This window comes from Cupressus sempervirens, chromosome 10, assembly GCF_028749045.1.
Source record: "Cupressus sempervirens isolate cs-2001-9-10 chromosome 10, ASM2874904v1, whole genome shotgun sequence".
Lineage (NCBI taxonomy): Eukaryota > Viridiplantae > Streptophyta > Pinopsida > Cupressales > Cupressaceae > Cupressus > Cupressus sempervirens.
The window spans coordinates 1,282,178-1,354,266 of NC_143127.1; the positions used below are offsets into that span (position 1 = coordinate 1,282,178).

At 36.5% G+C, this 72,089-nt stretch overlaps 2 pseudogenes across 1 annotated transcript; both read right to left on the reverse strand.

Moving 5' to 3' along the window:
* Positions 1 to 8,126: 8,126 nt before the first annotated feature.
* Positions 8,127 to 47,515, reverse strand: LOC149532252 (uncharacterized; annotated as a pseudogene). The gene is made up of 2 exons (XR_016357359.1): positions 44,509 to 47,515; positions 8,127 to 8,622 (listed from the first exon to the last, which is right to left on the reverse strand). The product of XR_016357359.1 is annotated as an uncharacterized LOC149532252 (transcript).
* Positions 32,589 to 41,293, reverse strand: LOC149532253 (polypyrimidine tract-binding protein homolog 3 pseudogene; annotated as a pseudogene).
* Positions 47,516 to 72,089: the final 24,574 nt, after the last annotated feature.

The window sequence follows — 72,089 nt, forward strand, 5'->3', positions numbered from 1 at the left end:
AAGTGGAAGCATGGTTGACCGAGATGGAGCAATATTTCAAGATTAGGAATTTCTCTAAGACCTCAAAGGCAGTATGGGAAATATATCATTTCACCGGAGAAGCTGCAACTTGGTGGGGAAACACTAAGGTTGAGCAAAACATTAGAACCACTGATATCACTTGGGAGAAATTCGTAAGCATATTTTAGAGACATTGGCTGCCTCAGATCTTTTATGATCAGAAGCTCTTAGATTTTTAGAACTTAAAACAAGGAGACATGTCAATACATAAGTACTAGGAGAAGTTCACAAAATTGCTTAAATATGTGCCACCTTATTAGCAAGAAACCAATCTGAAGGTGAGAAAGTTTATCATGGAATTGAATAATAGGATAGGAGGAGTTGTTGATGTTCTTGCTCCTCAAACCATGGAAGAGGCTCTAGAAAAGGTTGTTCGACAAGAGCACAAGATCAGAAAGGACGACTCCATCTGAGACAACAAAAGAAAAACTACCTGGAATTCATAAGGCGCTGGTTTTGGACCACAAAAAAACCAATTTAAGGATTATAAGAACAATAACCCTAAATTTAAAAGCAGTGGAGTAAGGGATGTCAAAATTAGTTTTTATGCGAATAAAAACAACAGGAATAATGAGAAGAAGGGACCACCATGAGGATGTTTTAACTGTGAAGAGAATCATTTATGAGGTAGTGCCCCAATAAACCCAACATTAGCCAGCCACAACGTCCATCTTTGTCACAGTAGCAACAAGCCTTTCAACAAGGGATTCATGCAGCTCTGGATAATAGGCAAGCAGAGCAACAGATAGGCCCCATTGAAACTTCGGGTGCGAGAGCCACGAGTGGTAGAGGTAAAACCGCTTAGAATATTCAAGGTACGTAAGCTACGCTTATGGAATCGAGAACTAACGCAGTGCAAGGTCCAGTGGGACAAGTATACATAAGATAATGCCACCTGGGAGGATTATCATGATATTTTTCAAAGATATCCCTATCTTTTCTCTGAGATTGAAAACTGAATATTTCTTTTCTTTTCTTATAATTGACTAAGTACTACTTAAATTTGCTATTATTTTCATCGAGGATGATCTAAGGGGGTGGGAATGTTACATCCCAAATTTTTGCCCTAAATATTAAATTGATTATAGCCATTGGTTTAACAAATTATGATCATGTGAAGCAAGTTAGTTAATTATAGTCATCGTATCAATTTATTTCTTCCTAATCATGTGAAGCGAGTTAGTTAATTATAGCCGTTGTATCAGTTTATTTCTTCCTAATCATGTGAAGCGAGTTAGTTAATTATAGCCAGTGTATCAATTTATTTCTTCCTGATCTTGTGAAGCATATATGTGGTATTAACTACTAACAAGATATTTTCATAATCACGTGAAATGAGTTAGTTATTTAGACGTTGATCAAATGATCGGCAATGGTTTTAAATTAACAATTGATATATCTTGAATTAATGTCTTGGCAAGAATGTATGTTTGAGTGATTGCAAGAAGAAGACTGAAGAGAGGGGAACCATTACTAAATGGGATTGTCGGAAGGGGATGGTCGAATAGTCCAGTCATCTAAATTTGACAGGTTTGACCTAAGACCACTCTGGCAATGATACTTGGTTTGATAACATGATGCATTATGGAACACACATGAGCTATTAAAAGAACAATATAATAGTCAATTAAAAATTAAAACTATAATTCATACCTTTGAGGAAATTATTAATAAATTCATTATTTAATTATTATTATTCACACTTAAATATGAACATATGTACATAGAAATAAAGTGACACCAATAAATAATAAGCTATAATCTAATGATGCCACTTTACCTATACGTACACATGAACATATTTTAAAATGAACGACAATAATAAAGTAATAATAATAATTCTTTAACTTCTTATTTTCTTTCTTTCTTTTCCTCCTCTTTAATTGTTTTGAATAACATTCGAATGGATTTCTTGTAATCGAAGGGAGCTGTAGAGTCGAGCTCCTCCTTTTTAATAGAACTTCTTAATTGTATCATGCATTCTTCCTTCAATCATTTTGTTCTCTACTATCGGTGCTTCCCAAAACGACTGATACCAAATTCCATTTGTTATTACTACTCGTCTCGTCCTCTTTTTATTTTCCATATTCCTCTCTCCTACTTGGCCGTGGGAATCAGAACAAGTCGTGGACTTCTCTTACCCAATCACAGAGTCATCCGGGAATTACAGAGGCATCACGTAAGATTATTGTCATGACATGAAATATTTTCTTTATTTATTCTTCTTATGCTATGTCTGATACAGAATATGAATCATATGTCATCAATTGTTTCCTGAATATTTTTCTTTCCAGATTATAGAATCAATAGAATAACTTTTGTGCCATTGAACCATAATGTTTTCTATCATACTGCTATGCCGGCTATGAGCCTTGACCATCCTATGGAACCAACCAAACTTTGAGCAAATTTATATCTTATTTTCATTCCATTCGAGTATCTGATTTTATTAATTTCAAATATTGAAGCTACCTATTTTCTTTTCAGTTTGAAATTGAAATGATAATGAGAAGATTTTAGTTCAACTATTTTGTCCAATATCTCGTTAATAATCTTTGTTATTTAGAGCTTCAACCATGGAAATGCAATAATAACCTTGAATAAATAACTCTGATCATAACTCAATGCATTCATTTCTACCATACTGAGATGGTAAATATAACCAACACCAAGGAATTCACTGGCGCTATTGCCATTATAGGTGAAGAGGTGGAAAGAATACATAGTGGATATGACTCGTGAGCACCTAGGAATCACCGGCATGGCAGATTAAGAAGGTGAGGAGGTGTAGATGAGTATGCACAACAAAAAAATGGCATCAAATTTAATAAATAATAAGTTAAATACTACAATAGCTCATGCATGTCCTAGCTATGTAAAATGTTGTCAAGTCGAGTGGTGGAGATCGGGTTTGTAGACTCAATTTGAAATCCTTGGCCAGGGTAGAAGTTAGGCAGAGGTGCCAAACATGTGATCTTTGTTGATTGTCCAAACGCTTCAATTATTTTGGAGAATAATTGTTAGGACTTCAATCCACCTAATTACTCTAATGGTTGGGCTTATGAACATCCCCAGCCCAATCCCAAGGTAGGGAGGGTTGTTCTATTAATTTAGAATGTGTGGGGATAAGTAATGGTCTACGGTTGGGAGGTTAAGCCTATGTCAATGCTTCTCCTCTCACCAATGCTAAAGCTTGGACAACAAGATAAAGAGATTCATCTGTTTTCGCTCTATGTTCTTTCACTTTTTTATCTCTGCTAGAATAGATAAATATTTTTATTTCAAGATGTAGAAAATATTTACTTTTATGTTAATAAGCTTTTCAAGTGATGTAATTAGTCGTTACCTTATTTTTAGCTAAATATTTAGAATCAGTCAGACTGTTAAGCAATATCTTTTTTGTCAAAAAATCAATTGAATATCTAAGATGGATTGAAAAGAGTTTCTTTCAGTTATAATCAGTTGGTGGAAATTGTCGTCAGTAGATAGTGTAGTCGACAAGTCCATGTCGTCAGTAGATATTGTGTAGCCGATAGGTAGATTAGCATTGTCATGTAGTTAATGGACCCCTTCGGGAAGGTTCGACGGGAAGTATATATACCTTATCTGGGATATGCTTTGTAAATAGAACAATAGTATATATACTCCTTTTATTATTCGCATATGTCAGATAGGGTATATATACTCCTTTTATTATTCGGTGGGATCAGGAATAATCAAGTATATATACTTCCCGTTGAACCTTCTGCGGCTACACAATATCTATCGATGACATCATTCCCCCCAAAAGAAAAGTCATCTCCTGATGACTTCAAGACTAACCAAACTAGGAGACCACAAAATACAATATAGAAAGAATATATGCTAGAGGAGGCTATGATCCTGAAGAATGCTGCTGTCGGCACAATTCATATACTTGATCCCTCTGGATGCTCAAATCCTTTTGAATCCATGTATTAACCTCTACGGCTTCCTTTAGAAGAAGTGTTGTATCTATAGCCTGGGTCTTTGCTAACTGTAATTCCTGCTCAGCCGCTTTCAGGATAGGTTAATAGTGGGGAAGGTTTGGTGGGAAGTATATATACCCTATCTGGTAAGTATAGAACAACAATACTCCTTTTATTATTTGCATATGCCAAGGACATTACATTATCCTTCTCATGATGATTTACAATGATCCCAGATAGGGTATGTATACTTCCCGTTGAACCTTCTCGAAGGGGTCTGTCGACTACATGGCAATGCTAATCTACCTGTTGGCTACACAATATCTACCGATGACATGAACCTGTCAGCTACACAATATCTACTAATGACATCATCCCCCCGAAAAAAAAGTCGTCTCCTAGTGACTTCAAGACTAACCAAAATAGAAGACCACAAAATACAATATAGAAAGAATATATGCTAGAGAGGAGGTTGTGATCCTGAAGAATGCTGCTACCGGAGCAATTCATATACTTGATCCGTCTGGATACTCAAATCCTTCTGAATCTGTGTACTAACTCTACGGCTTCCTTCAAAAGAAGTGTTGCATCCATAGCCTGGGTCTTCACTAACTGCAATTCCTGCTCAGCCGCTTCCTTATCCCGCAAAAGTGTTGCATGCTCAGCTACCCACGCTGCTTGCTGGCTGGCCAAATCTGCATTTACCTTTTCTCTAGCCTCCCTCTCAGTTGCCAAAGACCTCTCAGCAATGACCTTGTTTGCTTCCCTATCCGCCTCCGCACCCCTGTGAGCATAATAGACTTCTTTGTACAATCCTATTATCTCATGTGTCAGCTTCTCCATTGAAGTGGTGCACGGCCCCAACTCAGGCTTGGTGGCTCAATCTGCCAACATCTCAGGTGTCTCAACTGCTGTCCAACCCTTGTCCTCAAAGCACGAATGGAACCACTCCGAACAAACCCCCCTAATATAAGCCTAGACCAAATGCAACTCTTTCCGCCGAATCATGTCCCTTCTTTAGTGCAACTCGCATGGCTTTGAGGTAGTCCCTGCACTTGTCCTCATCTTACCCATAATCCTCCTTTGCCACATCGTCCATGGTGCACTCCCCATCACTACTCATCTCTGCCACTCCTGCGGTAACCATGTCCACATCTGGTGCCGCCTCCTCCTTCCTAGGTGCATCCTCGGACTGTGGAACTACCACCTCCTGTGGCTTCGATACGGCTGCTGGTCCTGAGGAGACTCCTCCATGCCTTGGGGACTGAATGGACGATCCAACCTCTGCTGGAATGAGTTGGAATTGCTGCCACAAAAATGCGCTCACTCTATCTATCACCTCCATTCTCTCGGGCTGCTCTCTCTATGTTGGCTCGATGCTCTCCTTTTGTTGTGCTAGTTGTGCCTCCGTCAACAAGGAAGACGAAATAGTGACCACAACATCTGAGCCAATCACATCCAAACGAACCTGGGGTTCAGGCTCTGGCACTGGCAACTCTATCAACTCTGGCTCTACTGGTGCAATAGAGTCTAGCGTAATATCCTGGGAAGGCATGCCCTCAGGTGAAACAACATCTGTCGCGGTCGTCCGAAAAGAAATCTCTGTAGTGGCCGCCAGTGCAACATCTGTCATCCATGGGACACCATCTGCCACTGCCAACGGGACATCTGCTACTGTCTATGGGACCACCTCTGCCATTTCCGGTGGAGTCATAACGACCTGTGCATGACATTGACCAAACAGAGGAATGCGTGAAGTTGTGGACAAGTGCGCCGAAGTTGGCAACTGCGGCGGGGTGAAAAATGTGGACTCGCTAACTGCTGGTTTGCTGCCAACTTCTGCAAAAGTACTCTCTTCCTTGGACTCAGCCCCACTGCTCTCTGAAGTGTCCTCCCATCTTCTGTCCATGTCCCCGTAAGCCTCCAATCCTTGGAATACCTTCTTCTGCCCTGCTGCTGTTCCACCCGTGTCCAAATGTCTCCAATAGAATATTGGAGGCTCTCTTGGTGCCAACTTTACCCGTGGTGGAGCCTCAAAATCATCCATTGGTATCTAATTAATGGCTGCCTCCAGAAACAGGCCAAGGGCATGTTGCGGCATAAAGAACGTCCTGTGCCAAAGTGTCATGAACTCCTTTGTCCTGTCAGCGAGGACTGTAGCCCAATCGTACACTGTGCCATTCATGATGTCGTTCATGAATACAACCTACGGCAAAGCTATATCCGACGCCCGACTTGCCTCTATCAACTTGCTTTTGATGACATCCATGATGCATCGCCAGTGGTCCTGCCAAATAAAATCTCGCCAAAGCCCTCTGCACTTAGACCCCTTTACCACTAACTCCATCTCCTCAGGCGTAAGATCACGGCCTACTAACTTCACCCAATATTCTTTCCGTTCCTGTAACAGCTTGTGGTTCTTGATTTACAAAAATCTTTGTCATGTAAAATGAAATCAGTTACTTGTGAGCTTAATTTAATTTGAGATTAAAATATGGTTATGAAAAAATTATATGTTACATTTCTTTTTTCAGTACTTTTGGCAGTCTAATGTTGAACCAAAAAAGTTTTGTTTTAGATGGCTATTGTTTATTAAACAACTTGCCTTGCTTTAGGCTCCAATATGGACTCCTTGGGGCTTAGTCCTGGTCATTGTAATATTTGTGACACTATAGAGTCTTTTGAACATGTGTTCTTTCAATGTGATTTTTCCATTATGGTCTGTTCAATCTTTTTAGGAAGTCCAGTTTTGTGGAATTCAAAGCTTGCTCTTTCTTAGAGTGAAATTCTAGTTGGATGTGTTGAAATCTTTGATTCTAAATTGAACCAGTTTTGGTCTGCTCTTACCTATGAGGTCTTGTGGTTCTAATGGAAAGCAAGAAATGAAGAGGTCTTTCAGAAGAAAAATAGAAGACATACTGGGTTTACAAGTAAACTCACATTTTCTCATTAATTCACAGGTGTCTCTTTCTTTGGAGATTTCTATGGCTCAGTTTATTATGGTAGTTCGGGATGGACTACTTCTCATTCACAAGGAAGATGTCAAAGCTATCCACTATCTGAATCAATACAAAGACATGATGGATCCTGCTGAATTAAATCAGCTAGATAAGATGATGAAAGATCTGAACATTTCCAATGATCCCCAGAACTCTGCTTCTGATAAGAATGAACATAAAGATTCCACAAGCCCTGATGATAATGCGCCAAAAGAAAATGTCCTTGCAGGCTGGAATGATGAACTGTTTGCTACAGACTTTCTAGAGTCTCTAGAAAGTAATGATGGTTGGGGCCCTAGTGAAGGATGATAATTACTTCTTTATCAAGTTTGATACTATCAAGTTTTGATGTGCTCTGATGTTTATACTGCTACTTTTAACTCCTCATGCTATATATACTTCCCATTTTATTTCCATGGGATAAGTTCTTGATTTGTAATAAGTTGTATACGTTTATTGTGTCTAGTTCCTGAAGCAACTTCTATAATTTTGATACTTTTCTGCCGAATATATTCAGCTGAACTGATTGTATCCAGTGATTTAACTATTCTAATATCAAAAAAATTGATTGCATTTTCCATTGATGAAAACTTACGTAATTGCTGCAATCGTTCAAGGAGAATAAAAAATCCATTTCCCCTGGAGGTTGCCAACTTTGGTGAATCATGTAATTCATGGTCTCTGCACAATTTGTGTTGCCATTTAGTCTATTGTAATTTTACTGTTTTACTTCTGCTCTGTTTTCTTAACAGGTTTATGATATATAAGATAATAAAATAGTAAATGCAGAAAAAACCGAGCAGGTTATTGGAATGTTAATGGAGAGCAAAATAAATCCAGTTAATCGATAAATATGTGGATTACAGATGATATTCGAGCAAGGGTAGTTGGCAAACTATATAAAAGGGCCAATGAAATGATGAAAGATTATGAATTAGGGAAAGAGAGCATAGAGAATGAAAACCCAAATCCCAGAAAAGGGATCAAGGAACAGTACACTAACTTGAAGATTCTAATGTGTTAAAACTTCTATCCAAAAATGAATATACACAGACATTTATAAATAGTAATCAGAGTACAAAAAGGAAATGAAAAAAATTAGACACAGAAATGGCAGTAGTGGTAATAAGAACCGGATCCAAAAATTATTCATTACACAAGTTCCATACAGTTCGTGTTCCTGACATGGGAGACAGAATTCTGTAAATCTGTCTTATTCCAAGCATACAATAAACTTTCAATACAATTTATATGGATAGGAATAGAACAGAGTCAACAGACACCGGAGAAAGATGATTCATCTTCTGGCATTTACTGAAAGTTTGGCTTCACATTCATACCATATGTGCAAAATTAGCATCACGGCATTTTCTGCCACCGAAAATTGCCACTAACATTGCAATTTAGCAGTACAAACTAAACTGGTTATGAAGTGTAGCAAAAATGTCACCAAAATCACCTGAATTCAGAGCATATGGTGTTTCTGTTTTCTAGATCTTTTTGGGCACCAACTACTGGCCCTGTATGGCAGGCAAGAGAATCAATGGATGCTCTGTCAGAGCCATCATTTACTGAGTCACTAGAGTACATAGAGGCCTCTCGTGTCAAGCTGTAACCTGAATCACAGAGCAAAAAAGAAAAGGAATTAAATAACAGAATAAATAGATAACTGAAAGCGAGTTAGGTAGTTTACATAAAGCATGAAAAAGAGTTTTGTTCAAAGCTTTTTTGGTCCAAATTTTGGTTATGTGGGGAGTTGGTGACTGAAAGCTTACAATAAGCAGACCATAATATCATCCGTAAGTTAAACCAGATTATTATGAATAAAATAATCTAATCCTAAGTCACATTAATTGAGTAGTTGGTTGGTTTCTCCCAGGTTATTTTAGGAGCTAACTTGCACTTTATATGTATCTTGTACACTGATTGTATGAATTAATGGAGAATGAAGTGATTGTTTTTAATCTCTATTGTTCATGGCTTCTTCATTATCCTGGTTTGATGTTTAATAACTGGACGGTGGCTCAAACAAGTGCTGCAATTCCATTGCTTTCTCTAAGTTCTAGCAACCATTGCCACTGTAGTGGGATTTTTGTTAGCAAGTTTGATTGAAGGGTAGATATCTTACTGGAAGTCATCGGTTGACTTCTTGCAGGTGGTTTCCTCTGTAAAGGGCCTTTAGTTCTGGCCTGAGGTTATTGATGAAGAAGCACAGAAGCATTTTTCCCTTCATACCTAATTCTATGAAACAGGAAGAGACTGCAATATAAAAGAAGACCAGCACAGGTTTGCATGTGAAGTGCCCATCCAGCATGTGAATTCCTAAGTAAAAGCTGTTACTTCAACTTTAGAAAGTTCACCTATTGAAGCCAGAAATTTTCTTCATCACATAAATGTCTTTGCTGGTTTAGGACACACCAAATCAACATTTTCAGAATAATTAGTATGCTGGGCTGCATACTTATCTACTCCCATGCACAGTCAACACCTCTATCTGCAATATCTATTTATTCAAGCCTTCTGATTACACCCTATATGTCTCACTCATGATTTATATAGATGAAAGTAAAGCATATTGATATTCATGTTTTCCATTCTTCCAAAACAGGCAAATAAATGTACATCATCTGAAGTGTGAGTATCATCCTCTAGGTTTCCACAATATAAAAGATTCTTCCCTAACAGCAGTTTGGACAGGAAAATATATCTTATGGATGTTGCTTGCGATGTACTTATCCATCAGCACAGCTAAAATATTGATCTTAGTCAAGAAAACAATTAAGTGAAAGCAAATATGATTGAGCTCCTGTATAGGGTAATCTGCAGGCACGGGATTCAACCATTATAGATCTGGTCTTCAAAGAAAAGGAACAAAATGGGAGATTCAAATTCAAACATAGACAAGTTGATTGGGCATTTCATTCAATGTATAGATTTAATGTTTGAGTCTCACAAATGCTAAATTTAATGAAAGGTCTTACTTCCAATTCTATTTTTCTGCCAGAACCACAAAAACTAGTACCCATGGCTGCACCTGTTAATGTAATTTTGTCATTCGGTGATTACGGACTGTAAATTTCACATTTCTGGAAGTATGATTTTGTTGGCTTTTCAATAAGTGCAAAGATCCAGGAATAAAAGTTGTAAGGATGGTTTATTTTAATCCCCAAAAATAAGAATAAAGCATAAATTCATGATTTTTTGTTTTGTTTTGAGGTAATAGATGTTTCAAAGTTGGGTGTAACAGTGGTACATTTTGAAACTTTGTTTTCTGTGTTTGCAGTACAAGTTCACAGACCCCCAATAAATTTTGTTTCAATTATTGAGCATTTTCAGTGGTACATCAGATATGTGTGTAAGGTCTTGCACATTACATATTGCTTTGTTTGTTTTTCTTACCTCAAACCATGATATTTGTATGCTTTTAATAAGTAGATCAAAGTAGATGATAAAAAGAGGCAGAACTAATCTCAAAATGCTGGTCTGATAAGCTCTTCCCTGCAAGCCAAGGGAGTTCATGGGAAAAGTGTTTGGAGTGGTTGCCTCCTCTCTATAATGGGTTCATTTTGAAAATAATTTTTTATGCCTAATTGAAGTGCCTACTGCCATTTGAATATTTTGTTCTTGCACCTACTCAAACAGAGTGTGTCATGTCTTCTTTCCAAAAATCAGATGAAACACTCTTTGCTCAAGGAGCCATCAGAGATCAGGGGTCAGGACTATTGCCTCGCCCACGCCAGGAAAATGTTGGAGATTGAAGGTTGAGATTGTCACTTCATTCATACTAAGGAGACGTTAAAGATCGAAGATCGGGTCCATGGCTTGACAGATGCCAGAGGGCTGTCAAGGCTAGGGGTTTGAGGATACTGCTCCACCCATCCTAGAGGATAAGGATAGAGTAGATTCAACAAAACACCGGGATCAGGGATCCAAGCTTCTGTCTAACCCACACCAAGTCAGAACTTCGACTGAGAAAGCATAAGGATGGAGTAGATTCAATGACACACTGGGATCGGGGGTCAAAGCTTTTGTCTAACCCACACCAACTCAAAAGGAAGGAGAGTCTCTGAACTTTGACTGAGAATTCTATAAGGCCTCAGGCCGACCTAAGCTGTAGTGTGTAAAACTAAAATTTAGGACTTGGCACCAATTTGAATCTAGGCTGACTGATTTGATCTTTGGTGGGGCAGCATACAAACTTGGGAAGACATTTCAATTGTAATCATCCATGCTATGTTGTTTTATCTTTTGGGAACTTTGTGTTTAGCAATCTTCTATGGACAAAAAACCCATAGGAGACTGGAATAGAAGGATAAAAGAAGGACAAAACACAAGGGCAGTGTCAGTTGTAAACTTTTGTTGGTACACTTACTCAAGCAAAGTGTGCCATGTCTTCTTTCCAAAAACTAGATGAAAGGCTCCTTGCTCAAGGAGACTTCAAAGATCAGGGGTTAGGAACTTAGGACTACTGCTTGACCCATGCTAGAAATATGTTGGAGATTAAAGGTTAGAATAGCCATTTGAGTCATACCAAACAAATGTTGAGATCAAAGATCAAGGCCATCGCTTGACGCATGCCAAAGGGCTGTAGAGGATCAGGGTTTGAGGATACTACCCAACCCATGCTTGAGCATAAGGATGGAGTAGACTCAACAATGCATTAGGATTTTGAGTCGAAGCTTCCATCTATCCCATGCCATGTCAAAAGGAAAGAGAAGCTTTGAACCTCCAGCTGAGAATTCTGCAAGGCATGTAAAGATGACCCACGTTGTAGTGTGTGATATTCAAATTTGAGACTTAGCACCCATTTCAATCTAGGTTCCCTAGTTTGATCTTTGTGGGTAATATACAAAAATTAGGAGACATTTCAATTGCAATCATTCATGTTATATTATTTTATCTTTTGCGAACTTTTTGTTCCAGTCATTAAAATTAGGGAGACATTTTGCCTTATTGTCAAAAATGAAACCAAGTTCTCATGTAGAAGCAAGTGAAGAAGAAGGTTGCTTAGAGATCATGGATGAAGAGTTAACCTGAATTGAGAAGAATGAAACTTGGAAGTTGGTTCCAAGACCTAGAGACAAGAATATCATACCAAATGGGACTTGTTGATGAGAGTTTTATGCCACTACAATGTGTGGAATTGAATACTTAGTATTTCGAGATGAAACACCAAATATCAAAGTCTCTCTTGAGTAAGGATGCTCATATGCTAAAGAGTGCATATGGATTGTGTGATCAAATGAGACAACCCCAAGGTTCCTTCTTATTGTGGATTTAACTCAGTTCTAAATTCTAATGATGTGATACATTGGTTATCACAAAGGAACTTGCATTGTTCAATCAACGGATATCAACTACTTCAACTTCTTTTGACCAAACAAACTGCAAAGGAAAGGGTTTAGATAATCTAATCTGAGGCTACAATGCAAGAGATAATGAATGTCTTTGTGACTCTATTAGACTTAGTCTAGCCATCAACATCAACCAAGCTAGTGTAATATCCTATGGTAGATGTGAGATGTCCAAACTATTACCTTTCCATTGACACCATCCATCAATGCACATTAAGTGGTTTGGTATAATTAAGTTCACCAAAGATGCATCCAAAATATCTTTTCATTCAACTAAACACTACTTCTCAACAACATGAAATAAAATCCTACTCTAAGTGAGGAAATGTAGAAACCATAGAATGCTCCAAAGCAACACAAGTAATCCACCACTCACTCAACCACGCAAGACAAATTTACAATCAACAAGCAGCTAGTGGTTTGGTATAAGCAAGTTCACCAAAGATGCATCCAAAACATCTTTCATTCAACTAAATGCTACTTCTCAATAACATGAAATAAAATCATACTTTAAGTGAGTAAATGTAGAAACCATACAATGCAAAGCAACACAAGTAATCAACCACGAAGACCACTAATGAATTAGCAATCACATTAATAGCATTATGGCAACAATATATCCATGTCTCCCCCTACTCTAACCTAAAACTAATTGTACTGAGTTACAAATGAGAAGACATTACCTTATATAATTACTCAATTACAATGAGTGACTAGGATTGATCTAAGATCAACCAAGATTAAATTACTACATAACCCTAATTAGGGCTTCCAACTACAAACATTTAATGCTGGCCAATTACAAAAAGGAACTTTTTTATGGGCCAATAAGAAAATTACATTGCTTTTATTGACCAATCAGAAAAGAGCTCCAGTAGAGGCACTAGATGCCTTCCACGTGTACAATTGGCAAAATATGATTGGAGAATTTAGGACACGTGCAACTAGAATTCTCTGATTGGTAAAAAGCTTTAGGCATCACATCAGCATTCTTATCTTGCCATCTTTGTTTTATTTCCACTTCTCCATCTTCAAAATTTGGAAATCTTCTCATTGGCATGACCTTGAACTTGCTTTTACACAAAATCTCGATGACATCTTGAGGTACTTGCTTGATCAATCCTCATGTTTATCCTTGCATTGATTATACATCATTATTTTTTCCTTGAAGTCCGTTTACATCATGGCTTGTACTATGACCTTGAACCTCTTGCAACTTGCCAGTGAATCACTTGTGATAGCATTGATGACTCCTTCGTGTTGTCATTTGTTTGTCACCTTCACCCTTGCAAAACAAGAAAAAAAACCTTGTGCTACAAACATAGCTAGTGTAGACAACATCAATATAATCTAATGATTGAAATTCACATTATGTTAACTTGAGATAAAGTTGCAGCTGTAAAACAATTGCCACATTATGAATTTAAGTATGCTGGTAGAATTCTGGGTTTTCTAAAACTTAATATTTTGAATATCCTTGCATATACCAGAAAGCTGCTTGGATTTATCAGGACCAATCCTTGAACAACCATTAAACACTCAGTTTGCATCCTTAATCCCGATTTTGCTTCTCAAATCAAATCTGCATTAGTGATCATGTTCTGATTTTGTCCTCTATGCTGGGTGAGTTTGGGAACTGACTGGACATGGAGCTCCACAAGATGTCGGAATCCAACCTCTCCTTGGGGTCATCATGAGTTGTAAGAGAAGTCAGATTCTGACCATCTTTTGGGCACAAGCCCAAGGTAAAATGTTCAACTCCCAAATTAAAAAATTCAATTCAACCTCCTTCATGCTCTCAAGGTTGATTTAACATTCTAATATATACTTTCTACACTTCACCTTTCACACTCTGATCATTCCAACTTAGCATTTCATCTCTCCATCAGCATGTTCTTGCAATTCAACTTCATTTCTTGATCTCCTGATCATCCAATACTCTGATTTTCAGCAACTTGTACTCTCATGGATCAATCTCCTTGATTTCAAACCAACCATCCATCTTGTCATCATGTCATTGTTTAACTCTCATCTGCTTCCCAAATGGCTCTTTGGCTCGTGAGCCCCGAGGGAGGTCGAATTCTGACCCTTTCTTGGGCTCGACAAAGAGGCAAAACTCGCCTAAGTCATTGATTCTTTGTTCAAACTTCGTCATTATCTTGCCATCTTGACTTGCAATTCAATACTGCAATGCATAAAATGAGGAATGGAGCCCCACAACAAGTCAGATTCCTACCTGCTCTTGGTTCAAACCGAGGGTCAATTTTTTTTTGAAGTGTCAACTTGCTGCTTAGGGTGGAATATTTTATATAAAATATAGCATTTAAGAATTATACTTTAATTTATTTTTTAAATAAATACTGACAGGATATTCAAGAGTAGTTTTAGGTCTCTAGGAGTTCTAATGGAGATTCTAGATTTTGGGAGATCCTAAAAAATTTCAGACAATCAAATTCAGTAATTAGCACGCTTCCATCAATGATCTTTTCCATGGCTTTTCTTGACTTTCCAACATAAATTTGATACTAGGACAAGGATTTTAATTCATTTCATCATAAATCACTTGACACGACTTCCACTTCCTTGACTAGCTTGGCCCAACTCTCACTCATATTCTTGACAGACTTGACTCCTAACAAGCCAAAGTTGCTCAAACTCATCTCTTAAACTCATAGACTTAACAATTGCCACTGAACTAAGACTATTTAGGACAACTACGCCCTTGCCAAATGAAAAGAGGAGGTCCTCATTTGCAATGGGCAATGGTATGAAAACCTCACATCTAGTACCTATCCAAAGAATTGTTGCTGAACATTTAAAGAATAAAACACGTTTGGAATCTAAAACCTTTGATCAGTTCCCTTTTCATCTATCAAACAGTTATGAAATGCAATCAAAATGGAAGAAACCAGGAATTGAGCTAAGAGCCTTTGTTCTCAATTACTTACATGTTTGTAAGTGTAATCATTCCCCGCTCAATCAGGTCATTGGAAATGATCTAAGATTCACTATAGTTAGCTACTATGACATCCATAGTTCAAAAGCATCCTAGATAGAGCCTAAGTGCCAAATGGGCATCTGTAGCCCTAAAAATATTTCACTTTGGACATTGCTCTACTTTTGGCAAATTTGCATGGAATAGATATCCACACACCCAAACACAAAATACTTTGGATTTCCCTTCTCTTCATTCTCTCATATTTTTAATAGCAAGGTCCAAGAGACAAATTTGGGATCAAAGCATACCTACTATCCAAACCAACACACTTTCCTATATAAACTTTTCTTTAGCTTTCATATTTTCTTTTTCAATGTCATATTTCATTTTGGTCCATAAGTAGTGAAGCGCATAATGGGTAGCGGGCATAAGATCTTTTCAGTTACTCTAATTTCTCCTCCAAGACTCCAATGACTCGAAGCAATTAAGCATCAGTAAGATGTTGTAATTGAAAGACAAGTACTTTTTACACAATGAATGACTCCATTCCAAATTTAGGACAAATCCTTATGAAATGATGACGTTATTAGGAACAATCTCTAATTCACGAGAGTTTCACAGAGAGAGATCCAAGAAATAAACCGAACAAACCTATTGGGAAAACACTAAAGTGTGATTTATAATACATCACCTCTCTCACAAATTGGGAACTCTTTAAACTAAACTAACCAAACAAGTACACCTAAACTAAAGAAAACTAAACAACAAAGCAACTAAACTACTTCGGTCAAATCACTCAAGGAAAATATACTCTCTAGGCTCCGAAGACAATTAAAGTAATTGATAGAAAGGAAACTTGTACTAATTTTCTTGAACCAAGCAGCCCAAGACAAACTTTAACCATATACAAATGTTTAGACAAATACCTCAAAGGACCTACATACATACTTACCTAATATGACTTCTCAAAATGTTCAAGAGCAACAAGGCTTGAGTCATGTTTCTCGATCTGCAAATTTATACTTGTGCTCTGAGAAAAAATTATGACCTCCAACTCAAATTCAGGAAATGTATTGTGCAAAATTAACAATTGAGGCAATTCATATGGTCTATGGTCAATCGAAATGCAAGTTGTCTTTCCTAAGTCAACTTAATCAAAAAAATAATCTTCATAATTAAGAGAAGGGAAAGAGACAACCTAGTGTGTTTTGAGTAGAATCTTTTGTTCAAATCCTTGTTGATCTTTAACAACTTCAAGAGGTTGAAGTTGAAAGTGAACCATTCCATTGACACAAGCATCAAATGCATGAGTGATCCAAGCAGAATCAAACTTGAGGTCAAGTTCATGGAATATTGCTTCTAGCGGCTTTTCCTTGTGTAACACGAACCACACATCCTCGTGAATTTCTTTGAGCATATCCTCAAAAATCAAGGATTCTTTGATAATTTGTTTCTAAAATATTTCAAGTTGTTTAAATAGAATGCTAAACTATAGCACAAACCCAATCTGCTCTTCATTCTCTTCTTCTACAGGAGCAACTTGGTCTTCACTTAATATATCTTGCATATTCTCACCAAAGACACTTGAAGCTTCTTCATCTAACATACACATGCCAAATGCCTATTCTTTGGGTACATCTTGCAATTCTTCATTTGAATCTTCATCAAGCATGGTGTCCTTGAAAACTAAGGATTGCCTAATAGGTGGATCTTCAAATCTCTTCATGAATTGGTCATCAAATAGCATATCAAGGGGCAATGCATAAGAAGTTAATAATGAATCATGGCGCTTGCAACAACTTTTTTGTCTTGAGATGTCTTTGGCAATGACTCCATTTGCACTTCCTTTGTGAGATCTTCTAGCGCCCCCCAAAAAAACATAGTAGAGAGATAACTTGTAGCATCTTGTGAAATTTTTCTTCGTATTCGGATTCATCTAGGATATCTCGAAGTTCTTTATTCAATCTGCCTACTTGGTTGACCTAATCTCCAAGGACGCTTGAAAGTTCTTGCAACTCATTTTGGAAAACCTCCTCTTGAAGCATGAGTGAGAGTTCATCAAGAATTTCTTCTTCAAATTTGTAATGATCTTGTATTGGAATTTCTTCATCAAGAAATTCATCAAGAATTTCTTCATTTCAAGACTTTCCAAAGATCGATCTTGACTTGCTAGCATTTCTCTTCCTTGGATGAATAATATTGCCTCCTTGATAATCATTTCAATACCCCTTCATCTTTTGATGTAGTGCATGAAAGGTCATCCTTCGCTTGATTATCTTGGTCATTAAGTTCAAACATGCCACCCTCTTGGAAGTTGTCTTCTTCTTCATTGGATGAGGATGCAATATACTCATCTTTTGGCACCCAACTCTAGTGTAGAATGTTATCCTTGTTGCCTTCCTTTGATGCCAAACTCATTCGTTCAAGGAACACTCCCAATCTTGTTTGCATTTGGTTGTTCAAGATCAAAGAGCTCCATTTCTTGCTCGATTTGCTTGATTTTATCCTGACATGGTTGATAAGTGAATTCTGAATGCGCTACATTCTGTACTTTACACCAACCAAAGAGCAACATGGCTTCCACATATAGTTCCTTCTCAGTCACTTCTTGATCATTTCCTTGAAATTATTTGCAAACATATTGACTCTACCATGGGATTCAACAAATGGGACTAACTTGAAGATATCCCAAAAGAACATCTTTTGTAATACCAATTCCACCCTAGACAGAAATGTCAAATAATTGAATTCTTCATGCTCAATTGTCACATTAATCGTACACTTTCCTGGTGCTGCAAGTTCGGATAAACTTCGTGAATCTACTTGTTCAATCAAAGCTTCCCAAAATTGGGAAATGTCCACTAGATGTATGCCATGACCACAAAATTGTTGCCCATCCTTGAGACACTTATTTTATTTATATTTTCTGATTTTTCACTTTTTTGTAATGTCCCAAGTAGGACCCTTTCAATTTGCTCTAAAAACCTTCAAATTAATGTTTGTGATTTGAATGTCCCTATAAAATTACCTTATGTTTTCTTTGCTTCGTATTGTACCGAATCGATTATCTTTATTTTGACTCCCTCAAATGGATACATATGATGCAGATTTATCGATATAATGCTTTAGATAAATATGAGTTCTGTTGACAATGCTGACTGTATACTGACCCAACCATAAAAAATGTAAAGCAAAACAGGAACAGAAAATAGATTCCTTGAACCTCAATAACAATCTCAACCTACATTATATTCTGTGCTCCAAACCGAGCTGCTCTCCCACTATTAACGATGCTAAATCTTATCTGCTATATTTCTTCCTGAATTTCTATCCTTTAGTCGATGTGCTCAGGCTTGCAAAGGTAAATGGCTTAGTGGGGGTATTCCAAAAGAGATCAATAGGTAGTAAGGTACAATCCATGATGATTGTTCTTATTCCATGCTAATTTGTTTGGATAGGAATCCGTCTTCTATTCCTGTGATTGAGAGGAAGACTAGTCACTCAATTCTGGTCGAATATAAGAAATAAATAATGCGATGATCTCTTTACTTCTGGCTCTAAATCTATTCATTTGGTGGTCTCTATAAGGTATGCCAAATGCTATGCCACAGAAGTCTTGATCTGATAAACTCCAACTCGATGATGATGATGATAGTAGTGATAATAGTCTTGATATGTAAATACAAAATGATTATATTAGTATTTATTAATAATTGTGCTAGTATGTTTATAGATGTGATTGTGTATATTTTTCTACCATCAACATTTTGGATCATACCCCATGCTCCATCATTAGGATGCAAGAATTCAAGGATGCAAAAGATCACGAAGTGCAATACAGAACATTGATGGTTGAAAAAAATATATACACAATTGCATCCAGAAACATACTAGCTCAATTACTGTGCAGCGCGGAAATATATCATTTTTTTAGTACAAAGTGGGACAGGCCACATATATAGGTGAGAGTGGAACTTAAGACCTCCTATATGGAGGTCACCCCAATTCACCACTAGACTGAGGTTGGGCTCTCATATATATTAGATTGTTTTATATTATTATTATTATCTATTTATATTTGATATTTTAATTATTATTTGTTATTAAATCTTTAATCAATTTTCTTTCCTTATCACTTTGTAATTTTGTCTCATAGAGACTTCACAAAATTGATGTGAAATAGGTGGGGATGTCATAATAAAGCTTCAACCAAGGGACATGAAAATCCACTCCCAAATATTGTTTGTCCTCAAGCAATAACCAAATGATCATGGAGATCTATCCATAATCCAACTTCTACGGTGCTACTTTTCTATCATCATATATATTTTCTTGAATGTGATTTGTGATCAAATAGTAGAAACTTTCATCACTTCAAGATGAGGAACAAGGTCAAGTAGTAAATTGATGTCAAATTAACCCAATGTTTACATGATGACCTATCTTTATTTATGCTTTTGACAATGAATCCTGCAGCCACAAAGTGAACACAAGTGCATATATATCCATATAGACTAATAACATCAGCTAGCTAGATGTATATATAAATTCAAGTAATGCAATTTCCTCTGCTCTTATCATTAATTTGGTTCATAGAGATTGATTCATGATAAGTTTGCCCAAGCCAATCTCATACTAAGCCCAAGAGCAGAACTTTGGCCCCCTTGGCCTCAATGGCAAGCCTTAGACATCCACACGAGGTGGTCTACTTAGCAATATGCTTTCGTTGCTTCCTTATCTATGCCCTTTCCCAAATAGTTGGTTAACTCGTCATGGTAGGAAGGGTAGGAAGATTGTATTGAGGTTCTCAACTTGTCTGACCAAGCCCAAGAGTGGGATGTTGACCCTCTTGGCCTTAATGGCAGGACTTTGGCATCCACCAAAGTGGCCTACTTAGATGGCAATATTAACCCTCCTACCTACATTTCTTAGGATAAAGATGGTATTGAGATTGTAGTGGAGTTCTTAGTTTGTCTGACCTAAGCCTATGAGTTTAACTTTGACCCTCTTCGCCTTGATGGCAAAACTTTGGCATCCACCAAGATTGTCTACGTAGATGGAAACCTTAAGCCTCTTAGCTACATCTCTTATGGTTAGAATGGTATGAGGAATGTAGTGGGATTCTCAACTTGCCAATCTTTAGTCCAAGAGCATAACTTTGACCCTCTTGGCCTTGATGGTAGATAGAAACCTTAACCCTGTTACCTACCTCTCTTATGGTAAGAATGATATAGAGAATGTAGTGGGATTCTCGTCTTGTCAATTTAACTCCTAGGGTAGAACTTTGACCTTCTTCGCCTTGATGGAAAAACTTTGGCACCCATCAAGGCAGTCTACTTAGATGGCAACCTTAACCCTCTTATGTATGTCTCCCTCTACATTAATTTCACATATCTTTCACATATCAAACAAGGGGGATGCATTTGAAAACACAGAGTGTGTGTGTCGTGCGTGCGCGCGTGTGTGATATATGAATACATGAAGTATTTTACAATATTTTATTTTTGAGAATTGATCTATTTTATGTTGTCACTACTAGACTTACACCTCAAAGCTCCATGGTTTTCCACCCCTTCATTATTTTCTTGGGTGCTTTTGAGATCATGTATTTCTTTTTTATTCAGTGTCCCTTTTGTTTCCCTATTCGGCATAGCTTGTATTTTTTAGGCTTGATTCCTTTTCCCACATATATGTCTCTCTTCTCGTCATTATTTCCACTTGAAGCATAATTTTCTCCTTTCAATCATCATGTTGCTTCTTGAATTCCACTCCTTTGCACTTTTACAATATTTTATTTTTGAGAATTGATCTATTTTATGTTGTCATTACTAGACTTACACCTCCTCAAAGCTCCATGGTTTTCCACCCCTTCATTATTTTCTTTGGTGCTTTTGAGATCATGTTTTTCTTTTTTATTCCATGTCCCTTTTGTTTCCCTATCAGGCATAGCCTCTATTTTTTAGGCTTGATTCCTTTTCCCACATATATGTCTCTCTTCTCATCATTATTTCCACTTGAAGCGTACTTTTCTCCTTTCAATCATCATGTTGCTTCTTGAATTCCACTCTTTTGCACTTATGCCCATTCACCCATGGTTCTTTGCAATGGTAGCATGACTTCCTTTTTTGGGATTCCCTCCTAGTATTGTCTTCTTTATGAGAGATTTTGGAGTGTGTGTTTGATGCAAGGTTTTTGGATCTATCTTTGGGTGGGTATGTGTCAAATTTAGATGCTTTTTGGATTGCCTCTTCCAAGTTTGTTGGATCCAAGGCACTCACTATGCTCTTGATTGATTCTTTCAATCCTTCTATGAATAGGTAAGTGAGCCTTTCTTGAGAGATTTCTAGTACCATGACTACCGACCTTTCAAGTTTGGTGACAAAATCTTTCATAGTCCCTTCTTGCTTAAGCTAGATTTATTGTTTGAAGTACCATTGTGGGTGTGTCCTATCAAATCCTTTTATAAGCTTTTGTGTGAACTCGTCATAGCTTTTTATTTGTTGGTGACCTTGAGTAATAAGGCCATGATGTTGTAACGTTCCCATTATAAAATAAATCATTAATCAAACTATTGTTAATGGGCCGATTGATTTAATATATCTCGGACCCATTTTTGTTTTGTTTCTATAGTTTGTGTCGTCGTCGGCAATCTTTGTATAACCTTAGAAAGTTTTCCCCAACGGGTATTTAAAGCACAGCTTGTAGGTAGTCATTAGGTATGCAATTTTGGAGTTCTCTGTTGTTCGCCATTTTGGAAGTGAAAGACCTTCCCTATTTGGTTTATCTAGTTTCAGTGGGATTTAACCCCCACCCTATTTCGTTACCTATAACACTTTGCTCGGATCTAGCAAATTAGAGCCCCATCTTTCGGCTTATATTGAAGGATTATTCATATTCAAGTTTCTATTATTGTGTCTGATCTACTTGTGTTTTTGTATGAACGAGTTTGCATTCTTTGTGGTGGCTCAAATACCTAACCGTGTGGCCTCCGAACATTCCCGTATGGCTCCCTCATTTCCCGTATGGCCTTCATTCTTACCATCTACCACACCATTGTACTTCCCTTCCAATCCTTCTTTTGTCCACTGTATGGCCATCTTGGCTCTCACACCATACACGAACCCATCCTTAACCATTGTACGACCCTCCATATCCCATCATATGGCCTCCCCCCGAACATCGTACAACATTCATAATTATTAAAATTGTACCTTCACCACCACACTACCATAACCTCACTGTACGACTACAATAGCTCCCCCCGTATGACCATTCTACCACCACCGTACACCATTCCACATTAGACCATTATACGGCCTTCACCCTGTACTGACGGACCCATCCGTACTTCCCCCTCCACCGTACAGCCCCATTTCAAGAATACACAAACTGGAATACACAAACTGCCATTAACACCTAACAATTCACTCATCGTGTTTTAGACACTGCACTGCTAGCACGAAACATTACAGATGTCACCATTCATGCGTTGCCCTTGTTAAATGAAACACCGCAATTTAATGGCATTTCTTTTCCATCATGGGGCTTGATTAGAGATTGGTGTCTAACTTTTTTTCCCATGAATGTGCAGCGATTCTTCCCAATCCTTCAAAGTTAGGAAGGGCCATTTTATTCTTTCTTTTAGGTCGTTACCCTACGATGTCTTTCTTTTCTTATTAAAGAAGGCTTTCATCCTATCATCACAATATTCCTTAAAGGAGATATTTCTAAGCTCCGGATCAATTCTAGAATATGCCTCTACAATCTCATCAATATTATTCAATGGGGGAGCATTTGTTTCTTCTTCTTCTTCTTCTTCCATCTGCTTCTCCCTAGGTAGAAAAGATGGTATTGGCGGTCTAGGGTTTGGTACCCTACAAGGACCATTATTATTTGTGGAGTGATTGGAATTAGCATCTCTTTCATAGTTACTCGTGTTATGAATGGTTTTAAGGAGAAGTTGATTTGCTCTTTTGTTCGTGGCGTTTTGCTCCATGAGGGCCTCGGTAGTTTGGGTTGTTTGTTCCATAAGAATCCTCAATTCATTGCTCATTTGATCACTCATGGTCGAAAGTTTCTTTTCTCTCTTCCCAATGCTCTTTGAGCCCTTTGGCTAGTTCACATCAACTATCTCTCATAGGATGGCAAGAAAGAAGCTTTGATACCACTTGTAATGTCCGCAAGTGGGACTTATTCAATGTGCTTTTAAAAACTTCCAATTAAGGTTTTTGATTTGAATGTCTCCAGAAAAATTACCTTATGTTTCTGTTGCTTCTTATTGTGATAAATTGATTCTTTATTTTGATTCCCTCAAATGGATACATATAATGCACATGTATAAATATCACAGCTCATCTCGTATAGCAGTAAATAATGCTTCAGATACATTTGAGTTATGTTGACAATATTGATTGTATACTGACTACAAACATCAATCATGTACAGAAGAACAGGAATGCAGATAGACTTCTTAAACCTCAAAAACAATCTCAGACTACACTATATTGAGTCCTCCAAACGGAGCTGTTCTCCTGCTCTTAATGATGCTACATTTTATCTGCTATATTTCTTCTTGAATTTCTATCAAATACAGATTGATAGATAGTAAGGAACAATTGATCATGATTTTCTTATCCCATGCTATTTGTTCAAATAGGGATTCGTCTTCTAGTAGTGACTTAATTCTGGTTGATGGTAAGAAATAGATAATGGGATGCTCTCTTCGCTCCTCCTTGTAAATCTATTTGTTTGTTGGTCTCTATAATGTATGTCAAATGCTATATCGCAGCAGTCTTGATCTGATAAACTCCAACTCAAAGATAATATTCTTGATCAAATTTGTCGCTAGAACACGTACGTGTTCACTACTCAATCTATGACTCCTTAAAACTGTCAGCCTGACCTCAATTTTGCAGATTGGATATATGATTCTCCTCTTCTCCTTCCATTTCCATTGGTTGCCATGTTCTTATATCCCTGCATATGGTATGGGGGAGGTCGCAACCTATTCCCTTTTGATCGCAAGCTCTTACTAGCTGATTCCATTCTCTGTGATTAGTTTTATTGATCTTTATTATTAGTTATTTATGTATTCAAATTTACTATATTTAATCTCTCAACATTATAGTGTGTGTGTGTGTGTGTGTGTGTGTGTGTGTGTGTGTGTGTATAAAATAATTATGTTAGTATTTCTCAAGGTTACCGGGTGATGGGGAGATCTGGAGGTCTCCGGTACCAGTGCTGTACAACTATTTTTCAAAAATAGGAGACGGGGGGTACTTGGAGACGACAATTTTTTATTTATTAGTTTAAAGAGTCTAATACTAAATACAAAATAGTAAAACTGTAAAACTAAAAGACTAAAGTAAATACTAACAGTAATGTCACATAAATATAGAGCCAAATAGTTCAAAACTCACATAATCACATTATTGTATCTCAATCATATCTGATTTCTAAATATCGCATATGATCATCATCATATCAGATTAATAATCGCTGAGATTATCATTGGATATTCAAATTTTAAATTCAAGAAAATATGGTTTGATACTAAGTGGTTGGATATGCAAACAAAATTGAAAACACTTAGTACTGCAAACAAAAATCAGAAATCTGTCTAGTATCTAGTATGATGATGATACTATCATCTACTCCACAAGGTTGTGATCATCCATCTCAAGGTCTTCGGTTATTGTGCTCTCCAAAAAATCATCTCTCCATGTTATTATTGAAACAAAATTTTAAATATTTCTAATCATTGCTGGTCGGGTTGGATTCTAGAATTTTTTAAAAAAAAATTAGAAGTGTCTCTAATGTTTCATAAGTTATTAAATAAAATACTAAAATGATTAAATAATTTAAATTGTCATTGGTTTTAATTATTTGCATTAAAAACATTAAAATGAGGGCCAAAATACATTAAATAATTTAATATTATATTTTACATTCATTTCCATATTAGGAGACTCCAGGGAGACTTCACTTTTTGGATTCAGAGACTTTGTCATTAAGTCACCAACCTTTTTTTGAGGTCTCCAGAAATGTCAAAAGTCTCTGAGGGGGAGACGAGTTTTCCCGTAACACTAGTATTTATATTCACAATATTTAATATATATGTTTCAGCATATATATATATATACTCGTATATACATATCATCTTATGATGGTATATGCTATATTACTAATTATCATTATTATGATAGATTGTTTAATATTATTGTTTATCCATTTACATTTTGATAATTGATTATTGTTTGTCATTAAATCTTTGACCAATTTTCTTTCATTATCACTTTGTAATTTTATCTCATAGAGTCTTCACCAAATTGGTGTGAAATAGGTGGAGATATCCTAATAAAGCTTCAACCAGGGGACGCGACATTTTGCAACTTTTTCACTTTTTTAGATTTTTCACTTTTAAAGACATCTTTCACATCTCATGATTGAGCTTGAAAGCTCATTTTGTTGATAGTTCCACAAATGAGCTTTGTTCATGCCCTCCTAGCGCCAATTTATGTTGATGCGGGTTTTATGCCACTACAACATGCAAAATCGAATACTTAGTATTTCAAAATGAAACACCAAATATCAAAATCTCTCTTGAATAAGGATGCTCAAATTCTCAACAATGTATATAGATTGTGTGATCAAATGAAACAACCCCAAGGTTCCTTCTTATTGTGGACTTAGGTATAATGATGTGATATGTTGGTTATCACAAAGACACTTACATTGCTCAGTTAATGTGTTTGAAATATTGTCATTGATGTCAAGGGAACCCAAGAGATCTTTAGAACTTGTCCTTGATGTCAACCCAAATTGTCAAAGAGTTCTCATTGTGTTCTCATTAATGAGGAAGTCATTAGAGAGACTAACGGTCAGATGACATAAGGAAGATGATCCAAACACATAAGGAAGATGATCTAGGCATTTCAAAATAAGAACAAGATTGCATTCTAAATGATGTGTGAAGAACATTTGGAATTGATGATGTGCAACAATTCAAGGATAGTTTTTAAAGATTCTAGAAGATGTGCAACAGTGTTTGAACCATCTACTTGATGTGCATATTCAACTCTTGCCTGTTGATGTGAGTTTTGATCCACTACAACATGTAGAATTAAATACTTAATGTCTCAAGGAGAAACAACAAACATTCAACCCTCTCTTGATATAAGGCCAGGTCTCATGCTAAGCTTGCAAAGTAAGATCATGAAATGACCTCAAGGTTCCTTCTTAATTGTGGACTTCGCTCAATTTTATAATGTGATATGCTAGTTATAACAAAAGGACTTACGCTATTCATTCAATGGATATCAACTCTTGCACTTCTAAAGATTTAGCTTTATGATGTGCAATGAAAATGTAGTTTGATTTTCCAACTTTTCCCTTCAACTCCAACTTTAACTTATAACTTATATTTCTACTTCTACTTCTAACTATGAATGCAAGGAATCATGGATGACTTGGATTCTACTAGGTGTGATCTTGCCAGCGACTCCACCTGAAGAGCACACGAATATACTGAGGGGGCGGGGGGGGGGGGGGGGGCATGAATCACTATATTAATAATTTTGCCAATTTAAAACTTTGATCCAAACAATAACTTTAAATGCTGAAATAAACATTTATGCATATGAACACAATGACACAATGATTTACGTGGGAACCCAATACGGGAGAAAACCATGACAATAAATGCTTTTATATAAACTTGTCCTTTTACAATAGATTTCTAGGCTTCAACCTACTAGAGGCTACGACCTCTATGTTTATGAGCACTAACTCATTGGAAGCTCCAACTCCCACATTTTGTAGGCTCTGACCTACTGGAAGCACCAACTCTCTCTGCTTGTCTTGGTGAGCACCGACCAACTACACAAAAACTCATTTTCCACCTTAACTATGTCACTTGATTCAGCTGATGATGGATACTTTAATTACTACTTATACTTGTCCTTTATATGAACGCTTCAAATCTGCATATTCCCTTTTTGATTTACATTTGTATGTTCTTCTTTTATGCCTTCATTATTTTCTGCTCAAATATATATATTTCTGTCTCTACTTCAGCAATCTGCTCTACATGCAATCTTTTAAAATATATCTTTACAATATTTTTCTTCCACTCATATATCTATTCTTAAATCTTCTCTCAACTGCTCACTGCTCCATTTGCTGCCTTGCTCTGCATATATGTTTTTTTCTTTTTATTACCTTTCTCTGATATTCTGTATTTTCAGATATTTGTTCTTCTTCTTTTTCTTATTTCTTGAACTTCTCATTATATATCTTTATTAGTAAGGGGGATGTGACTGTTCAATAAGTCACGTCTCTTGCAAACTATTTAATAAAATAAACCATATTCTTTTGGTATTGTATAATTTTCTCACTTAATTTTGTCATATTTTCAAATCTGATTATCTTAGTATTCACCAATTACCAATTATTATCGTTGTGCCACATACCAAAGTATTTATTCATTTCTGCTTTTCGAATATTTATCAGTCTTCCTATGCTTAAGCAACAAGATGTCCTTATCATTCTTGTGCGATATTGTTACTTTCTTTTGTGACATGGAATATTATATTACTGGAGAGCGTCTTTTGCCTGACCACTGCTCATATCAAAAACCTCACCGCTTCCATATTCTCACCCTCACTACATACCTCCACTGCATGTATATCTATCCAGGTGGCTTGATTCAAATGTGATCGCTGTCAAATATTCCTGCCTTCGTCTTATAAAAGAATCGAACACTTAACTGCTTGAAGAATTGATTATTGTAGTAGACAAATATATTAAATACACTTGCCCAAGATTCCAACGCTAATAAATCCTTTCAGTGATACCTTTGCTTGAATGAGTCACTGCAAATATTCTTTATTGCTGTGTAATCAAGTGAATAAGATATTTTCTTTTTCTTGTATGCTTTGTCTTCTTGCCGACCTGTCCCTGCGTATTGCATTAACTTACTGACTGATTTATTAATATTTCAATGATAAATATCTTTTTCTTATTGATATTTGTTTGACTTTTCTGAACTGACATATCATATTGCCACCTGGACATATCTTCCCTTCCACTAGGATTGCAATTTTAACAAAGAGTTCAAACAGAACTATATCGCACTTCTTATCAGAATATGACTTTTCAAGGAAACATTCGCAATTCTTGTTTGTGGATAAAACAATAAAATTTGTCTTTTCCTTATTTTCTCATTTTCTGTTGTTTGACTTTTCTAATTTTGTCTTACGTATTTATCCATTTTGCTGTTATTTACTGTCGTGTATACTTCTGCTTCATGCATCCTATATAGATACAAATATTGTGTCTATTATTATGTCTACATTCTGTAGAGTTCATCCTTTGTATTTGTTACTGTATGATACGTTCTGATATGATTGACCTTCACACTCTTACAGTCAGATTCCATTGTTGTTCTTCTTTGTGTATTGCCAACAGGAACTACTTAAATTTGTTCTTCTTCCGTACTGATGACACTTTGACCTGCTATGTTTTATCACTCTCTATCAGGCTTCTCCAATATCAAATGCCGTCTTCTTCTGTGCTGACTGACTGTATAATATATAAACTCCTTATTGGTTCCTTGAGTTGCTTCACATTATTGTTGTTGACTATGGTAGACTTTTGTACTGTTATAACTGGTTGTACCTGACTTATATCATGCATTGCTACCTTAATCAGACACTGCTGAGTATATCCATTTCTAAATAAAGATATCTTTAACTAGATCTATATAAACACAAAGAGTCCAATTGCTATCTTCAATTTTCCTTTGACATTGATAATCTTGATACTTGCAGTTTTGTTCATTCTCTTGAGATCTTTTGACATCAACGACAATACTTCCATCACCACCCACCTAGTGCAAGCTTCTAAGGAACACTTGAATGGTTTTCAAATCAATATCTCCTCTCCAATCCCATCAAATAGATGCAAACTAAAAATTCAATATCAATTGACATTAAGTGCACTCAACATTGGCTAACAACACAAGGCACCTTAACCATCGGCAAGAGGCTAGTGACCCAGATTTGTTCGAATCAAACAAGTAAACATCCACACCAAAATCCATTCAACTAAACTAATTCAAGATTAAATAAATCTACTCCATGTGAAAGATTGAGGAAACCATGCAACACTTCAAAGCAATAACAGGTAATTCACCATGAAGAACCAACAATGAACTATCCATTACATTGAAAGCATCATAGCAACAATTTGATTGTCTCTCCCTTAGTTATCCTACTCTACTTTAGCTCTCTAATCTCAACTCCTAAACTAATTTCCTAAGTTTCTCTAATGAGTTAAAATGCGAAGCCCTTGGCCTTTTATACTAGTTCAATTACATCGAAGGGCCAAGATCGATTGAAGATCAAGGGTCGACATTCTTCCCACAAAACCCTAATTAGGGTTGTCAAATTTACAACCGATTACATGAAGGCACCAATTCATGGGCCAATAAGAGAATTCAATGATTTTTCCAGCCAATGAGAAAATAGGACACTTGGCATATTGTGATTTATTGTGCTTGAAACTGAAATTTTCTAATTGGAGGCAAACGATTGCCACCTCATCATCCTTATCCTGTTCTTGGAGTCTTGGATTGAAAAGATGTTTGTTAAAATTGCATAGGTATCTCTCAGCATTTGAAATTTTCTACATCCTTTGAAATTTCCTCATGGAATTGACTTGAATCACTTGCATCTTCGTGAAACTATGAACTTGATCTTTCTTGATTTTCCTTGAATATGTCCTCATTAGCTGGATCTTTTGTGCTTCCCTGAATTTCCTCTTGATTTCAATCTGAATTTCTAGTTTGATAGCTTGAATATGAATCCTTCCTTCTCATTTGAGTCCTTGAGCTTGACCCATCTTCTTGTAGTATCCACTTGAAGTTTTGAGACCTTAATCATCACCTTGCCCTCGAGCTTCCCCTTATAGTGCCAATTTATGTTGATGTGACGATGGAGGGTACATGCACCAACAAAGTTTTGATTTTCCAAGATTTTCCAAGAATGAATTTCAATTCAGCCCTTCCTTCTCAAACTCACCTTGCAAAACAAAGGAAAATAGCATTAAGTTCGTGAAAGAAATCTGAAAATACAATCATATTAATAATAAACAAAAAATCATCCCAATTTAAAACCAACCATTTTGCAAAGTTGAGGTAAATTTTAATCTCATCTCAATCCAAAACCATTCATTTTGTTATTTTTATTTTTTATTTCTAATTTAAAATAAAAAAATTCGGCGAAGACTCATGAAGGGAAGAAACCAGTAAGAAACCCTTCAATCCTGGTCCAATTACAAATAAACATTGCATTATACTGAAATTCTAATATAAAGTCAAAAATCAACCCACTAAAAAAGTTTAATGCTAGAATTAAGACAAATCATATATCCATGACACAAAAAGCCCCCAAAATAAAGCAAATTAATATTTACATCATCATTACATTGCTATCTTCCTTCCTATTTTTTACACAAATCATTCTATCTGTCTTGTCGTACACTTCTCCTGCTTTCTTTCCCCGAGCAAACCTTAATCACTGTCCATCTTCCCATTTCAGCACTATTTGCTATAACCAGTTGTATCTTTCAAAAAAACCTGCACACTATTTCAATAACACCTACAGCAACTTCGATACCCAAAACTGGTCGCATTCCTCTAGGACTCACCCCAGCCACACTCTGTACCCAGGGAACCTTAAATACTGTCCACCTCCCTATTTCAGCATCAACGTCATTTTTACCAGTTTCAAAAAACCTGCATTCTTACCAATACTTCTTCCTGCACCATATCTAATACTACTATGTGAACGACCTCCTCCAAAAAAACCTACACTCCTACCTTCACCTATTATGGTTGTTTTGCCTCCCAATCCATTGAAATCAGTCCCACCCCATCAACCAATTCAGGACGTTCCAGAGGTTTTGCAATCTGCATAATATTCACAATTCAGTCACTTAAAACATCCTGCATCTCAATATCTCCATTGTACCCACCCATCATAACCGTCTCAAAATGAGGGTGATTCAGTATATCTATAATGGCCAACACTTTGTCTCTAATGTTTCCTGCCACTTCTGGAAGAATTCCACTATGAAGTCTCCAGATTACTTGCTCAAAGGGCCTACACCCCACCCTCAACGAAGCCCTAATCCCATTCATGATTTGGGAAAATTCCCCTGCTTCCCACTCCAAATTTTTATAGATAACACTCCCAACCCGAGCATTTCCACTCCTATATCATACCTACAAATGGTTTCTTCAATCTCTGCATCCAAAACCATACTACTGCGGATTGTCCTTCTGACTATTATTCCTATCTGGTGCATGTCTTGGAGGAAAGCTACAGTATTCGACAGTAGAATGGAAATCAAATGGCACAGAAAGATAATCCTGCGTTCAGGTGGATATAACAGCTCAGACCCCAAGATACGACAAATACTACATTTGCAAATTTCGCATTCCACCATGAACACCTCTTTCAAAACCTAATATGTAATCCAACCCTCCAAAGGCATTTCCCATAACTTTAGAGGAAGGTGAATCCTAAAGTTTCTTGGTGCAAACTCCATGTCTCTGTTTTTCGGCTTTCTTTTCCTAACACAAATTATCCCGCAAAGCAAAGACATTATACCTTACATATTAATAATAGCTGCATCACAATCTTAAATTTCCGATACGCACATGTATTGTAATATGATTTTTCGTCACACCCCCCACACAAATCTGCCATATTCCCAATTTGTACATTATCTGTTATTTGATTTTACTCTACACACTCCGCAAGCCTCCATGTCATATCTCATATTATACTTCTGAATTTCTACCACTTATTCCATCTCAACATCATTTATAGTGCACACCAATATCTTCTAATCTCATCATCTCTTAATAATATTAGATCGCAAACCTTTGATGTCTTATGTGACTTACATTCCCTCTCCTCCAAATGATTACAAACCTGTACTTCCCAATCTAGACACTGAGCTTTATTTTATTTTATTTTTTCAAAATTGTTCTGCTTTGTTTTGTGGCATTTGACAGACGTCCAGAGTAATGTCAAACATAATCATAGTAGTTACTCGAAGCATGTGATAGAAAGTGATCCATTGGCTCATCTTTAAGTTGGAAGCTAGCACCATCAAAAAAGTGCAAACATCAATTCAAGAAAAAAACCAACAGTGCAGCTTAATCGCAACCTACATACATATCGGTGATGCAATTTCACAGCCCACATGTCAAAACTTTCAGTCAAGTTGCTGAAATGGACTGAAGCTGAGAAAATGATAATCTAATTGTTGAGTGATCATTGGTACTGGCAAGTTTGCAAACAAGTGCTTCTGTAGCTTGTTCTTCATTTTCAAAAAGTATCAGTGCCTTCTTACCATTAGCCTCAAAAAGTCTGCTGTTAATTATATTTCCATGTTCTTCCAGATGACACACAACTTCAGCCTCTGTCACATCACCAGGTAGGCTAGAAACATGAATCATTTTTGCTGGAGCACAACAGTACCGGTAGTTCTTTGCCAATTGCAGTTAAAACAATTCAGTTTAGAACCTGAGTAATCAGTTGAATCTGAAGATGGATGTATTTGTGCATGCTTAGAAAAGTTCACTTCCAAATGTTTTCCGAAAAGCAAAGGTCCCTTCAAGAAGCGGCCATAAATGGAGAACAAATTGAAAAGTTTGTCTCATCTATTTTCTCTGGGTTTAAGTTGGCAACTAGAATCATGCATCTATCATTGTTACCAGTGACTCCTCGTGGTAAGATACCACCAAAGGCTTCCATTATAGAAGCTCCAATTTCTAATTTTTGTCACTTTCTCTCTCGTCAATTTATTTTTAGGAGAGGTAGGGTAGTTTTGGCGATTTAATAAAGGATGAGAGTTGGCTGGGGAAAATCCTGAGCATCAGGAATTTCCCTTGGGAGAGAATTCTAAGAGTCGGGAATTTCCCCAAAACATAGCATTCTTAAAAAATTCTCAATTCAACATTCCTTGGTAATTCCTTGTTCTATTATTGTTCGTGATGTTGCCCTCATGCCATAAATCAATCTTTAAATGACTTAAGAGGGTGGCAAAATTTGAGAGAAATAAGGTGGGGGAGAATCTTGAGCATTAGGAATTTCCCTCGAATTCATTTTTGCCACTTAGACTCCCTAAAACTTGCCATTTTGCCCCCTTATGCCCATTATTTCACTAATTTTTTGATTTGCTATGCCTTACCACGATCTTGCATCTCTTTTGGGTTGATGAGGAGGGAAAAATCTTGAGCGAAAATCTTGAGCATCAGGAATTTCCCAGAGGAAGAACCCCGAGTGTCAGGAATTTCCCCTAAATGGAGAATCCTGAGTGTCAAGAATTCCCGTCAGTGGAAAATCCTTAAGAAAATTATAATTTTCTCCTCCTCATTGTTCTTTGCATTAGCTTGCCACCAAATAAAGACCTCTCAAAGCGCTTGCACCTCATTTTGTCCAAAGGAGGGAATCTTGAGATTTTTGGTTGATGATATGGAGGGGATAATCTTAAGTGTTAGGAATTTTCACCAGAGGGAGAATCCTAAGAGTCGGGAATTTCCCTTGAACATGGTTCGCTCAAGAACTTTGTCCTATTTCTCGAACATGCAAACCCTCCTCACCTAAACGAAAATTTCTACCCATCAACTTGGAATTAGACTATGTTAACACCTCAGAAGGATGCTAAAACTCTCACACAAACCCTGGACAAAATTACTTCCCAACGAGCCAAAATTGCTCAAACTCACCCCAGACTTGAAGGCTTGAAAATGTTGCAAACTAAATACACCTAAGACAATGACACCCACTTGCTAAAGCAAGAAGAGGGGGTCCCTATTTGCAATGGTGCGACTGTGTGAAAATCACACAACACTGCCTAGAAGGGAGGAGGTCATCACTTGCCAACCCTTCAAGCTTGGTACCATATTTGACCTTGTTTGGTTCTAGCACCAACTCAAGGGCTTTGTGGACTCTCCAGAGGGCCATTGCAGATATTCCTACCTAGTCTTCTTCTCTACCAAGCTTGAAGGGGTCGATAAGTTGATGATCTAGACTCTTTAAAATTGTCCTTGAATTGTTGTGCATCATCAATTCCAAATGTTCTTCACACATCCTTTAGAATACAATCTTGTTCTTATTTTGAAGTGTCTAGATCTTCTTCCTTATGTGTCTAGATCATTTTCCTTATGTCAGCTAACCATTAGTCTCTCTAACAACTTCCTCATTAATGAGAACACAATGAGAACTCTTCGACAATTTGCTTTGACATCAATGACAAGTTCTAACAATCTCTTGAGTTCCCTTGACATCAATGATAATATTTCCAACACATCAACTAAGCAATGTAAGTCTCTTTGTGATAACCAACATATAATGAGAACTCTTTGACAATTTGCTTTGACATCAATGACAAGTTCTAACAATCTCTTGAGTTCCCTTGACATCAATGATAATATTTCCAACACATTAACTGAGCAATGTAAGTCTCTTTGTGATAAACAACATATCACATCATTATACCAAGTAAGTCCACAACAAGGAACCTTGGGGTTGTTTCATTTGATCACACAATATATATATATATATATATATATATATATATATTGTTTAGCATATGAGCATCCTTATTCAAGAGAGAATTTGATATTTGGTGTTTCATTCTGAAATACTAAGTATTTGCTTATTTTGCTTATGCATGTTGCAGTGGCATAAAACTCACATCAACAGAAATTGGCACTAGGAGGGCATGAACAAAGTTCACTTGTGAAAAAATTAACAAAATGAACTTTCAACCTAAATCTAAAATGTGAGAGATATCTTTTAAGTGAAAAATCCAAAATGTGAAAAAGTTGCAAAATGTCGCATCCCTTGGTTGAAGCTTTATTACAATATCTCCACCTATTTCGTACCAATTTGGTGAAGACTCTGTGAGACGAAATTACAAAGTGATAAGGAAAGAAAATTGGTCAATGATTTAATACCAAATAATAATCAATTATCAAAATATAAATAGATAAGCAATAATATTAAACAATCTATCGTAATACTGAAAATATATGTAACAACCCCTTTTTCCGGGTCTTAGCTAACAACAAACATAACATCGAAATGCAAATACTACTTCACATTTATGAGAAGGCAGTTATAACAGTTATGTTCATGCAAAGGAGATTAACAGTTACAATCAATTTAACTGAAATATCATAATCATTGAAGGCATCATCAATAAATCTAAATAGAGGATTTAAGTTTTCCTTGCCCTAAATTCCAACGCTGGAATCCGCCTAGGGCAGCATCTGCGAAACCCAGGTTAGTCCACATATACCACTTAAGAGCACAAATAGTTAAACCAATGTATCATAATGACCAATACCATCTAGGGCTTCAAATACCACTGTATCATTCCTTTTTCTATTGCTAATTATGGTAGTTACATATAGTTAAAAGATACGTTCATTTTCGTTATTCACATAAAAGGGCAGTTATAACATCCATCAAGTGCATACAAATATATTTCATGTTTAATTTGGAAGACCAACTGATCTAACTTTAAAACAAATTCCATTAAAGAGGAAAAGTTGATTTCATTCAAGGGAATAACTAATTCAACGATATTAATCAATCTAACATATCTTCAACTTGTAATTTCAAATATCATAAAAGTAAAATACTATATTGAACGCAGAATCATATCTTTGTCTTGTGCAAGTCTTGACATCTGGTGGAGAGAAGCATTCTTAGGGGCTTAACCTCCCAACTGCGGACCCTTAAATATTCCCACACAACCTCATCCGAGAAAGGCCCTCCCTATCCAAAAATAGACATGGAACACTTTGTCTAGCCACTGAGCATCCTAGTACTAGAGTATCACTCTGACCGCTCGACTAGGCATCAAGATCTAAACATTGGACTATCATGAACTGACTCGGTATTACTTATATAGTTTAATTATTCATTTACTCTTGTTACTAACATTCAATTGTTCTTGTAGGAGTACTTCTCCCCACCCATTCATGCTTGACCTTCTTGGTCTTGGGTGTATCCTAAGAGATTTTTGTGTTTGTAATGCTATTCAACTTATCAAACAAAGTAACTTCCTCAAATTTCATTCTTATCTCAATGGCATATGGACAATACTATTGTAAAAGTCAAATCGATGCCTCATTAATTATATCAAAGTTGGCTCCATACGTAATGTACACAGTATGCATTTTAGAATGTGCTTGCTAAACATTCGCAATGAATGTCAAACTATTTATGGCAGTGTGGGTCTATAAGGTTATCAGCACCCGATAGGCATAGTAATAAATGAGATGAAATAGTTCTATACTTTCTAAATCATCATACTAAAGCCTTTGGTTATGGCCAGTATTGCTTCATCCATGATTGCGGATGCATATTAACACTACAGTCATTCAATTTCATCATAGGTAACCATCTTGAAACAACCAGAAAAGGCACAGAGTGAATGAAAATAAAATTTGAGCAAATCGTTGCATGACCTAAGAATGGTATTTACGTTTAGTTATTGCGACTCAAACTCACAAGCTTCAACAAGAGAATGAGTTCTGTACTGATAGCAAATAGCATGGCTTATCTTGCAGCTTGGGATGTCGTGATGTGTAACAAAAAGAATAATGATATACTAACAACGGGGAATGTTAAAATAGATTACCTGCATGCTCCCTCAGTTACAAGAAAAGGAGTGATGGTACATGGTCATCCATCGGTCACAAGTAACTACTCCAAACTTAAATTTTTATAAGAGGAATAATGTCGATATAAAGGTGGCAATCGATCATCGATATGGAGCCAAATTAAAGACATAAAGATTATACTTTGTCATGGTTTATATATTAAATATATTGACATTATGCTATTGGTATCACCTACAGTTGTACGTACACACATACACATATATATGCCTGTGTAATTTTGAATCATATTTCCTTTTATCAACAAATTGATTGTGCACACACACATATACATGTAGGTGAAATAAAAAAATATCATGTAGTCAATCTTTACAGTTACATCCTAACTACTCAATGGTCCCAAAATATGAAGAAGGTTAAAATTTTTTATGTTATTAAATGTTTAATGTTTTTCTTGTACTAAGAACCGTCCAGGTAGCTCATGATCATCCAACGTACACTCTTGCTTGTCTAATCATTCTCCCTTAGCCATAGTGGTTCGTGACTAATACCTATCTTCCCAAGGATGGTGGTGCCCCCCATGCCCAATTCCTTTCTAGCAATGCTTTCCCCCCTTCGATGTGCTCTTGCAAGCAAAGGATATTCTCCACAATTGTATCAAACTCCTCAATAAAATCACAATTTTCATACCAAGTTATTATTCATAAATCAATCACAATGGCTAACCACCATATCCTTCCCATGAATTCATAATGAATAACTATTTTCCAAGTTTTCAAAATCATGATATAATAACATCATAACAGTTAGCTAACATGTCATCTTCACATGGAACCTCAATAATTATATGAACAATTTTCAATCGAGCCAAAAATTGGGCTGTCACAATATAGCATATACTATCATACGATGATATATATATATATATATATATGCTGAAACATATATATTAAATATTATAAATATAAATATTTTTTTACAAATAGAAAACTTGAACCATGTGACTTTCAAGTTAGGAGTTGCTGTGATGTTCCCATGTTTAGCAAGTTCCTATAGTTGGCTTGGCCAGTTCATCATCACGACTCTCATGAGATGACAGTGGAATTTGAGGGTCTCAATTTTGGGGTTATAGGCTTTCTAGCAGCCTATGGTGAATTTTGGCTCAATTTTGAGAAACTTACTATTTATAGTAAGTCAATTGTTGGTTCTAATGAACTTAGTTGAGTTAGAGGAGTTGAGTGATGCTCTCAATTTTATTTCGAGCTTCTGGTTTGGGCTCCAAAAATCTTGGAGGGAGCATTTATTTATAGTAAGTCACCCTGTCCAATTCATTCATCGCCTTACTTCATCAAGATCACTCCAGAGTTGTCAAATTTTGATTCTAATGTTTCTTCAATCATTTTTGCAAGACGGGTGAATTGTTATTATTCATCTAAATATGTTGAGGTTGTTATTTTTGTTGCTTTTGTATTTGGCTACCTTAGTGTCATAGCTCATTGGAACCAGGTTGGAAAGTTTCAAATCTTGGGCACAACAAATGGTGGCCTTGTGTGTGATAATGTTATGATATGGTTGAAAAGGTCATTTTTGGGAGCCAAAAAGAAATTAATAAATTATATTATATGACACGTTATAAAATGATCTTGTGTTGAGGAAGCTTCTTAAGTGAAGTTGCATTTGGAAAACTTTGTACCAATGGGGGTTATAAATATGAACTCATTTTAAAGGAAAAGCATCCGATTATCTTATTTCCTTTTGTTGTCTTGGTGACATTTCTGAGGTTCTGAATTTTTATGCCCTTGTTGAGGTATAAGGGTTTGGAGTTTTGATTTGTGCATTGATTCCACAACTGAAGTATTGTGGATCAATTTCTGAGTATTACATCTTCCGTTTCTGTGAATCCTGTTGCTTGGAAGAAGTCTTTGGTGGATTGATTTATTTTAACTTCTATGTTGTATTGACTGTGATTGAGGAGCTAAACTCTGCAAAGGGATTTGATCTGATTCTGGAGAGTTTGGTGATTCCAATTACAATACATCATCCTGCATTATGCATTAAGGGGTTAGTGTGCAATTGGTGGCTGTTGCAATCACTGGAAGCAGTGTTTCTTGACTGGTTCCACACCTGTGATCAGCTCACTAGGGCTGCAAACATGCCCAGATAGGCTGCGGGTGGAATTTAGGGGCCTGCAGCTAGATTACAGAGGCCTGTGATAATTTCTTTGGGCCAAATTTCACTCTTTTCAGACATGTGTCCAAGCTGGAGGGTGTTGCATTTGCAATCTGGAGGGCTGCATTTGGAAGTAAGAAAGCTTGGACATCATTATAGGGGTTGCGATCAGTTAAGCAGGTGGAAGAATCAAGGACAAACTATCAAATTGAAAAACCAGGTTCATTATTTGTTGAATGTAATTTCCATATTCCTACCTTGCAAAAACCAGAATTCCGTGTTTGATCTTTGTAATTTCCAATTCACAACTGATGTATTGGCACATTTCATCTTTGGTATTTGTTGATCAGTTAGCATCTAGTTTCAGCATTTACTATTGAATGTATTTTATTTGCAAAACAATCATACATAGCAAAAAACTCAGCAAATGTATTTTAAATCATCCTATATAGTTTTAACAGAGTTGTGCACCAAGTGTTTGACGAAATGTCAAACCATTAAATTATAAAGAAAAGATTGGTGTTTGTTTGAGCTATAACTATAGGGGTTATTACATTTGCCGAGGCGCTTGTCTGTCTTCATCTTCTAACAATTTCCTTACTAATTGAGCTTATTCCATTGTACTGGACTGCACAGGATTATACAGTTCTTCAAGATATATAGCGTAGATAAGAACACAAATCATATAAATGTAACACTCCACTTTGGTGCAATATTATTTTCACATCTTATTAAAGAGAAGTAACATCAGATTGACCAAATAACCTTGATGAAGTGCCAATGTAGACAATTATATCCGACCTGATGTCTTGAAGTAAAATTATAAAAGAATAGTATGCCAGCCACATTCATTTTCTTTGATGCACCTCCATATTCTGGCTAAAAGTTTTGACATATCCAATAATATATCTTTGATATTTGATATACATGTTTGACAACTTTGATACTGGACAAGTTCAATAATAGACATGTTAGCCAATGGCGAGCTTTTCTTTTGATAGGATGATACACCTTGGGAATTATGTCAGTGGCTTACATGCATTTGTGTATGTTTCCCTAGTTCAAATGTTTCGTAGTTGCTACATCTATAAGCATTCCAACCTTAATACTTACAAAAACCAATACCATTTCCCATTTTATGAGGTGTCATCTCTTTGACCATTATGTCATTCTATTTTACCTACCACAGGGAAGGTGCTAGCAAGGTCGTAGAAGGAAGATTTTGCAGTTGAAATTCATGCTTGTTGTGGAGCTTTTTAAGTATCAACAGATCTATTTTGTGCATATTCTGTGATCATTAAATTCCTTGAAATGTCATCCCCATGAGTCGAACTGATGAATGGCTTTCACACATCTCTGAGGACAAGCTTTTGAATATTTTGAAGATGATCAGGTTACATTGTCCAAGTGCCTGGTAAAATATTGCCATGTTTGGAATGCATACATGCGAGTTCCACTAATCGAGACCTTTAAGAGCTTTTTAAATAAAAGTGTTCCTTGCACATTAGCTCGAAACATATAAAAAGCCTTATCCACAAATTCATTTCTGCAACCTTTGAAATTATTGCATTGCATGAAACAGCGCCACTTTGAGATGGCTGCCAAATTAGTCACAGTCCTTGTCTTTGATTCCATTATTTGCATCCATATGGTTATATTGCGTTTCCATTGTAACACTGACAAGAATCTCCACAAAGATGCTTTGATTATTTATATACACACAGCCGAAAATGTTACCTTTAACTGAATTCTTTAATCCTTCATCTCTTTGTGGCATCCATAACTTGAGCAGGGATGCAACCTGTCAACTAGTTTAGTTTCTTTGTTCATAGCTTCACACTTCGCATGCATGTCTTCATGACAGTCCAAGAAATCAATTCACGTGCCTCTTCATGAACGTCAAAACCTCCTTTAGGCATACTGTCAAACAGTTTGCAACATTGGTCTATGTCAAAAAAGAATTTTGAGATGCCACTTTCTCAACCCAAAATGGTGAACACTTTGCCTGCACATAGTTTGTATCTGCCACCTGTAGTTGCCTTGTAGTTCCCAGAACCTTGTTCTTTTGACTTTATTTGTTGCAGATCTTGCAACAAATTATATCCATCGAACTGCATTCAACGAAAAATGGTTTGTGTGTCATTGTCTAGGCTTGTACCTTTTGCATGTTTGTCTACTGGAACAACTTAACCCCATTATCTAACAGGAATCTTTATTCTTAAGTGCTTCAATGGATGTCTATAACCTGCTTCAAATCTCTTATTGTAGGCATGAAAAGTTGGTGACAAAGGGTTGTGGAACGCGGCTTTACACCTTCCATCCACAATTTCTTGGGAATTCGTAAAGCCTTTCCTCCAAATTTGTCCCTTTTCCTGCTAATCCTTGTGAATTAGGTCATTTCATGACATTATATATTTTTGAGGCGACTGTCAAATTGTTCATACACTGTCCCAAAGCTTCCATTTGTGGCAGGGAGGTTGTTGGCGACAGGTTATCGAGCAACTGGGTTTTACAATCTCCCATTTCTTTTCATAAAAAAATTCTAAAATATTTACCAACAAATCTAATAATTGAAATTCAGACGATGATAACTTGATATAAAGTTGCAGCTGTAAAACAATTGTCAAGTTATGAATTTCGGTATGCTGGTAGAAAACTGGGTTTTCTAAAGCTTAATATTCTGGCTTTCCTTGCATATACCAAAAAGCTGCCTGGTTTTATCAGGACCAATCTTTAAACATCCATTAAACACTCAATTTGCATCCTAATTCCAGATTTTGCTTCTCAAATCTGATCTGCATTAAGTGACCATGTTCTGATTTTGTACTCTATGCTGGCGAGTTTAGGAACCAACTGGGCATGCAGCCTCAAGAAAGGTCTGAGTCTGACCTCTCCTTAGGCTTGTGAGCTCCAAGAGAGTTTGGATTCCGACCATCTTTTGGGCTCAAGCCCAAGGTAATATGTTCAACCCCTGACTTAAACATTTTGAATTCAATCTCTCTCATGCTCTTAAGGTTAAATTCACATTTTGATTTATCCTTTTCTAGACTTCATCTTTTACACTTTGATCATTCCAACTAGTGTTTCATCGGTCCATCAGCACGTTACTTGCAATTTGACAACATTTCTTGATCTCCTCATCATCCAATACTCTGATTTTCAGCGACTTGCACTTTCATGGATCAATCTTCTGGATTTTCAAACCAGCTCTCCATCTTGTCATGTCATTTTTCAACTGGCATCAACTTCTCAAATGGCAAAGCACAGTTATCAATCATAAGCAAAAACAGTTTCAATACAAGACTCGTCAACGAGATTTTGAAAAATTCCCAATGATATTTTTTCAATAAAATTCACAAGTAATTGCAAAAAATCTTGAGTTTTGTATTAAAAACTCCATCAAAATTCACATAATTTAGTTTTTTGGCTTGCAATTAAAAGAATATGATTTTCATTGGTGGTAAGCCTTAATTTGGGCATGCCAAGGGCGCTACCCTTGACCCAATTTGGGAGTTTCCCCAAACCTCCACTAGGGACTATGCTCCTTGAACCCCCTAGGGGCATCGCTTCCAAAATCCCGTGAGGGGCACTACCCCTCAACTTTATTCTAGTCTCCACTCCCAAATTCTCATTATTTATTGGAATCTATCAAATAAAAAAACTTGATTAAAATGAGGGGGCTAAGTTGCCAAATTTTCTGCAGTAACACTGAAAGTCTGATTCGATTCTGTACAAAGTCTATCCCTTGTCAAATTCGCCCCAAATTCTCCCGCAGAATCACAAAAATGCTGCAAATTTAGTCAGACAAACCCGGGCAGAATTTGGAGCGAATTTGGAAGGATTTGCTGCCCAACAACCAAACCCAGGGCGGATTTGATCTCAAAACATTATTTTAAACTTTTTCAAAGTGTTTTTTTTTGCCTAATTTGGTCAATTCGATCATGTGATCAAGCAAGTGTATCTGTTGCATGTATGGCTAAATGATGGAATTTACACCCTATTGAACTGAAACATAGATATGGTGGTGTATTTTGCTATATTGCTTTACTATTAGCATAGTGATATAAGAACTTATTTGCTGCGACACACACACATATATTAAAAATGTATACTTTTGTACGGATGAATCCAAACCCGCCCCCAATTAAATTGAACAAATTTCGAACCTGAATCTCAAACTGACTCTAAACCTGAATCCGAACCAACAACTTAGGTAATTGGGATATAACTGGAGTGTGCCTACTTAGACATTATTGCACGACCTGCCAAAAATCTCTCTAGATGAAGCAACATCTACATATGACATGGCTAGTGGAAATGGCATCATAACTCATTTAGACTTGAACTTGTTTTTTGGTCTATGGTATGTATTACATTCTAATTTTGATTTATATAAGATGAAAATTAGTAATACTCTTAACAAATTTAGTAATATGTGTGTTTTTGAAGAATATTTTTCGACATGTGTATGTAAAATGTTCACCAAAATTGTCGAGCTATTGCAGAATTTTTGTTGAATACTGAGTTTTTTATTTTTTTGGGCCTGCCAAGTCCAAGTTTTTCAACCATGAGTACACCTATGGTTACTGGGTATAAATTGAGTAAAGATGATGGATCTGCTCCAGCAAATCATACACTATACAAGTCAATGATTAGTAGTTTGTCGTATGTGACTGATTCTAGATCAGATATAATGCAAGTAGAGGGGATTGTAGCTAGGTTTCAGGTAACACCTAAATAAACTCATGTCAAGGCAGTAAAAAGGATATTTAGATGTCTAAAGGCTACAACTGATTTGGTTTGTGGTATCCTAAGAATGAAATTGGAAGAAATTGAAGTTTAAAAAGTAAAATAAACCAAAAAATAATAATAAAGTACTTAAATACCTTTATATTTCTATGATTCTCAAGACAAGCAAAATTGAAAACTGAATGAAAAAAAAAAAAAAAAGTTCCAGAATAATAGAATTAGTACAGATTCTATTTTAAATTTTATAAATTTATCAGGAAATAACAGTGTTGTACCTTCTTTTTCCCTGCTAGCCATCTGCCAGATTGTCATACTTTGTATACTATCACCCAATTATCTATACTTGGGAAAAGAAAATTTGAGAAAAGGAAAAAACCAAGCTATAAAAAGTGCCTAGAACAATTTAAATCTACAAAGCAAAACTCTAAAGAGAGCCAAAAGACAGTCCCTCTTTATATTAGCCCTGGGTAAATGAATCTAAAATGGAATCCTTTCAAGAACAATGTATTCTACACAGTTCTCTTGAATGAATCATTCAAAAATTTGTAAGACACAAACAAGACTGATATAAGGTAGTAATTACAATGATATGCAGAACAAAGCAGCTGCAGGGAGAGCTGCAATCTTGCTCAGACTCCCTCCTGGTCAGATGCCAATGCGCTTGGTAACATATGAATTTTAGGTTTATGAAAATGCATTCAAGTACCCCAGTTGCTTGATCTGCTAATAGTACATTCAAGAACATATCTGTCAACTGTTTTTGAACGAAACCAGCATCTAGCAGTATTTTCAGGAAATTTCAGCTTGTTTTGTTTTGCTTGCCATGTTGTAGACTTCCATGATGGTATCCAAGGAAATATTAACTTAAGAAATATGATCAGTTCTGACTGATGCCTTTTTGGTACCTTAATCTCTCAATCTGCTGTTCTAGAAAATCAAGTATTGTATCTGTGACATGATTTGGAGAACAGCCTGCATCTATCATCATTCTCAAAGTTTTATAAGCTTTCTTTACCTTACCTGCTTTGCTGTAAACTTCTATTAGAGTGTTGTAAGTGACAACATCTGGAGTGAGCCCATTAGCACTCATACCTCTAAAAAGTTTTTCTACCTCATCTAAGTCACCTGCTTTTCCAGCTGTATTTATTAGTGTATTGTACATAACAATGTCCAAGTATCCTCCCTTCCTTAACATTGCCTGAAGAACTGCATGTGACATACCTTTTTCACCCTTCTTTCCAAAGCTATCGATGATTATGTTGTATGTAGCTACATCAGCAAAACATGATTTCCTACCCATTTCAAGGAAAAGTCCCCAGGCCTCCCCAAAATAGCCTTTCTTAACAAACACTGTTAGCAATGTATTATAAGTATAGGTTTCAGGCTCGCTTGCGTTTTCAATCATATTTCTAAATAACCTAAAAGCTGTCTTTACCTTCCCTTGTTCTGAAAAAACAGACATGAAAGTGTTGAACATATCAATATTAAAAGAATCCATCCCTCTACCTTGTATCCTTCTTCCTTTAAATGCCAAAAATCCTGGGTAAGCTTCAAAATCAAAATCCCTTTCTGAAGTATCTTGCTCACCAGCACCATTTGTATGATCCACTGAGACTTTCGAAGTAACAGAACATCCATTCCTCTTCTGTGGATCTTCTTCTGCCCTTGTGTCATTGACAAACATGTCTGAAGATGATAGACTAACAGTAAAGTTATTTGCATCTTCTATCCCTTGAGAGACCTTGCCTATATCTGTTGGAGCCTGTACGAGCTTCGAGGCATGGTTCTCGCTAATACTATCTCCCACGTTTGTTTTCAAGTATGATATATGACCAACGGGAGGCCAAATGTTCCTCTGTTCCTTTTTCTTTCCTGGCATACCACTAGAAGCATTGTCATTGTTTACAAACATAAATCTTCGGTTAAGACCTTCCTCTTGCCTCTCTTCAGTTACTACCTCCATATCAGCACTCCACCTTATGATATTAGGGACAACACTGCTATCTCCAATTCGCTTCATAAGCTGACGTGCCCAGTCCTGTCTACCACAGCGATGAAGCGCGATCAACAGTGATGTTACTGTTACCATGTCAGATGCCAGCCCTCTGGATTCCATTTCTTCCAATAACTTAAGAGATTCCTCAATTCTCCCTATCTTACACAAATACGAAATAACTATGCTGTATGTGATTCCATCTACACAATGTCTTTTCTTCTTCAAATCATCAAAGAGCACATAGGCAGCTTCTGCCCTACCTTTCTTGAATAATCCATCAATCAAGATATTGTAAGAGAAGCAATTTGGCACCATGCCCTGCTGCACCATCGTCTCAAAGAGTTTGCATGCATCGTCTATATTGCCGACCTTGAACAGGCCATCGAGAAGGGCATTATACGCAATCAGATTAGGATTGCAACTATCATGAGCCATTTTACTGAAAAGTTTAAATGCATCATTGATCTTATTAACTTTACACAGTCCACGGATCAGAGTTCCATAACTAATGGCATCAGGGTCATGCCCTTGGTCCTTCATCTCTGCGATCATGTCCATAGCTTCGTTCAATTTTCCTGCCTTACATCGAACAGCAATCATGCAATTGTATATACATACATCTGGAGCACATCCTTGATCTTTCATTTCTTCAAACACTTCTTCAGCCAAACCCACTTTCCCAACTACACCAAAAGCATGAATGCATATACTATAAGTCCAATTATCAAAAATGCAGCCATTGATTCGAGCATCATAAAACACTTTCTCGAACTCCGTCATCATGTGCACCTTTCTCATACCTAATAAGAGCTGATTTAGAGCAGTGGTATATGGTTTCATATTGGCTTTCAGCATTGAATTAAATATAACAAAGGCTTTACTAACTTGGGATTTCTTAAGCAGCGCTACAAGAATATAATTATACAGCTGATGGTCAATTTGGCTGGACCCACCATGTTGTTCCATTTTATCCAGAATCTCTAATGCCTCGTCAAACATACCTGATTTGATAAAACTGCGAAATAGAAGCTTGGAAGTCTCAGTGTCTACAGAGCATCCATCCTTCTTGAGGTCAATCAGGATAGAGGGGATCAATTCTAGCTTGTCTTCCCTGCACAATCTCCAAATCATGGAGATGTATGTTTTGGAGTGGTGTTTGAAGCCCTTCTGTAGACCTGCCCAGTTGAAGAAATTCAGAGTTTTTTCCACGTCTAAATGCCTGGCTTTTATGACACCTAAAACTATGTGATGGTCAAGTTGTTTGATGGATAGGGCAGAGAGGGACTTATTGACGTCTGTGCCTCCCTTTCGGAGCGCCTGGCAGATGGATGCCACCTCCAATATTCTCAATGCAGTGCCAACTCCTTCCCCATTCCGCATTGCAAATGGGCAGATACTTGTTTTTGTGCCATTCTAAGATGCTCTCACCATCTCCTCATTGGCAGAGTGTTTTCTTTACACCAGTTGCAGCACTGATCTAATAACAGAAAGCCGATTTGGGAAATACTATAGGAAAAAGTTTTTCCCAGGGTTTATGAAGATCGTGGACATAGTTTTTGAAATAAATTATTTGATTACTTTGAACTTCGAGGTTATGGCTCTCTAGCCTATCGGCTAAAATCAAATAAATCTTTTATAAATTATCGCGGAGTTGGAAGTCCCGAAGTGTTTAAACTCAAGTACTGTTAGTTTACTATGCCTGTTTTATATCATAGCAATTATAGCAATAGTATTGATGTGTAGGATATATTTTCTCTAGTTTTTCAGTTAAATTTATTGACCTATGTTTCATGAGTAATAGTTCACACTAATTATTTCGATGAAAAGTTTTTTTCGTAATTTTTTATTTCATTGTTGGTCTTATTGACTTTTGATCTTTGAGTCTTTTTTCTTACTTTTTTCTCATCTTCTTTATATTATGACCTTGTCTACGTCAGCTTATCTTTTCTTCTTCAACTCTTCTCATATTGATGATGGATCACGAAGTGTAATTTGATGTGTCAATGCAAAACTATTGCACACAATCAGAATCCATAAACAAGAAATTGTCCAAATGATGGATTGTGGAAATCTCTTCATGAAAAAAATTAAGAGAGTTTATGTGAGTCATGTCTACCAACATCTTTGACTCCTTCCATGTGAATGTGACAAAGTTACTCTTCTAGGTTGGCTATGTGTGAATGGATTACTCACCTAAAGTTATGGAAGATGTAGTTCTACAAAATAAAATGCATTTTTGTTCTTATTCATAGCATCATGTCATTAAAATAAATTATAAACATTGCACAACATCACATTTATTGCTTATCATTTTGATCATAAATGAAGTATCAAAACAAGTCTAATAGAAATAGAAATAATATTAAGCATCAAAGTCTAATAAAGTATAAACAATAAATAATGAAACACAACTAGTTTGGGACTTATTAATAGATAGTACTAATGAGGTGGAGGACATTTGCATTATGAGACTAGACTTGCAAGTCACCAAAAACATCAAGACCTGCGCAACTTCAGATTATCTAACTCACCACTATCTATATTTTGAATGAACACTCCAGTTACCAAAACCCCTTTTTATTCTTCCATTGTATGTTGATATACAACAATGCATACTTTTTTCTTTTTTTTCCCTTTTACTCTTCTCCTTTCCATCAATAACATTTTCTTTGCTTGGAGACTTGATTAAAACACCTAAATTTCTTAAATTGTCCTTAGTTATTAAGAAAGTGGTGTCTCAACCCTTCATTTGCATTAGGTTGATGTTTGTCATAATCTTTAGATAGCAACAACTTGAGATCTAGAGGCCAATAAATAACATAAGAGCAAGAGATATAAATTGGACAATAAAAAAATTGTATTCTCATCAATGTCGCCATAACTGAATTAAATTGCATAACTATAATAGGTAATGGATACAGTAAGTGTAGGCATGTCTATTTATATAGGTGAGACAATAACAGATTGATAACCAAGAGATAACTTATCACCCACATGAGATGGGAGGATTTGCATTGTTTGAAATGACTCCAAGGCATAAACAAACTTCTTCCAACATGGGGTTTGATTTGACTGGGATAATTACATCATTCTTTATTGCTATTGAATCTAAAAACTCTTTATCTAAAATAAAGATATAGGATAAATGAATACCTAAATTTTCATAGCAGGGTTTCGTTATTCGATGACCAAGGAGGACTGAAACATGACTTCTTCCTTATAAGACAATGTTTTTGTTGAAACCTTTAATGATTCCTAGGCTTCGACACTTTGATGATCTAATCTTATTTTTGCCATATATTTGGTTCAAAATTCTTCACTATGGGAGAAGAAAACAAATTTTCATCACCTAATGGGGAATCAAAGGGTTGAAATAAAGGGTTGTCTCTGATAATAGCTGTAAGATATAAAAATATGGTTATAAATGATTTAGAAAAATACACATGAAAGAGACCCTAAAGCCATATTTTTATACATAGATATGAATTGTAAGGAGATGGAATGTAAATCTAGAAATTCTAATATTGAAATGAAGAAATTAAAGTACTTACCTTCAAAAAAGAGCCTGCTGAAAACCCTGTCAAACAATCTCAGAAACTATTGATTTTCGCATACCTAAATCGAAACTATGAGAGCTACAAAACCTAGAAATATTTTTCTTTTCTTACCCAAGTTGATCTTGACCCAAATACGTGGTAAGATCTTACCCCTTTATTTCTGACCTTGACCTACATTGCTCCAACGAAAATTCTATTTGCAAATCTCAAAAGTTTGTCAAAAAGGGTACTCAAATCTACACTAATATTTGTTGTCCTTCACCTGAATCTGCAAGAAAAAGGGTTTTGTTGTTTGGATGAGGGGTTTGCCTTGGTCAAACCCCAATTTGGAATCAACATTAATAATGAAATTGAAATAGAGAATGCTAGCAAGTAGTAGAAGTAGATCTAACAATGAAGCTGTGATATTCAATAGATATGCAATTATATTTGAAATGTAAACAAGAATATTGATATGAAAGCTTGGACTCAATAATGTAAATCAAAATCATAAATGTAAATCAAAACCTCCATGATTGCTTGAAATCCACCTTGAGGAAGAATGAATAGATCTTGAAGATGAACAAAGGATCTTGAAGGAAGATCACACCACCATGATGGATAGATATAGGGTTTGAATGATGAATCTTGAATGCTTGAACCAAATCCTTTCAAAGGCTTGAATACTTGAATCCTTGATCTTCAATGAAGAACTTGAATGCTTGAATAAGTGATTGCTTTCTCAATTGATTTGCTTACTTGAATTATCTTGGGAGAAAACTTGATCTCAAAACTTGATTACTTGATCATGAAAAGTAGATATCTCCTCATGAAACGTGGATGTGAAAATGAGAGAGGAAGGCTTCTTTTTATACTAGTCGAGGGCTAAAACTTCTAGAGAGGTTAACATAGGAGAATTAAATTCTGATTAAGCCTTAACCCCTAGAAATGGACCTAGATTAAATACAATTTAAGAGCTTACCATTCTGAAACCTAAAACAGCTGACCCGAAAGTGGGAAAACAAACTTTTGAACTTCTCCCCACATCTGACAAACTTTCCAATGAAATGGGGGACCTAGTTCAAGGTCGAGGTCAACTTTGTGTAAGGAAACTTGGCAATAAAGAATATAACCGTTTCCACATAACCCATAATAAATCTAAAATAAACACGAAATTAAAATCCACATGCAAGAGAATAGACAACAGACCCACAAAATGTGACACAAGATATACCCTGGGAAACCCTCATTGAGAGAAAAAACCCAGCCTCCAAAAGCATCCATCATCATGTATTATTCAGCAAAAAACCATTGCCATACAACCATGGAAGCCTTCATGGCCATAGCCACAACCGAGCAAACTATGTGAACAAGCATGAATCCACACATCCCATGTCATGCTTTCAACCTTCACAAATGCTCCCTTGGCTAACCTGTCAAGCCTTGTCCCGCTCGACTCTTGCCTTTTGTCTTCTCCTTGTCACTCTCTCTCTCTATACAACAACTACCCTTGTGGCTGCTTATATAGTAGCAAGTCCCACCAAACCACCAAGTGGTATTACATAAACCATGTGCTAAAACCATGTGCTACCTAACCCGCTGACCCCACATTTAATATTGGGCATTTAATTCTTTTCCCCAATATTAAATAATTACATAAAATATTATCACAATGTTACAATACAAATCATCAAGAATATTCCATGGAATCTTTACATGTTGCACGTCCATCTAGATGCAACATTACATAATAAAATAACAATATTATGCAATGTGTGCAACACCCATTATCTCAACAATCTCCCACTTGTTGTATACATTGCATAGGGTCAATCAGCCACATAAATAAACAAGGGAACAATCCCTCCTAGCACATCCACCATCATGGATCAAAATACACCGAGTACTCCATCCTGGTACTCGCAACAAAATCAAAGTATCCAGCATCTCGAACATGAATGATCTCACCTCCTATTATGCCACTCCCACTAGACATACATAGAAGCCATCCAAAGAGAAAGCCACCCAGCCTGTCACATTAGAAGATCATAAAATCCTGTACCAACTAAAATTCCAAGCACAAATAAACTGATCCAAAGGTAATCACATGTATCCATAGTTGTCAAAATATCCATAGCTGAAATAGCACCCACAGCAAAGTGCCAAACTCATCCAACTATCTATACCTCAAAGGTATAACAAGTGAATCTCATATCACCAACATATCCAATCTATAACCTGCAATCACAAGCCTCAAGAGCAATACCTGCCACATATATACCAAGAAGCTCCCACTGCAAAAGATAATGTCAAATCTATAACCAATCCACTCAACACATCTCAAAGAAGTGAATCCATGTAGTATCAAAGACATCCACAATACATAAACCAATATCCTGCAAGAAAAAAAACTCTCATAACAAGTCTCCAATGCTCTCCCAAGTTCACCACAACCAACAGAGGAAAGAGATAAAGGAATAACCATGTCATCTCTCACATGACAAACATGAGCACAAACCAGTGATCATAATCTCCAACCAATCTCAAATCCAATGTAGGAAAAAATTGAACATCCAAGAAGATAACCAAGACCAGAGAAACCATGCAAATTAAACCTGTATCATGTCCTTCTACACACACCTCTAGATGTAAATTGTGCAAGTATGATCTCCTCCATAAAACCCCAACAAGAAGCCTCAACAACACCCAAACCATACCATATAACTAATCATGGATGTAAGCCTCTCACAAGAAGATCAAACTCAATAAAACCATTCCTAAACTAAGGAATAACCATTCCTAATCCAAGGAATATGCCCAATATAAAACCATCTCCCAAACTCAACTAGCATAACAACATATGCACATGGAGATAACCAATGCTTAACCATCCCTCCAATGAACCCTCCAGAACTAACTCATGTACCATAGCTCAAGATCCATATCCATGAAAGACAAGCATAAATATAATGCAACTAAGAGAAATAATGGGCCATACCTCTCAAGTAGCAAACCGCCGAGTAGACCAAGAGTGGGGAATGAGAATGCTCATCAAGATACCCAAGTCTCCAACCAAGACTCATCTAAGAACAATCTCCTCTCAAATCCATATCAGGTGACTGCCCCTCGGACTTCCTGCTGAAACCATCAACCGTCCCAACAAATACTTCTCTAATCCAAGAGAAATCAGCGTCACCACCGTCTCTAAGTATCCATGAGCACCTATAACCAATCAATCCATGCCAACTCCAAATTTAACATAGCAATAACATGAAGTATCCAACTTATGATCAGTGTACTCAATACCAAGAAACTAAACCAAGATCAATGTCAAAGTTCCAACCATGGCCTCAGGAACATAAACATGACAACATGATCTTACCATCTCAACCAAAGAGATAACATGCTTCATATGAACATACCATAACATGTCACAACTCTAAACGTGTATCAAGAGTATACCATGACATAATAATGAAACCATCCTCACACCAAGGATAACATGCCAAATAAAAGCATAAACCACACCTTTTCCAAGAACCTCCTAAGTCCTTAAGATGTAACCATCTCCACACACCATGAAGAAAACCATCTTCACATACCATGAAGAACCATCTCCACATACCATGAGGATAACCAAGAACTCCATGAGTCCTCAAGATCTAACCATCTTCAAACACCATGAAGATAACAAGTGCACCATGCAAATGTCAAAGACGCTTCTGCAGCAATAGGATCTAAGACAAACCTCCAACATCTGCAAACACTCAATAAATATATCAATACCAACAACTCCCACTCAACCATGGTACCAAGTCACCAATGGCATCATAAAATCCATCTTCTCCAAACCAAGAAGATATAAACCAAACAATGAACTAATCCTGCACTGTCACCTCATCACTGTCACAAGCTCCCACTAAAATGTGTATCCAAGCTATCCATGACATCATGATGAAAAACCATCCTCTAACCATGAGAATCAACCAAGGCATCAAACCATCAAAGAACTCAAAGTGCACATCATGAGCTCCTCAAAAGAAATCAAATAGCCATGATCCTCAACCAAGAAGATATACCACCATAACTGAATCAGAAATCCAAGCTAATGAACATCAAGGATGTACCTGTATAACCAATCATGTCATGCCAAAATCCATGACACCATGATCACATCCATGAACCGAGCATCTGGTTCTCAATATGTCCAACCTGTCAGCATAGTCAACCACAATCCTCTGCCATGAGTGTACCTGGTAACAACATCTCATCCCTTCTACATGAAGATAAAATCATAAAATCATGTGACTTAGGGCATAGACAACCCAAATCCAAGCCACCAATTTGAATATGCATCAATAATGAAAGATCAATGGGCAAAGACAACCCATAACCAAGATATAAATGCAACCTGTAAGTATAGACCGCTTACAACACTGCAAAACTTGTAGACCCAACAAGTCATCATGCATATCCAAACCAAACACTAATAACCATATCATCATGAGACCAATCTGAAATATGAACTAAGTATACAATGACATCAAAACTTAAATCTCCAATGCCATAAACTCACAATGTTACCATAGTCAAAATATATCTATAAACTGTTCAGATCAATATATCAACCAATAAATTATGCAAACCTGCACCAAATCTGAACCAATGTGTAGAGCTCTCCAAGAGCTTTTTGTTGACTACTCGAAGTCCAAAATTCGACTCCGTATGCCCAAGTTATGCCCTAATTCGTGCTCAAACTAAACAACATCTGACTTTAGGGTTCTTAAAACCTAACAAAATCTCAAAATCATAGAACCAAACCTACACCATCTTGTAGTGCTCTGAATTAGCTTTCCAACGCCTATAAGAACTCTTAAATCTAATATTCTGAGAGAAAGTTATGGCCATTTTACTAAGACAGTCTTTTTACCATTTTCAGTACGATTTTTCATTTTTTATTTTTTCAGTGACGAAAATTCCGACGGGATTAAATTTGACGACCATCATGGGCTGAAACCAAAAAACTCTTTCATTTCCTCTAAAAATGGCCAAACTAGGGCATATTATATATCAAAATTTATGGAAACGTTGACCCGGATCCAATGGTGAGGTTTTTTTTTACCTAGGTCATTTCTGCATGCTACCCCCCAAAACCCTCATTTAAATGAAACATCCGAAAAAATCTTTTTGTCCAACAATTTCACATGCCCAAATCTTTTAACATCCCATCATAACAGCAAACCCAAAGTCCTCAGATCTGCAATAAATCATTAATATATCTTGCCCTTTCTTTTATCCTCTCATGCATTCCCATGGACTCAATCTAGGGTTATAATAATAAAACCATAGCTCTGATACCACTGTATATGAGCAATGTTAGTATGCTAATAGAAACCAAATTTAAATAAAGCTTCTACAAACTAAACAAAATTCATAAACTTCAAGATAGACTAAGATGAGCTCTCAATTGAAAATATGAGCCATTAATGGGCTCTCTCAATGAGAAGCTCTCTTGTTGAGCGGCTTTATCTAAATGGATAGGATGTATGCTCAATATGCTTCCAAAGGCTTCAATGGATGATTGTGAATTTTTGGTGTGGATAGATGGATTTAGTATGGATTTGGCTCTCAAAATAGCATTATAACTTTACTTCATGGATTGTGTTATTTTGCAAAAGGGAAGGATCCAATTTATAGGCAAGAGGCTTGAGGGATTGAGGGCTAAGATGCAAGGATGGGAAAAAACTCATGGAGGGCTCAGATTGCATGAGAAGAGAGCACATGGATTGTGCTTCCTTACAACCAATCAAGGAGTGACACATGTCACATGGTGAGAGGATGGAGGAAAGGGGAAGGATGAGTCAACAAAGGAGGCTCAAGGGATAAAATCCTCATAAAGACCCTCATAATGACTTGTAAGAGCAATAAAAGAGCTTGGAAGAGTCATTTATGACCTAGTGGGCTTCATAAAGTTTTATGGTTGAGATATTTTGAGGGAGATGAGAGCAATTTTGACTTGGACTTGATTAGGAAGGTTTTAAGCTTGCTTAGGCTTGTGCAAATGATTAGAGGATGGATTAGGATGGTTTAGGATTAGCTTAGGGATAGGCAAGTGGATGGCATTTAATGAGGGTGGGTGAAGGAGGAGATATTTGTTAACTTTGGCTTGGGTTAGTAAGTTTTAACCCATGTTTAGGGAATGTGACAAGGTTAGGAGGGGATTAGGATTAGGTTTAAAGACATCTTCTAGAAGAGTCTAGACTTTGGATGAGGATAAAGACTTTCTAGAATAGTCTAGAATTTCCTAGGATGAGGATGAAGACTTTCTAGAAGAGTCTAGAACTTCTTAGGATAAGATTTTATGAAATAAATAAAGTTTTATTTATTTCAAGGGTTTGGGTTGAGGAGATATTTATTAAAATATTTTTAATAAACATGAGGATTAATATTTAATCTTGATTAAATATTTTGAGTTGGGATTAGGGGTAGGAAATGATGAGATTAGCCTTTAATTGAAATTAAAGAAGGATTAGAAGATTTTGGAAGAGGTTATTGGTCTCAAGAAGATTGGCCAAGTTTTGGGCAAAAAATAAATTTTTTTTATTTATTTTAGGATTTTTGGTCAATTTATTAATTAAATAATTAATAAATAAGGAAATAATGTTTAAATAAGATTTAAACATTTTAGGGAGGGATTCCTTAATTAAATATTTTTAATTAAGATAAAGGGATTTAATGGCATAAAAATTAATTAATTAATTAATTAAATAATTAATTAATAAATGATGATGTCATTAGAGATTTTTTCAGAAAATAAAAATACTTTATTTTTTAAAGGTTTTTAGGTGTCTACATTTTGCCCCTCTTTGATGTGATGCCACAAGTGGCATGGCATCAAAGATAAGAAAATAAGATGCCCAAGGCTAGAGTAGAAGAGGAGAGAATGGACTGTGAGATGCCCCCTCAAGAAGGTAGCGGGGAGAGAAAGGGAGGCTCGATGGCTTCTTGAAAAGTATAAGAATCTCGGATGAGTAAGGAAACTCAGATTGGCAAAGAGAAGGGGCTAAATTAGCTCAAACTCTCACTATGGGAGAATGATAAAGGAGAATCAGATGCACAAGAGGAAGCAAGCTTAAGACTTTAGGGAAGGTGGAGGATGAAGGAGCAGAGTGCTATAAAAAGGAATCCAGGATAGGGAGATGGATGAGGGGATTAAAAAGCTGATGCAATAGGATTTCAAAGAGTCAGATTGGTGGAAGATGGGTTTTGGAGATCCCTAGGACTAGGATTGTGGATCTCGAAAGGTGAGGCTTGGTGGATTGATTTGGATTGGTGGATCCCTAAGACTAGGATTGTGGATCCCTAAAGCTAAGAGTGATGAGTGATTCAAAGAGATACTGATGCATAAGCTGGGGTAGGAGAGACGGATGCTGGATATGGATGGGGGATAATGGAGATGAAGGAAAACCATTGAAGCTTTTTGAGTGGGGGGGATACTTCAAAGAGAAGTACCACCATGTAGTTGAGCACTAGATTTGCTATAGGACTATTGGTTAATTGTCAAGGTTACCAAGAACATCAAGGCCTTTTCACCAACCATCCAAAGGACTGACAAAATAACTCAAAACAAACACACAAGGATTGCCCCATCATCACACATGAATCCTAGAGGAAGCAGCATGGAAACGACACTAGAGAACCCACAAGCAGAAAAAAAAACAAACAAAAGACCTGATCAAGACCTTACGCTCTAATTGCCCCATTCGCAGCATACCATGATATGGAAGATCGTGGCAACCTTGAGGAGGGAACAAGGAGATTGCTTGGAAAAGATACTTCAAGACCCAAAAGGGAAGATCCCAAATCAAAAGAAAGTGAAAATCCAAAAGAGAGCCGTTTGCCAACGAGATGGGTAGGACAAGGTACTAACGGACCAAGATCAGACATGAGGAAAGCTATATCCTGCAAGGACCTATTGGAGAGCACCGAAGCTGGTGGATTTGGATGAGTGATGCATCTGGCAAGCTGAACTAAGAAAGATAACACTTTGGTGATAGGAAATCTAGCTAAAGGATGCGTTGGAATAGCTAACCAAGATGTGCGATGGGTGCAAGATGCTGATCAAGGACAAACTGACATGAACACTGGATAGATACAATGGTACTAAGCTAAAGAGGATGTACAAGCTGATAGACCAAGATATTTACAAGCAGGCTAATCAAGATATGGTACAAGCTAACAGACCAATGATATGTATGATACAGATGGATAAAAGCTCAGGATGAGAGGATAGTGGGATGGTTCGATGTTGTGCAAGATGCGAAAGCTAAGGGTGGGGTGATAGCAAAAGATATGGATTTGGCAGGATGCATCCAATGATGATGAGATATTTTGTGACCAAGGATAGCTAGAGGAGCAGGATGAGATGGCTGGATAGGATGGTAGATAGCTAGGATTATGATGGATATAAAGAGATGACATTGGGTTTGCATGAGGATAGCCTAGAGCTAGATACCAATGACAAGAGAGGATGGACAAGACAAGATCTCCAAGGAATATAGTGCCCCCAATCAGAAGATAACATGCGGAAGGAGGTCTTATGATGGATGTGATAGGATTGAAGCTAGGATGGAAAAAGCTGAAGGGGCTAGGGAGATGGATGATAGCTGAGATGATTGGCTGAAGCTGCATAAGATTAGTGGATGGTGTGAGATGGAAGCTGGAGGATGGAGGATAGGTGGATAGATTGGAAGATGGAGTTGGATGTCAAGAGATGACCAAAAGCATGAGGGTGATAGGCTAAGCTGGGGATGGCAGGATTACGCATGACGCTTGTTTGCCAAGTTTTCATCATGGTACTTGTCCAAGGTGCTTGAATTGCCAAGTTTTCACCAGTGGACGCTTTATTTTTCTTTTCTTTTTTGACTTTTTGACTTTGGACTTAGCTGGAATGATTTTGGCTTTCTTCAGCTATTTTGGCTTTTTTGGGATTTTTCACTGGTTGTTGGAATGTTCAATTTTGTTGCTAGTTGTTGGTACACCGAATGTGTGATTTATGCAATAGATCGGTTTAGATGGGATTGATGGTAGGATATGGAGGGATGAAAATGCTGGAAAGGAGCATGAGATGGGGATGCTTGCAAGAGCAACATTGGCACATGTTGGAATGGGTGTGAAAAGAGCATATGGGGGATAGATGGTAGATGCGGGCATGATGGAGGATTTGTGGAAGCGTGCTTGGGGATATAGGCACCCAAGATGGAGTTAGGAGATGGGGGACATGAGTCACTAGATGGGGGATTAGCAATGGTGGATGCCATTATGCATTGGGTTTCAACTTTTTTCTTGGGGATCCACATGGTTTTGGATTTTCTTTTCATAGGCTTTTGCATTGTTTTGCATTCTTTGATTGGATTTTGCCTTTTTGGAGTATGTCTTTTAGAATATACATATGATTGCCTAGGATGTGGATTTTTAGCTTTATGCATTTTGAAGTTGGCATTTACATTGTTGTGGTAAGCTTTGGGAAGATGGTTAGGAGAAGCTTTGTGAGATGGAGAGGATATGAAAGAGCATGTAGGGGGATGATGATGGATGATGTGCCCTGATATGTGCCTTTGTTGATCTTGCATAGGAATGGATGGAATAGGATTTTTATGATGGCTAATAGGAGGATGGAGGATGGTAGATTTTGGGACATAGGGACCCAAAATGGATTTAGCGGATGAAGGGGGGATATGGTAGGTTGTTTTGGGTTGCAAAGATGGTGGAGGGGGGATGACATAAGATTTCTTGAAGGAGTGATGGGAGGCTGGCATGGTGGGCTTGTAGATAGGCTTGGTTTGGGGGTGTGGTGTACCAACACCTTTAGATGGTGAGCCTTTGGATACATATCCAAGACCATGTAATCCTAGATTTTTTTGTGCAATAATAGGCTCTCTGATTCCTTGCTCTTGTGGTCCTAAACCTTGACCTTGATAATGCCATTGATTGAGCATTTGAACAAGCTGAGGAAACTTTTTGCTTGTAGAAAATGGTAGAAGTGATTTATTAGGTGTATTGCAATGGGGAGATACTGTTCTTAATTCTTTTGCTGAGAGAGGGCCACCATGGATGAATGTAAGTGAACCAAGAGGGTAGATAATAGATGGTGGAATAGCTTGGATAGGTGGTAAGATGGAAGCATGGAGCGAGGGAGATGGAAGGATAGGATCTTGATGTAGCTGGTGGGATGACAAGATATCTTGTAGTGGAGGAGATATGGCTTGAGGTTTTGGAGATGGAGGAGATAGTGACTCCACTATGGATGGAAGACATGGTACGATGATATCTTCATTTATGCTTTGGGGGATGTCAACATGCTTTTGGGCAGGATCTTGATAGGATTGGTTTGGAGTGGATGGTGCGATAGGAGGTGAAGGGATGGATTCTTCAAAGGCAGCGGATGGATAGATGGGAGATTCAGTAGTGGAGATGGGTGAGTAGAAGATGGATGCATAAGGGTCATTACGAGAGATTTGGGAAATGCTTGGAGGCGATGTGGATAGGATTTGGAGGGATTTGATAGGTGGTGGAATTTTGATGCTTGCGGGAAGTGGAAGGATTTTAAGCAATTTGATGGATGGTATGGGGATGATAGCTATGGGAGATGGAGGTGATATTATAGATGGGGAAGCTTCATCACTGACTACTTCACATGGTTGGATTAGATGACATGGCTTATCGACTATTGGAGGCAACTTTTCTTGTATTTCCTCTAGGAGATTCCTTGGAGACTCGTGTGTCGAAGGTGGAGGTGGATTGACAGGAATAGCTAGTGTGATGGGGGTGGAAGATTGGAAGCTTGGTTGATGGGGTGATGGAGGGGAAGCTGGAATATCGGATGGCATGACTAGATAGTTTGGAATAACTCTTGGATTTTGGGGGATGCTTGGGGGAATGTTTCTAAGGCTTTCAATATACCCGTCATAGTCAACAAGATTTTCATCATCATTGGAATAGGAGGTGGCAGGAGCAAGGACAATGCGACCAAACGCATCATGATAGGATTGGTACTTCATGCTTTGATGATGAGTTTGATGGGGATGGGGTCTTGCGTATGGATGAACACGGAAGCTCATGGTTGGATTTGGGTTAAGCACAGATTTTGGATTGGCTAATGAAAGATTTCCTAGGGAGAGTCAAAGTTGCATGACAGACCTAAGGAGGATTGGCTAGAGATTTTTGGTTGTCTTGTGGGTGGAAGACTTCAAGGGTATGCTGTCAAAAAGTGAGAGTTTTTCTTTCCTATGTGTTGGATTTGGTGGTGGCTATGTCAACTTGAGGATAGACTAATGATCCTATGGGCATGACATGAGATTGACCACTTGTGGATCCCAACCTTTAGCTCAAGGTGATGAGGGATGCAAGTGACAAAGCTAGATTACCCTAGACAATGCTCTGTCAGAGGGATAACCTTGGTGAGATTGGTTGATTGGTAGGATTGATTGGATAGCAAACTTTGGCAGAGTAACAACAACTCTTTAAAGGCTTGGGTGATTTTGGATTGGGTTGCTAGCTAGCTGGGGGGAATGATTTAGAGAGACTTTGGATTTGGGATTGTTCTAAGGAAAAGAACTAGATAGATTCGGTTGCAGCGAGGGAGCTTGGATGATTTTCTGATGAGGCAGTGACTACGCTAAGTATGCCTTGACCTGGGAGATTTTTGCTTTTCTTGGATTTCGACCAAAATTGGCAAACATTCATTCAAAAGCTATGAACAAACAAGCAGACAAAAGTTTTGAGCAAGCACATCAAACACACCAACATCCTAGGAAGCTTCCTACAAGGATCAAATTTGGTTTAGCTAGGGAGTCCTCGATATACGCAAGGTACGTGAGGCCCAAATCCATAGATGAAACCAAAAAGATGTCACACAGCCGAGAGGAGCGGTAACCCACTTCTCCTCTTTCACTTCTCAAGGGTATAAAGTTCCTTGAGGCTTAGCCCGATTGACAAAATTTTGATCCCAAGAGAGGTGTCTTTGGATTCACCCCCCGATTTTTATACTCCGTCGGAATGCTGGAGTTGAGGTCGTCCCAAGGGGTGATGAAATCCCCAAGCAGGCCTCCTAAAAAGCTAAGACAAGATTTTGGATCCTAATCTTATGCACCCAAGATGGCCTCGAAAGACGACAAGGGGAGAGAAGACTTGGATGATCTTGGGCTAAAAAACATGCTTGTTCTTTTACCAACTGACGCTTAAGTTTTCTGATCTAGACTTTGCAAGCACTCATGTTTAAGATACAATGTTTATTCCAACTTTGAAGCGTCGACAAAAATAAAATTGATCGAAGAATGCGAACAAGAAGAAGAGTTAGGGTCAACAAGAAGGTAAACCCGTGCGCCCGGAGGCCCTCCACGTTAAGTATCGATTGATTTTTCTTTAAGGCATTCAAGATTGAGTGTGAGTTTATTTTAAGCCCAAAACAAAGGTGTGTGAGATTCGATTTCAAGCGCGCGCCCGGAGGCCCTCCACGTCAAGATTTGTCCAATTTTTATGCCCAAATGAAGTGTGAGCGAGATTAATGTGCATTCAAAGAATTTTCTAACTTAGAAAAACCTCTAAAAACCCAAGTGAGTGGAGTTTGATTTGTGTGGAGCACTTAACACCCTCTTAGGTGGACCCATCCCCATAGATGGCACTGAGATTGCAACCAATGGTTAAATTGATGGGTGATTAAAGAGGGTGAGTCCAATGACAAACTCACTCAAAGCATTTTTATTTGTTTTTATAACTTAAAAGATTACAAAAATGTAGATTCTTTTTATGCTCCAAAAGATGATTATTTGATCTATGGCATTCAAGATTGGATTTTTTGTTTTAATCATGCATTCATAAAAAAAAAAAACTTTGATTTTAATCCATGGCACTCAAGAGTGATTTTAGCAACATGCATTCAAAGACAAGTGATTAAACATTCAAGTTTTTTCCTTTGAGCATTCAAGATTGAGATTTTGTGTGTTGTTTTAAGAACTTTGAAGTGCTTTGTTTTAACCTTAGATCATTCAAGATTGTTTTTGGACTCAAAAGTGAAAATGACTCTTTGGACTTTGCTTTTCATTCAAGATTTTGTGTTCTAGTTTGCATGTTTTAAGCCCAAAAATGATATTCCTAGATTGTTTTGATGCATGAAAAACCTAAGAAACATTCAAGATTTTGCAACAAGACATTTGTTTGGAACAAATAACAAAGCTTTTTAGGACAATTTTGGCAACCATTTAGGACTCTTAGTTTTCATGATTTTTTAAAAGAACTTTAACATATTTGCAAATGAGGTTCATTTTATCTTTGATTGATGCTTTGAGTTTGATTTAGATTTTAGTGTGCACTTAGTGTTGATTTTGAACCTTTTGAAATGGAAACTTGAAGTTCTTTTTAAATTCCCAAAAATGAAGTGTTCCTAACTTTGCATGAATGCATCTAAAACCTTGATGTTGCAAGGATGCAAATGATTAGATTGGTTTAGTTTCACTTGTTAAAAGATTTTTTCTTTTTTGCAAATTTTTAAATTTTTAATGGATTTAAGTATGATTTGGGGGTTCATTTTAAGCACTAAAAAGAAGTGTGTATGATTTTGCTTCCTTAAAAAAAAATGGCCAAGATCTCCCACAAGAAGAAGAAGAAGAAGTAGATGGAATAAGAAGAATATAGACAAGAAGAGGAAGAAGAATTCCAAGTGCTTTGTCCACCTATAAGCTTGAAAAATCTGCAAATACTATGAGATAGACTATGAGTTCCTTTGTCTTCTTCATGCTCATGTGGACCTACAAAACCAATTTATACAATCCTACCAATCACAAAAACAAGCAAAATTAGCCAAAATCAGCAAATGACATACAAAACTTGACTAAAAAAGCTAATGAAGATGACCCATGCGGGGTCCCACCGGGCGTGCCAAAATGTATATGAGCAATGTTAGTATGCTAATAGAAACCAAATTTAAATAAAGCTTCTACAAACTAAACAAAATTCATAAACTTCAAGATAGACTAAGATGAGCTCTCAATTGAAAATATGAGCCATTAATGGGCTCTCTCAATGAGAAGCTCTCTTGTTGAGTGGCTTTATCTAAATGGATAGGATGTATGCTCAATATGCTTCCAAAGGCTTCAATGGATGATTGTGGATTTTTGGTGTGGATAGATGGATTTAGTATGGATTTGGATCTCAAAATAGCATTATAACTTTACTTCATGGATTGTGTTATTTTGCAAAGGGAAAGGATCCAATTTATAGGCAAGAGGCTTGAGGGATTGAGGGCTAAGATGCAAGGATGGGAAAAAACTCATGGAGGGCTCAGATTGCATGAGAAGAGAGCACATGGATTGTGCTTCCTTACAACCAATCAAGGAGTGACACATGTCACATGGTGAGAGGATGGAGGAAAGGGGAAGGATGAGTCAACAAAGGAGGCTCAAGGGATAAAATCCTCATAAAGACCCTCATAATGACTTGTAAGAGCAATAAAAGAGCTTGGAAGAGTCATTTATGACCTAGTGGGCTTCATAAAGTTTTATGGTTGAGATATTTTGAGGGAAATGAGAGCAATTTTGACTTGGACTTGATTAGGAAGGTTTTAAGCTTGCTTAGGCTTGTGCAAATGATTAGAGGATGGATTAGGATGGTTTAGGATTAGCTTAGGGATAGGCAAGTGGATGGCATTTAATGAGGGTGGGTGAAGGAGGAGATATTTGTTAACTTTGGCTTGGGTTAGTAAGTTTTAACCCATGTTTAGGGAATGTGACAAGGTTAGGAGGGGATTAGGATTAGGTTTAAAGACATCTTCTAGAAGAGTCTAGACTTTGGATGAGGATAAAGACTTTCTAGAATAGTCTAGAATTTCCTAGGATGAGGATGAAGACTTTCTAGAAGAGTCTAGAACTTCTTAGGATAAGATTTTATGAAATAAATAAAGTTTTATTTATTTCAAGGGTTTGGGTTGAGGAGATATTTATTAAAATATTTTTAATAAACATGAGGATTAATATTTAATCTTGATTAAATATTTTGAGTTGGGATTAGGGGTAGGAAATGATGAGATTAGCCTTTAATTGAAATTAAAGAAGGATTAGAAGATTTTGGAAGAGGTTATTGGTCTCAAGAAGATTGGCCAAGTTTTGGGCAAAAAATAATTTTTTTATTTATTTTAGGATTTTTGGTCAATTTATTAATTAAATAATTAATAAATAAGGAAATAATGTTTAAATAAGATTTAAACGTTTTAGGGAGGGATTCCTTAATTAAATATTTTTAATTAAGATAAAGGGATTTAATGGCATAAAAATTAATTAATTAATAAATGATGATGTCATCAGAGATTTTTTCAGAAAATAAAAATACTTTATTTTCTAAAGGTTTTTAGGTGTCTACAACCACTTGTAAGGAAACTTGGCAATAAAGAATATAACCATTTCCACATAACCCATAATAAATCTAAAATAAACAAGGAATTAAAATCCACATGCAAGAGAATAGACAACATACCCACAAAATGTGACACAAGATATACCCTGGGAAACCCTCATTGAGAGAAACCCAGCCTCCAAAAGCATCCATCATCATGTATTATTCAGCAAAAAACCATTGCCATACAACCATGGAAGCCTTCATGGCCATAGCCACAACCGAGAAAACTATGTGAACAAGCATGAATCCACACATCCCATGCCATGCTTTCAACCTTCACAAATGCTCCCTTGGCTAACCTGTCAAGCCTTGTCCCACTCGACTCTTGCCTTTTGTCTTCTCCTTGTCACTCTCTCTCTCTATACAACAACTACCCTTGTGGCTGCTTATATAGTAGCAAGTCCCACAAAACCACCAAGTGGTATTACATAAACCATGTGCTACCTAACCCGCTGACCCCACATTTAATATTGGGCATTTAATTCTTTTCCCCAATATTAAATAATTACATAAAATATTATCACAATGTTACAATACAAATCATCAAGAATATTCCATGGAATCTTTACATGTTGCACGTCCATCTAGATGCAACATTACATAATAAAATAACAATATTATGCAATGTGTGCAACACCCATTATCTCAACACTTTGACCCAGGTCAAGGTCAAGGTTGATCTTGACCTAGAGTTTAGGACCCCTGGAAAATGAGCCAGCGGGGAAAAATAGTGCCCAAGGAGGCCCAAATAGAGCCGTAAATAGGCACAAAAGATGGGAAGGGGGCAGAAAATATCAGACAACTTGATGAAGGCCCAAAATACTCACTAAGGAGGGCTAAATGTTCTTAACATGGAAGGGCTTCCATCTTAAGATAATACATTAAGCCCCCACTTTAGCAGGAGTATGGAAATCGAACATGCTCACGGTAAAGGAGAAGAAAGATCCAAGTGGATTCACAACAAGATAGAATAACACTTAGTTGATGACATGAACCCCCAAGCCAAGGATCGTAACTCAACATACACACACGAGGGTGTGAAAACAAAACAAAAACAAAGGTAAAACACACAAAAAGAGGGGTTAGTACTAAAACAAACCCAAATCAACTAGTAAAGGAAACCTTGCTAAGAAATGCTTCCTATTCTAATATCATATTTGGAAATCTATCATAAAAACATAAATAATTACATAAGAAAGACAAGAGCAACACTTTAAATAACATAGCTTCATGATCCAATCATACTAGCATGAAAGTAGAGAGAGAGAGAGAGAGAGAGAGAGAGAGAGAGAGAGAGAGAGAGAGAGAGAGAGATTAACTCATCCAGTAAGATGCCCACCTTACTGTGAACCACCAAGGAGGGAGAGCCCAACAGGTGGCCAAACCCGATAGTTCACCCAAAAATTGTGCTTTACAATTTTAATGCATCTTCTGACGGCTTTTGAAAAACCCATAGATCCACCACCTTGTATCACCATGGAATATAAAAATGTGTGTCCCTTAAGGATTTAGCAACTTATGCGTGTTACCTTCTACAAATTTAGGATATTGAAAATTTTGAAAGACACATGTCTCTTCAGGATTTAGCAAATTATGTGCATTACCTTCAGAGGACTTTAACATTTTGAAAATGAAAAATGTGTGTCTCTTCAAGATTTAGCAACTTATGTGTGTTACCTTAGGAGGATTTAGCATATAAATAAAAAACTATAGTACAAGGGAGACCCTATAAATTCTCCCCTCCTTATTGTGGTTGTCTACTAGACATGATAAGGAAGAGAAAGAGGATACCAACTTCACAATGTAAGGAGATATCATGTTAACAACAATGTACACTACGTTTTTAGCAAAGGGTATTGACCCCTACATCCAAGAGCATAGATAATCGTGAAAAGGATATGTCACTTATGGAAAAAGGATCCTCAAATAGAAAGAGATCTTATCAGCAAGACCCCCACCATAGAGGAGTATTTTAGATAAAATATCATCTTTCAAAGATAAGCCAAATGAGAAAAAATATTTAATCATCAAGCCCCCTGCAAACAAGAGGAAGAGGAATCTTTGATTGAGGGAAACAACTCTAGCATCCAAGCAAGGGTAAGAGTTTATAAAGAACATAATTTGCAAAATAAAGAAGAGGTGACAACCTAGGACAAAAACCTCTCATAAAAAAAGAATATCCATAGTCAAAACATCAATCATTATAATGAAATAACGTTGCAAAATAAAAAAATGCCACTAAGCTAAGGAAAGAAGGTCCCTAGACAAAGAGAAAGAAGGAAGAACCTTGCCCCCTAGGGATGAAGACAAGGGATACCTTTGTAAAACAAATATTTTTAGAAAAGATATCTTGAATAGAATCAATGGATGATTGCAAACATAATACAAAACCATGGAGAGATAGGATAGAAAGAGTACCGATTAAGCATAAGGCACAATATATGCTAAAAGCCTAATGGATCCTCAGAGACTAGATGAAAATACACCCCTAGCCCCCCAATCTAGAGACAAAAGGAGAAGAGATCTATATTATAACAGAATGAGGGGTAAAATTATGAAGAAATCTCAAAGGAGAAGTTTCTTTTCTCTTCCCTTTAATATCATTATGGATCAGATAAGAAGTGGAAGGTAATTTAAAGAATTCTTGCACATCTACATAATAAACCATAGTTTGAGTCTCATCATAAGTGTGGGAAGAACTAGGAATACCAGATAGAGAATTAGGAATATGAATATTAGGAATTAGATTAGGAAGGATAGGATTATGATTAGGAGGATTAGGAACTAGATTAGGAAGAGTGTAGGAAGTGGCGAGAATGGAAGACATAGTCGGAGGAACACTTGGAACCATAGTTGGAAGAGTATTGGAATAGGTATAAGGAATACTATGGTGAGAAGGCTATGAGGTAGGTAAAGACACCGGTGGAACATTCATAGGAAGAGATAAAAGAGATATAACCAGCATAGGTAGGAATTCTAGGTAAAGGAACTGAAGAAGGTTCCACACTAGTGACAGGAGGAGTGAATCCCAAATCTTGAACTTCTTGAATCAAAGGTTTGATACCACACAAGAGATTAACACCTTGATCACTATCACAAAGGAATTTCTTAAAGGCCTCTATAACTTGAATGGAATTTTGAGGATATAACGTTCTAGGTGCATCAATGTTGTAAATAGTGGAACATGAAGGCAACCATGCACACACCCTATGGTAAAGATCAATTGAATAGGTTGTAGAGGAAGATGAAATAGGAATAGGATCAATGGAGATATCATTTGAACAATTTTCATCCTCACTTCCATGTACCTCATTAAGGGATCTATCCTTGTTTGTAATAAAAGCCTCATCAAAGTATTCAAAACAAAAATCATATATGCTGAACACAAAGTAACACTAAAAGTATGAAAAATGTAAATATTTTTCTATTTTTAAAGAAATTTTACAAAAAATAATTAATTTTTATTTTGGTATTTTTGAAACTTAAGCATAGATATGAAAGATCTAACACAAGATGCAAATCTACACCAAAAAGAAAGAGTTGTTGTAAATGGGTTCACCAAAATGTAAGATATAAAAATATGGTTGAATAGGATTTAGAATCATGCAAATGAAAGATACCCTAAACCCATATTTCTATACATACATATGAATTGTAAGGAGATGGAATGTAAATATGGAAATGCTAATATTGAAATGAAGAAATTAATGTACGTACCTCCAAAAAAGAACATGCAAAAGCCCTATCTAACAATCTTAGAAACTATTGATTTTCGTGTTCTTGAATTAAAACTATGAGATTTACAAAACCCATAAATGTTTTTCTTTTCTGAGCCAGGTCAACCTTGACCCAAATATAGGGTAAGATCTTACCCCTTTATTTCCACCCTTGACCTACACTACTTTGACAAAAAATTTGTTCGTGGATCTCAAAAGTTGGTCAAAAAGGGTACTCAAATCTACATTGATATTCACTGTCCCTCACCTGTATCTGCAAGAAAATGGGTTTTTTTTTTGTTTGGATGAGGGGTTTGCCTTGGTCAAACCCCTGTTTGGAATCAACCTTAATAATGAAATTGAAATAGAGAATGCTAGCAAGTAGTAGAAGTAGATCTAACAATGAAGCTATGATATTCAATAGATATGAAATTGTATTTGAAATGTAAACAAGTATATTTATATGAAAGCTTAGACTCGATAATATAAATCAAAACCATAAATGTAAATCAAACCTCCATGATTGTATGCTTGAAATCCACCTTGAGGAAGAATGAATAGATCTTGAAGATGAACAAAGAATCTTGAAGGAGGATCACACTATCATGATGCGTAGATCTAAGGTTTGAAAGATGAATCTTGAATGCTTGAACCAAATCTCTTCAAAGGCTTGAATGCTTGAATAGGTGATCGCTTGCCCACTTGATTTGCTTGCTTGAATTTTCTTGGGAGAAAATTTGATTACTTGATCATGAAAAGTGGATGTGAAAATGAGAGAGGGAGGCTTCCTTTTATACTAGTCTAAGGCACAAACTTCTAGAGAGGCTGACATAGGATAATTAAATTCCAATAAAGCCTTAACCCCTAGAAATTGACCTAGATTAAATACAATTTAAGAGTTTACCATTCTAAAACCTGAAACAGCTGACCTAGAAGTGAGAAAAAAAAACTTTTGAACTTCTCGCATTCGAAAAGATTTTTGATGAAAGGGGGACCTGGGTCAAGGTCAAGGTTGAGCTTTACCCCAGGGGTTTAGGACCCTTGGAAAATGAGCCAAAAGGGAAAAATAGTGCCCTAGGAGGCCCAAATAGAGCCCTAACTAGGCACAAAAGATGGGAAGGGGGCATAAAATAGGGACAACTTGATGAAAGTCCAAAACACCCATTAAAGAGGGATAAAAATTCTTAATATGGAAGTGCTTCCATTTTAAGATGATACAGTAGCATCCCCACAAAACCTCACTAGTAAGTATAGTGGATTAGGATCACTAAAAGTAACCTTATCTTCCAACTTTTAGAAATTTTATTCTATCTCACTTGTTGCTACTGTGTCTTGTTTGAACATGACTATTTGACTTAGACCTACAAAAGGGCCACCTTCTTCAAAATCACCCAGGTTATAGGTAAAAATGTCTACCCCTATTTTAGTAGCCTTTCATTTTGAACAAAGGTTTCATGTTGAAACTCATTGCTTTCATGTTCAATTGGTGATTTTGTCTTCTCAAAGGAAGCCAATGATTCTTCTCCTTTCTCGGCTTCTATGCATGATGGAAAAGATTCAATTTTTTTACTTTCATCCTGATATAGATCAATAGTTCAACCTTTCAAAGAAAGATTCTCTTTTCTAAGAGATGTTTCTTCTTCTCCACCAAGCAGAGCATCACTCAATATTTCTAATGAGTCATTTACGGGCTGGAAATTAACTTCAAGATTTCTTTCTTTCTGCAAAGTTTCAATATGAGAAGAAACTTCTCCAGTATGTAATTTTTCCTTATCCTCATCGCAAACTTAAATTTTAAATTGATCAGATTCTTCTATGGGTTGATCACATAAAAAATCATCTTTATTTTCATTTTCAGTAGAAACTAGAGCTTTAACTTCTAATTGCACATTATTATGATTTTTTCCACCAATAAAGGATTCCAAAACGAGATGATTATCATCATTTTTAAACTTTAAGTTACATATATCAAGAGAGAGTAAAGCTTTAGGAAAACCTTTTTCATCACTGCTACTAGGATCCTTTATTTTAGCTTGAGTGTTCTCATTTTCCCATTCCTAACTTTCTCATGGCTAGGTTTTGACTATTTGGACTTTTTGATCGCCCAAGACCAATTAATTGCAAGAAATGCAATTAGATGAGGTTTCTTGATGTTCTTCCTCATTAAAATCTAATTGTCTCTCAAATTGTAATACCTTCTTTTCACACTCTTGCACCTCTTTAAGCTTATGAAATCTGTCATGAATGTTATTCAAATAAAGTGCAAACATATGGTCAGTCTCTAGGTTGATATTGTTCTTCATTGCCTAAGAAATGTTCTCTTTTCAATGTTCGCACAATTCATGCAATATTTTATCATTCGTTTGATTAATCTCCATGATGGTGGGATTTTAGTCTTTTCTTTCTTGTGACCTTTCTATTTGGAATGGTCATTTTGTAGAGTCACCAATCTCCTATATATACAAAGATGTTACACAAATAACTAAAGAAATAAATGTGACACTGATCTTTGATTCCTTTCCACAACAGATTCACCAAAAGTCTGTTAGTTAATAGATTTTTCTTTTTCAGATGTTGCTTCTAGATTCAACTGTGTTAGTATTTATTTTCATCAATGTTTCAGACACACTCTGTGATCCATCATTAGGATGAAAGAGAGAAAGAAAATTGAGAAAATGAGATGCGTTGTAGACTAAAACTCTCTAAAAAGTGGAGGAGGTTTGAGGAGAAGGGAGAAAGGTCAAAGGAGACACCAAGAAGTCAAAACCTGCTAAAAAAGTAAACAAAGAGAAAGAGAGAGCCATACTAAATTAAAAAGGAACCCCAAGAAAACATTTAAAAATCAAATAAAAGAAACATGGAGCATTCATAAATATGTACAAATATATGAATAAACAAGAGTCAAAATGAATAAATCGCTAATAAAATAAAACTAAAAGAAAAATAATAATAATATTAATATTAATAATAAATCATTATTTTAAACAATTAAATTAAATAAAAGACACAAAAAGTACTAAGGAATACACACACCTGTACCTATACCTGTACCTATATGTGTGTGTATGTATGTATGTATACATATATACATACATACATGTGTGTGTGTGTGTGTGTGTGTGTGTATCATACATATACATACATACGTACATACATACATACATATACATATACATATAACTAATTAATTATATTACTTTTGCAAAAGTATAATATAAGTAGAATATATATATATATATATATATATATATATATATATATATATATATATATATATATATATATATATATATATGTGGTACATTGTAAATACAATTATATAATCAATGAATTGGTTGTATGTGTGTGTGTGTGTATGTATTGTTGGAATAATGATACATTTGTCATTAGTTACAACACTTATTTGATTCTGAATGCTTACCGAGTTCATCACTCAGTTTATAGTTCATACCGAGTATTCGTTGGTTAC